Here is a 72,089-nt window from a genome sequence, read left to right on the forward strand (position 1 = left end):
GAACCAGAAATGTCCTTTGGAGCAGTCCAAACTTAAAGATCGTTCGAGCGGACCAAAGTTGTTCGTTCGAGCGGACCAAAGTTGTTCGTTTGAGAGGACCAAAGTTGTTCGAATAAGCGATCCAGAGAAATAAATGTCTTAAGAGCGGTCCAAGATGATCCAAATGAGCGGTCCAAGATGTCTTTGGAGCGGTCCAGAAATGTACACTCTAGCGGTCCAGAAACTGTCTTACGAGCGGTCCAACTGCAAATTTGGAGCGAACCAGAACAAAAATTGTACGAATAAGCGGTCCAAAACGTGATCTAAGAGCGGTTTACGATGACGTCACTTCGAGCGATCCACATATTGAACATGTTTTGATCTGTTTTTAAGCTGTATTTCGGCCTGAATTTTTCAAGAGTTTGTCTAAGTATGATTATACATAGTCTGTGAGTTTTTGAACGAAATTCAACCGTGAAATCTCCCGGAAATGAGAAAATAAGGTGTAGAAGTGAGAAGAAACGATGAAAAACAGCTACAATCTGCAGAAAACCTCCTCCCAAGCTCTGATACCACTTGTAGGATCGTATGCTGACCCGAACGAGTTGTTCAGAGGTTATCTCTTGTGTTTCAGATGCGGAATAATAAGAAATACACGTAGAAGTAGCTTGTTCTTCTTTCTAACTGCTTGTTTTATTGATTTGCAACGTTTTACAGCTCGATCTTCACACCGGCAGAGCTTTGGTGTGGAATTCGGATTCAACGTTCTGTGAATCGCCCTAATGACACCTATATATAGTGGTTTGGGTCCGCTCATACGTCACATGTTCATATGAGCGGTCCAGACACGTCCACATAAGCGGTCCACAATTGACAAATAAGCGACCCAACATCCCTATGCCCCTATAAGCGTTCCTAGCATATAACACCTATACAGACTCCTATTTTCTCGTATTTCGTGCCCTATGCTATACAATACAATGTAAGACCTGATCCTAGACACCTAGACGGAATCAACAGATGTAGTGCACCAACACCTGGGTTAGTAACTAATACAGTAGTTACGACAATTCACGAGATTAAACCCTCACAACGATTAACAAAGTGCAATACTTAAATATTCAGCGGATTCACAACAAATGACAGAGTATAGCCCGAGTTCGGGCAGCACTCAAACATCCTGTCGAAATCACGATGAATAACAAAGTATAAACTCAATTTGAGCGGCACTCAAATAATCGTTGGATAGTTTCAATCGATCGGACGTTGTATCGTAATAGCGATCGAGTTATTACCCTGTTTGTTGCAGCAGAGTTCCGTGCAGTGTGTGTTTTATAATAAACAGTGTATAACTCAACGTATACTTTGAAGTTTTACGTCGAACAAGTGTCAGATTTCAAGTCCTAAGGCCCCCTATTTATACCCGAAATTTGTCCCCCTCGCGTGTCGCGACAGGGAGACTCGTCTCCTTCGCGTGGCGCGACGGGTAACAATTTAGGGTAGGGTAGGTTCGTGTCCAACATAGCCTTAGTGAGTCATAGTTCAACGAAATGTACATTCTACAGCAAATTATGAAGATAATCGTCAGCTAGGGTTTATCCCCCCCTGAGTTTTAGGGGCCCTGATCCTAATTCTGATTGTTTTGAAAATTTTAGGATTTATGTAGAATTACTTGGGTTTCTCAATTAGGGTTTCCTTAATAGATAATTAACATACTAAGTATTAATTTTAGTGAGAGTTGTTACATCCTCCCCACCTTAAGAAAAATCTCGTCCTCGAGATTTACTGGAATAGATGAGGGTATTTCCGCTTCATTTCCGATTCCAGCTCCCAAGTGTATTCTGGTCCTCTCTTTGAATCCCATTTGACTTTGACTAGCACTAGTCGTTTGTGCTTGAGAAATTTAACTTTCCTGTCTTCTATCTGTAGTGGTTTCTCTACGAATTTCAGCTTTTCATTTACCTCTACATCTTGAAGAGGTACTACTAGGGATTCGTCTGATAAACATTTCTTGAGATTGGATACATGAAACACATCATGTACTCCAGCTAATTCTTCTGGTAGTTGTAATCGATAAGCAACTGGTCCTATTCGTTGCATTACTAGAAATGGTCCTACATACCGTGGACTCAGTTTTCCTTTCTTACCGAATCGTACTACTCCTTTCCAAGGAGAGACTTTCAAAAGTACTTTGTCTCCGACTTGAAATTCTAGTGGCTTGCGGCGATTGTCTGCATAGCTTTTCTGGCGATCTCTAGCAGTCTTCAGTCTTTCTTTGATTTGAGTTATCTTGTCTGTGGTTTCTTGTACAATTTCTGGTCCTGATAATTGACTTTCTCCTATTTCTACCCAAGAAACAGGAGTTCTGCACTTGCGTCCATACAGTGCTTCGAATGGGGCAGCTTCGATGCTTGAATGATAACTATTGTTATAGGAGAATTCAATTAAGGGTAAGTGGTTATCCCAATTGTTGGTGCACTACGTCTGTCGACTACGTCTTATATCGAGTCTAGAGTTGTATAGGTTAGATATGGCACGAAATCCTAGAAACATGTGTTAGAGAAGGTTTCGCTTATGTGTCATAGTATTAGTTTCGCTTTTGTGTCAAGGTCATAGGTCCGCTTATTAGTCAATACTGTCGGTTCGCTTATACGTACATGTCCATATAAGCGAAACCTGTTGGACTATATAAAGGGTCATTCAAGCGAAACTAGTGTATGTGTTGAAGGTGTTTTCTTCCGGTTAGCCACGAAGTGCTGCCGAAGTGCTGTCAGAGTCTGTAAACGCATCTGTGATCAATACAACAGCAATTATAAGTGAATCCGGCTGAAATTGCACCAAATCATTAGTTTCCGCCTCTTGATTTGGATAGGAATTCTTCTGGTCGACTCAAACAGGGCCGAACACGATCCTACAAGTGGTATCAGAGCTCAGGAGGAGGAGTTCTTGCCATTTCAGCTGCATTTCATCTGTTTTTCTACACTTTCTTCAAATTTTTAAAATTTTTCACGGTAAAACCAGCTCAATTTCACACACTGCACTCGGAATCATGTATTAGTAAACCCTTGAAAGTTTCAGATTTAAAATCGACCTAGAAAGTAGGATTTTTGGGGTTTCGCTTATTCGTGCACGTTCAAAAGTGACATCAGCAGTTAGGTTCGTTTGAAGGAACAGGGTAGTTTCGCTTTTGTGGACGAAAATGTCAGTAGTTTCGCTTCAGTGACAGTATAGTTTCGCTCCAAGGGACAGTTAGTTTCGCTTCAGCGTCACCTAAGTTTGTAGTTCCGCTCAAGAGATCCACTTGAACAGACAACAGGTAGATCCGCTTGAACAGACATCAAGAGATCCGCTTGAACAGACATTAGGTAGATCCGCTTGAACAGACAACTTGTAGTTCCGTTTGTGTGACAACTTTGTGGTTCGCTCATTTGAACAATTTGAAGGTTTCGCTTTTCTGAACAAGTTGAGGATTCGCTTTTCTGTCACATCTTCAGAGATCCGCTTATTTAAACAATTTGCCTAAATTTGGAAATTTTGTGAACTTTGGACAATTGAACAATGGACACTGAATTCTATAATGCCTTTGCTAGCCCGATCTCTATTACTCAAAATGCTTTGATTGATAATGAAACCGGAACGTCTCAGAAACCGCCTAAACTCATGGATAGTGATGATTATAACGTGTGGTCTGAACGATTTCGAAATTGGGTCAAGGCTTATCACCTAGATGCGTGGGAACACACTAAAGAGCCATATGTTAGACCCGTTACAAATGGTGTGCAGCAAACAATTCGAGAAATGAGTACTGAAGATAAAAAGAAATATCGAGATGAGAAATTGATGGTGAGTCTGCTTCAGCAAGCGATAAAAGAAGATATCTTGATATTGCTTCAACATGATGGAACTGCTTATTCAATTTGGACAGAATTGGAAGCAAAATTCGTTGGGAGTGATGACATGCTCAAAAACAAAATGTCTCTCGTGAAGAAAGAGTTTGATTTGTTTCGTGGTTTAAAGTCTGAAAACACCAAGCAAATTATCGATAGATATTGTAACTTGGTGAGAAACATGTCAAAACTTGGAATTAAGAAAGATACTGATGAATTGATTGAAAAACTTGCAGATGCGCTACCACATGAAACATGGGGAACTTTTCTAATGATGCTGAGATCCAACAGAAAAGATTACAAGAATATGACATTGGGAGATTTTATCAAACACCTGGAAGCTCAAGAGATGGAGCAGAGGAAGATCGCCAGGATGAAGAATTACGATGGAGAACAAGATATCAGCTTATACTACAAGAATGGTGTTCCTGGAATGACAAATCTTTCTCCAAAGATTGAAACTGCTTACAGTGTGAAAGATTCTTCTGAAAAGAAATCATCCCAAGGATCAAGCAGCACAAGATTTTCATCATTCGATCCAAACATTTCTGTAACAAAGAATGGAAGAAAACTTCAGTGCAATATTGTTCTAAGTCTTGAAAATGATCAAGATTACACTAAAGAAATTGCTAAAAATCAAATGTCTTTGTTGGGAATGGTTCTTGAGTCTTATAGTAGTTTTGTGGCCGGAAAGATCGGTAATCCAATGCTCACGAAAGAGGATTACGATCAAATTGATGCTGAGGAAATGGAATTGATGGACATTAAATAGTGCATGGCTAGCGTGATGAGACGAGCTGAGAAGTTTAAACAAATTACGGGAAGAGATGATTTTCGTGATGCAAATGTTTCAACTTTAGGATTTGATAAATCTAAAGTTACATGTTTTCGTTGCAGGGAAAAGGGGCATTTCAAGAGGGAGTGCAAAAATGGTGAAGCTACTGGTGCCCAGAATCCTTTTGGAAACAACGATTATCACAAAAAGGCGATTTATCATCAAGTCACACCACTAGCACAGCATCAGGCACAAACTGCTCACGGGAGAGATGTGATTGATAGTTTAAAAAGAGCATGTCTAAGAAAATATGAAAATTTTTCATGGGATAAATATATTCCAACAAACAGCAAAGTGTGTTTGGCAGAGCAAGATGATGAAAAGTTGGCTGAAGGATTCAATTGGGACAATTTTTGCCCGGATCAAGAATTTATGGCCAAAGAGATGTCCAACAACCTTTTCAATGCTCATGCTTTCATTGCTAATGCTTATGATTTGAAATGTGCAGAAAGAAGCAAAAAAGTCATAGAAGCTGCTGAAGCAAGAAGGAGAAAGCTTGAAGAAGAGGAAGAAGAGGAAGAGAGATTAAAAGCTGAAGCTAAAGCTGAGAAAAAGAGAAGAGCTGAATTTTTACAATCAAACAGAACAGTCAAAGAAGTTCCTGAATTTGAAGTTAAAGTTGATGTTAAACCTGTTAAAATTCCTGAAAAGTGCATGAATTGTGATTCTTTGATCAAGCAGAACAATGAGTTGCTGCATAATATTAACAGATTGAAAGAATCCTATGATACAATGAACAGAGAAATCAACAAGTATACTGATTCAAGTGGTGAACAAGCTGTGGCAATGAATACATTGAAGATAGCGTACCTGAGACAGCTTGATGATGCAAATTTTCATATAAAGAAATGTGCTGATCTAGAGTTGGAGTTAGCAACACAAAAGATAGAAACTGATAAAGTTAAAAAGTTATTAGAAAGTTACTCATGTTCTACTTTTGTTGTTGACAGAATTTATCCAGTAGTGGAGGAATTGAAGACGTTTGGAGAAGTGAAAACGTCTGAAGAAAAGAAATCAGTGACAAAAGACGAAGATAACTTGAAAAGTTCTGGTAAGAAATCAAGTGTTGTCTACAATAGATGTCCGCCCCCGGTTGAAAATGGATATTCACCTCGAAATCCAAATTCTGAAAGAGTCGAAAAGGTAATAAACTTACAATGGGAGTCTGGGCCATCGGATAACTTGCCAGAAAATATTGATGTCACGTACACGTCATCCGACACTGATCATGAGTCAAAGTTGATAAAAAGTGTGGTCGATCAGGTGTTAGATAAAGATGACAGTGAGGAGTCAAACATGGAGTCCAAGCCCGAGTCAAAGTCTGAGTCCGAAGCGTCAAAGCCTACAATCAAAAAGGACAAACGGGTTTATGACAAACAATTTTTGCTATCAAAATCTAATTTGAATGATGAATCATTCAAAATGGCATATACTTTGAAAGATTCTGACAAATTATATTCTGATGATACTTTTCCAATAAGAAGTGTCAGATTTGAAATGATTCAAAAGGTTTTCAAAATAACAGAAATTAATATTTCTGAAATAAAAGATTTAAATTTTATCGGAAAACCTAAACAATACACTTCAAGAGATCAACAAAGAATTAACAAGAAAATGGGTTACAATTGTGGTTATAGTTTCCAAAAGAAACCAAACCATAATCGTAATTTCAAAAAGAAAGGATTAGGTTTTGTACCACCGAAAAACTATAAAAATGAAAAAAATGTATAAACCAAAAACTGTGTTTGTTTCAGGGAAAACAACTGAAGCTGAGAAAGAACAATCATTCAAAAAGCAGACAAATCAAGAATTCCTTGCAAAGAAACAAGAAGAGTTGAAGAAGAATGTTGTTCAAGAGAAGATTGAAAAGAGAACCTGTTTTCAGTGCAAGATTGCTGGTCATGTTGCTAGAAATTGTCCGAAAACATTCAAGCCAAAATAGGAAGTATCTGGTAAAATGAAAGAAAAAGTTGTTGAGAAGACTGAACTGTCAACCCGGAAGTTTACTGGCTTTGAAAATTCAATTTTTGAAAAAGGAGAATGTTCAAAGAGTGCTTCAAAAAAAAAAAAAAGAAAATGTAAAAAATAAAAAATGGGTTGTGAAAGGTTCAGGTAACAAGTCTGGTGATGAATCTGATTCCACAAAATCAAAGGAGGCATGTGTTGAGAAAAAGGTTGAAAGAAAAGTTCCAACTATGAATGATGAAAATTTTCCTCCGTTGTGTGCTAAAAATTTTATGAAGAAAGTTGGAAAAGTTGAAATTTCAAATCAATTTTATTCTGACAAGAAGAAATTTGATGTTGAAAAGACTTTCAACGGAAATGTGAAACGCATTTTTGGACAAATGGTCAATGGTAAGGCTAAAAGTGTCAAAGACTTTTATGCTTCTAAAACACGTGTTCACAAGTCTGTTGAAAGAAAAGATGATGAGATTGTTACACCCAAGGAAGGTCAGGCTTGGGTGGATATATTTTTCAAAGAATAAAAACCTGACTTGCCGGAGATCCTAAATTGGTAATCGTGGATCATGAATCGTCATCCTTCTGAATTTGTGTTTGAGAAGTTTTGCAGGACTTGCCGGAACTCCTAGGTTTGTAAGCGAGGAGTAGGAATCGGCACTTTGAGAATTCAACCAACAGATGGTAATTGGTTGAAAAACAGGTTTGAAATGCTAAATTATTAATCTTACAAGTGGTATGTATGTTTGTGATTGTTGCAAGTGGTTCAGAATGTGAATTAGATTGATTTTACAAGTGGTTAATCAAGGTCATTAGATTGAACTTGAATTAACTATCATTCATAAGATTGGTAAAACAATGTGATGATCGTATCCCAATTTTACAAGTGGTAAAATCAACAAAATTTATTTTCTTGAAAAACCATTCTGATTAAAACAAACTTGAGTGTTTTGAAATCATTATGGGAAAATAGTTTGTTGTGAGGGGGAGTTCTGATTGTTTAAGTCAAACGGATGGAGAAGTGAAGCGATTCGATATCAGTTGTCATGTTCTGTACAGTTTGTTTTCAATTTTCATCAGATGTATTTGAATTTTAGGGGGAGTAAGAAATTTTAGAAAATCCAAAAACATCAGAAAATTTGAAAAAGAAAAAATTGAGTTTTGATTGCATATAAGAGGAAATGATAGTACATCAGTGGTCTATCACGACATGCTAAAGAAATGTGAAGTCAAAATGTGATAAACAATCTTACTGTGGATGTGTCAGTAGGTTTTCACACATTTAGTAGACTGTAACGAGATATAAACCTAAAATCAAACTTGCTTATTCTGTGGGTTAACAAAACTGCTTGGATATATAGGTAACCCCTGAAATCTTGTTTGAAAGGTCTCGTATTCTGAGATACTAGGTCTTTATGCTCAGTGATATCTGGGGTATTATCCCGGGACTTCTGCCGTATAGAAATACTGACCTAGTCCCCGGATAATGCTTTCTGCAAAAAGCTTTGAAATATAAGCTCGCCCTCAGCATGCTGATGAAACAATAAAATTGCTAGTCGCTGCTGTTGTAATTAAAAGATCCTCTAAAGGGGACACATCGAAAGTCGAAGCCGTCATCTCTCTGCGTATACGGAAGTATCGACCTGAGCTCTCACGGCTCTCGCACATAACCCCTTTACAGATATCAGTTGTGGTATACTCACCTGTAAGACTGCATATTGGGATCTGGATACGGGAGTATATTCAAGTAGTGGGACACACGGATAAGTTTAAGTATCTAAGACACTAATTGCGTATCTCGAAACAGTTGAAATCTGTGTGAAAATTTAAGTGGACAAATATACTGACAATCTAGGTAAATTGTTTAGAGCTTAAAATGTAATCTAGCTTAACGGTGTTGGTGATATATCTCAGACTGATATGATCCTCTTGCATGAACTCACAAAAAAATATTGTTTGTAAATATTTCATTTCTGCACTTTCTTTCAGAAAATTCAAAAAGATTTTCGACAACTGGTGTTGAGAAGCTGATTTTCGAAATTCTGAGTGCTAAATTTGAAGAACAGGTTTGGGTGAGTGCATGTGAAAATGATAAGAGCTAGGAAAAGATCCTGAATGCAAAATCATTACTGTAGTTTATTAACCTAGTTTCTAAATTGTTGAAAAGAGTTAATCTTTGAAGAAATTTATGTGTGGGTAGAGATTGTGCAGGTAAATGTGTGCCAGGTGATTATTTTGTGATGGAATAGAGCCAGGTATCGATCTTAAAGATAAATTGTGAAGCTGTGAATTCCAGACTACGATCCCAGTAGATTGAGAGGGGGAGTCTGAAGACACCGTGTCAACATCCGTGAGAGAAAGGAATTTGTTGATGATGAAGATAGAGATTGAGGATTCTTGCAATGAAAAATACTTCAGAGGAAGATTGAAGACTGATAAAGACTGTAGGTTGACAATCGAAGACTCGAAGACTCCGTCAACATCCGAGGGGGAGTCTGTTGGTGCACTACGTCTGTCGACTACGTCTTATATCGAGTCTAGAGTTGTATAGGTTAGATATGGCACGAAATCCTAGAAACATGTGTTAGAGAAGGTTTCGCTTATGTGTCATAGTATTAGTTTCGTTTTTTGTCAAGGTCATAGGTCCGCTTATTAGTCAATACTGTAGGTTCGCTTATATGTACATGTCCGTATAAGCGAAACCTGTTGGACTACATAAAGGGTCATTCAAGAGAAACTAGTGTATGTGTTGAAGGTGTTTTCTTCCGGTTAGCCACGAAGTGCTGCCGAAGTGCTGTCAGAGTCTGTAAACGCATTTGTGATCAATACAACAGCAATTATAAGTGAATCCGGCTGAAATTGCACCAAATAATTAGTTTCCGCCTCTTGATTTGGATAGGAATTCTTCTGATCGACTCAAACAGGGCCGAACACGATCCTACAATAATTACCACCAAAATCAATTACACATGCTCGGAGCATGTCTTCCAAGGTTTGTATCGTCCTTTCACTTTGTCCATCAGTTTGAGGAAGATATGCAGTACTTAAATTTAGTCGGGTTCCCACTGCTTTCTGGAAACTAGTCCAAAAATGGGAAGTGAAACGACTATCCCTATCTGATACAATGGAGAGTGGAACTCCATGTAAAGATACTACTTCGTCTACGTACAATTTGGCTAATCTTTCCATGCTAAAGGTTTCCTTCATTGGTAGAAAATGAGCTGATTTGGTTAATCGATCCACAATTACCCAAATCGCATCATTACCTTTTCTGGTTTTGGGTAACTTAGTAACAAAATCCATTGTTATGAGTTCCCATTTCCATACAGGCATTTCTAACTGCTGTAGTAGTCCTGAAGGTTTCTAGTGTTCTGCCTTAACTTGTGAACAAGTAAGACACTTAGATACATAACTAGCTATATCCTTTTTCATTCCTATCCACCAGAAATTATTCCTTAAATCTTGGTACATCTTATTGTTACCTGGGTGCATGGTATACCTAGATTTATGAGCTTCTTCTAAAATCTTATTTCTTAATTCTCCCTGCTTAGGTACCCAAATTTGTTTCTTGTGAAATCTCCAAATTCCATAATTTCCTTGCTCTAGTTCTTTTATATAACCTTTCATTCCTTCAGCATCGTCCTTGATTACTGTTTCCTGAACTTTCTTTAATTGTTCCATTAAATCTACTTGTAGATTTAATCTAAGCATACGAACTCGTCGTTGTTTCTCATGATACTTATGACTTGAGGCGTCTGCAACTACGTTTGCCTTTCCCTCGTGATATTGAATATCGCAGTCGTAATCGTTTAGGATTTCCATCCATCTTCTTTGCCTCATATTTAACTCTTTTTGCCCAAATATGTACTTTAGACTTTTATGATCTGTATAAACAGTAAATTTACTTCCATATAGATAATGTCTCTAAATTTTAAGGGCAAAAATTATGGCTCCTAACTCCAAGTCATGAGTCGTATAATTTTCCTCGTGCTTCTTCAATTGCCTGGAGGCATACACAATTACCCTTTTGCGTTGCATCAACACACGTCCGAATCCTAATTTTGAAGCATCACAATATACTTCAAAATCTTCTGTTCCTTCTGGCAAGGCTAAAATTGGAGCATTTGTCAATCTTTGCTTTAAAATCTTAAAAGCTTCTTCTTATTTGGGTCCCCATTCAAACTTAACTGCTTTACAGGTCAGCTTAGTCAAGGGTACAACTATCTTAGAAAAATCCTTAATAAATCGTCTATAGTATCCAGCTAAGCCTAGAAAACTTCTAATTTCCATAGCCGTTTGCGGGACCTTCCATTTGGTGATTGCTTCTATTTTAGCAGGATCTACGTGAATTCCTTCGTGATTCACCATGTGACCTAAAAATTGTACTTCTTGCAGCCAGAATTCACACTTCGAGAATTTGGCGTAAAGCTTTTCCTTTCTTAACAAAGCTAAGAGTGCATGTAGGTGCTCACAATGTTCTTCCTGACTTTTGGAATAAATAAGTATATCGTCGATGAAAACGATTACAAATTTATCCAAGTATGGTTTACAGATCCGATTCATCATGTCCATAATTGCTGCTGCTGGAGCATTTGTTAGTCCAAAGGGCATGACTGTAAACTCATAATGACCATACCTAGTTCTGAAAGCAGTTTTAGGTATATCTTCTTCTTGTACTTTCAGCTGGTGATATCCGGATCTTAAGTCTATCTTAGAAAAATACCTAGCGCCTTGGAGTTGATCAAAAAGATCGTCAATCCTAGGTAATGGGTATCGACTCTTAATTGTAACCTTATTCAGTTCCCTATAATCAATACACATTCTCATCGATCCGTCTTTCTTTTTTACAAACAACACTAGTGCTCCCCACGGGGATGAACTTGGTTGTATGAATCCTTTATCAAGCAATTCATCTAATTGTTTCTTAAGTTCTAGCATTTCAGTGGGTGCTAATCGATAAGGCGCCTTGGCTATTGGTGTAGTTCCAGGAATTAGATGAATTCTAAAATCTACTTCTCTATCGGGTGGTAACCCGGGTAATTCTTCTGGAAAGACGTCTGGGTATTCTGAGACTACAGGGATGTCTTGAAGTTCCTTACTTTTAGTGTTAATGATTACGGAAATCATATACACTACTTCTTGTTTTCTTGAATAACTAGCCAACTTCATTACTGAAATGAATTTTAGTGGCTTTCGAGGTATATCTCCTATAATTAAAATTACCTCTCTTGTGGGGGTACGAATTTCTACGGAATTCTTATCACACAGGATTCGAGCATGGTTGGCTACGAACCAATCCATTCCTAACACCACATCGAATCCGGCTATTTTCATAGGTAACAGGTTGGCAGAAAACTTATGGCCAAATAGTTCTATCTTTCCTTCTTGCAAAACCTTATTTACGTTAACAGAATTCCCATCTGCCGTTTCGACTGTAAAAATCTGCTTAAGGGTGATTAATGGTAAATTAAGAGCTTGGTAGAATGAAGTATCTATAAAACTTTGGTTTGCACCAGAGTCAAATAATACTTTCGCGTAAACGTCGTGAACTAAGAACGTACCGGCTATGACGTCAGGAATTAGTTCAGCTTCCTGAGTAGTCAACTGGAATGCTCTGGCATTCTTTTTAGTAGCTCCTTCAGCCGTCTTGGCTTTGTTGTCTGCTGGTTTGGTTAGCTTAGGACATTTTGTTTGAAAATGTCCAGGTTCTCCACAGTTGTAACAGATTATTGCTTTCCTTCTACATTCTTCTTCCCGATGTCCTATAGTTTTGCAAAAGTTGCAGGTTACATTACACCTTCCGAAGTGTTTCTTCCTACAATTTCTGCAAAAAGGAGGATTTGAGGATTGCCCTGTTCCTCTTTTCTTAGTATTACCCATACGAAATCCTTGGGTAATCTTTTGAGCCAAATCCTTCCTTCGATCTTCTTCTCGTGTGCGCACCAGTTCATCAGTTAGGGTATTAGCTAATTCCACAGCATCGTCTATAGTGCGAGGTCTCGCAGCCTTAACGATATTACGGATTTCGCCAATTAATCCCCAAATATAGCGAGAAATGAGTACCGGTTCTGGCGAAGCCAGTGTTGGTACCACTCTAGCGTATTCAAAGAATGTCGAAGTATAACTGCGACAATCTACACCCGTCATACGATGATTTAGGAACTTATTTGCCATTTGTTCTTTTTCATACTCAGGACAATATTTTCTTTCTACAAGATTCTTAAACTCTTCCCAGTTCATAGCATAGGCCATCCTTCTTCCTTTTGCTTGTAATACTGTGTTCCACCATTCTAGCGCCCCTTACTTGAACAAATTTGACGCATACATGACCTGATCTTCTTCGGCACATTTACTTATTGCAATTACTGCTTCGGTTTTCTCTAACCAACGCAGTGTTGCAGTTGCCCCTTCATTACCTGCAAATTCTGCTGGTTTACAGGCAAGGAATTCTTTGTAAGTGCAACTAGGCGTTGCAGCTTTCATTTTCTTAGGAAGTGGGGCCTGCCGTGGATTATTATCGTCATGATTTCCGCCTCCATTTATGTTGTTACTGTCGTTATCTTCCGGAGTACGTTTACTAGGAATGATTTGTTGTGATTCAGTAGGTTTCTGAGCAGCAGCCAGGATGGCTGGAATAGCATTAGCTATCCCTTGGGCAACAATATTTTCGATATCTTGTCTAGTCATATATTGGTTTTCCTGATTTTGCTCAGATTGGTTTACTTCATTTACTGGTTCATTAGCGTTTTCCATCTGTTTATTATTGTAAGTGTAGCTTATTAGTGTCAAATAATTGATAATCAAATACATAGATTAAACGCACATCTTTACAACACGCATATATAGCCAAAATTGTCGATTTCTCGACTTCTATTTTTATATAGATTATATAGGCATCCATACACACTGTTTATCTTACAATGTTTTATTTCCTATTTTACAGAGTTATATTTTACTACTACTGTTATTATATAGACATACTTCCCAACCCCACTATTCTTTGGTCAATTGGCAGTTTAGTAGTGACGCTCCCTCTCGTCGTATTTCCAGGAGATTTGTTCCCCAATTTCCTGGATCCTATTCCCTGTACCTATCAGTTCTTCACCAAACTGACGAAGTTCGGCTAAGTTTTCGTTGCTCATTGGAGGGTTGGGGATAGGTTCTGGATCAAACTGTGGGAGAAAGGTATAAGAACTATTGATTATGTTTTGAAATTGCCAGTCGTTCGTCCACCACTCTTCCATTTCACCTAAAGGTCGAGTGTGGATTAGAGGGTCCGGAATAGTTGGCTCCAGATTTACTGGAAGTTGGAGTTTGGCCGGATAAGGGAAAAGATTGTTGTTAATAGGGCTAATGACATCACAGTTTGCCAGTAGACGGTCTATTTCTTCCTGAAATGTGATTTCTTCAGTTTGTTTAGAACTCTCTCCTATTTCTATTCCCTTTTGCCTAAAATTTTCCCTGATTTCTATTTCTGCTGGCTTAGAACTCTCTCCAGTCTCGATTCCTTTTCCTTTGTCCATAGGGTTTTCTACTTTGGGGAGTTTCCTAGTGGCTGGCTTCCTCCTGCGCACTTTCTTCCATCCTACATATCTTCTTCTTTTCTTAAGCTTTGCTTTTTCCGGAGGTGGAGCTTGAAATTCCAGGGGTTCCTCCACATCAGCAAAATAACCAGTAAAGTCGTGAGAGACTTCGATTGGTACTGGGTATAGATTGAGATTCTGAAATGCTTCAGATAGCTCACTCATGCTGTTTAGCATATATGCAAAATGCACAAAATGCTAAGTTAAAATCTTATAAGGAAATTTAAATAAACATTCCGTTTATTGCATATCGAAAGACTAATTTTACAAAGGATAACGGAAAATTTTAAAACACCCTAAGATTTATTTATTTACGAAGTAGCTAATACTGGATCAGGCTTATTGGTAGGTTAGAGATTTGCATTCTCTGCTACAGTAGCTAGCATATAGAGGTTAGCCCATTTTTCATCTAATTTATCTTCCCAAGGTGGATTATTGCCTATTTCCTGGATTTTTGGATTAAACCTCACTTTCTTGAATTGGGTTTTCTGACTTTTCCTAATAATCGAATTTCTTTTCTATGGGGTAAGAGGATTCTCATATTGTGCTTTACGGACAAAAATCCCTTCTTCTAGATCTGCTGGTTGTTTTGAGGAAGAGGTTCCTTTTTCTTTGGGTGTAGTATCTAATTTGTGGTAGATGGCAGAAAGTCTTTGTTTACCCATATTGTAACTAACAGTTAATCAGTTAATAAAACACATATTCACAGAATGGCAATTAGAAATTCTTAGGTATTCCTTAATTACTGTAATAGGCTTAAATCAGTGATAAGCTTAAAACAGTGGCTCTGATACCACCTTTTCCTGTCACGGCCCTCGGCCCCGGTTTGACCCGGTCCAGGGCCGCGAGGCAGGAAATCCCGTGGTATTTAATTTAGGCGACAACGGAAGTCTTTTAATACAGGATCTTTTAATATTAAAACTTCCCGTTTACAATATTTAGGATAAAACCTTGTAATTTACAATAAGGTGACTTCACGAGGAAATCTTTATTTTACAAAACATGTTTCTTTTTATTGATTTATACTGAGCCACTTCTCTAAGCTTGTAGTGCTTCACGGCACTTTCCTTGGATCACAACAGATCACCTGAAACATGTTTGAAAAAAGATTTTGTCAGCGGGGAAATACTGAGTGAATCATTCAGTTTACTGAAAATGACACATTTGTTATAATTCACAGTATTAAGAGAGATTACAATGTTTCTATGTCAACCAATTACCCACAGTATTTGTCACTCGACCGGATCTGTGACTGTGGTCATATCACTGTTGGGTCCGTTCACCCACAAGTGACGTAAATCACTATTTAGGTCCGACTACCTAATAGCGTATATCATGATTTAGGTTCGCTCACCTAAAATGATAAAAACAGTAGTAATGTGCACAATACCCCACATACCGGCTGTAATTGAAGACTACATAAACTTAATCACTGTAATTATAACTTTGGAAAATAATTTGGAGTGTTGTAAAACAGTTGATAAAAAGAGAATGACTCACATTGCAGATTTAACGAGCAGTGTATAAGCCTACTGATTAGCCTTGTTTAACCTAATTTAAATAACAATGCACACAAACTGGGTTAGTAACTAATACAGCAGTTACGACAATTCACGAGATTAAACCCTCACAACGATTGACAAAGTGAAATACTTAAATATCCAGCGGATTCACAACGAATGACAGAGTATAGCCCGAGTTCGGGCAGCACTCAAACATCCTGTCGAAATCACGATGAATAACAAAGTATAAACTCAATTTGAGCGGCACTCAAATAATCGTTGGATAGTTTCAATCGATCGGACGTTGTATCGTAATAGCGATCGAGTTATTACCCTGTTTGTTGCAGCAGCGTTCCGTGCAGTGTGTGTTTTATAATAAACAGTGTATAACTCAACGTATACTTTGAAGTTTTACGTCGAACAAGTGTCAGATTTCAAGTCCCAAGGCCCCCTATTTATACCCGAAATTTGTCCCCCTCGCGTGTCGCGACAGGGAGACTCGTCTCCTTCGCGTGGCGCGACGGGTAACAATTTAGGGTAGGGTAGGTTCGTGTCCAACATAGCCTTAGTGAGTCATAGTTCAATGAAATTTACATTCTACAGCAAATTATGAAGATAATCGTCAGCTAGGGTTTATCCCCCCCTGAGTTTTAGGGGCCCTGATCCTAATTCTGATTGTTTTGAAAATTTTAGGGTTTATGTAGAATTACTTGGGTTTCTCAATTAGGTTTCCTTAATAGATAATTAACATACTAAGTATTAATTTTAGTGATTGTTACACTTGGGAAAATACATATGTGAGAAATACATGATAAACAAGTTAAAAATATATTATTTTTAACAATATTCCAAATAATAGGATAAAAATAGTTTAAGTTAAAATATTATTATTTTAACTAATAATTATATAATTTGGAATGACATAATATACATCCAACGTATAACTCAAAGTATACCAATTCCAAAAGTAAGTCTTAATAAACAACTAAGACTAGGAGTCGTTACACGACCTAAACGTCTAATAAAACATGGCACGTGTGCAGGTAGTTGTACGACTCGTAAGAAGGACCTTTGAGTATATGAGATAGCAGGACACAAACTTGTGAGTTCATGTCTCCCTTTTCTTTTAACTGTTTTCAGTTTTATAATTTGCGGGGATGAAGTACATGTGTCAAACGTTTACAAATGGTATGGTTAGCTAAGGAATGAACTGTTAGATCATGTGAATGGGTAGGCGTTAACTTAAGACCATTAATCTTCGTATGAAGACCGTGGGGCATGGGTGATAGATCTATTTGGGTGTTGCAAGCCCCACCCATGGGTCCGCGAGTTGGCCCATGTGGTGACTATGTCATTCCAGCCGAGTGGCCCGGTACGAAATCATCCAGGTTTGAGCCTTCCTACACCATTGCACACATATTAATGTCCTTGCAAAACATTAATTGATCTTTTCATAGACGCTTTTATACCAGATTACAAAGGAATACTTTCAAATGATTACAAGTTTATATGAGCGCGCATACAAAAACACATGAATTGTTGTGTGAAGCCAACCACTTGACAACTTGATCAATTATTGAGTGTGAATCCACTAGAGCAAGTGGACATCAGGTAATCATTCTTATCAAAACAGCAAAAGAAGATAAGGGGCTGAGATTATCCAATCTTCTCAGCAACCCATTATTCACGGATCATGTTTTGTGACAATCTTCTCTTTCATCCAATCTTATATAAGAGATTGTTTGTATCTGTAAATTCTTGTACCAAGCTTAATAACAAATACTCCTAGTTACCATAGTGGATGTAGGTCAGAACCGACCAAACCACTATAAATCTTTGTGTTCTTCAACAGAAAAGTGTGTGTGTGTGTGAGTTCTGTGTTCGTGTGTACTCTGAACCTAACAACTTGTATCAGAGCCGTTGGCTCTCGATCGACACACAAACAGAAAGGGTGAAGGAAGAAGATACCTGACAGTGTGAAATCGGGATCAGAATCCAATCAGAATCTGATTAGAAACCGATCAGAATCCGATCAGAAACCGATCAGAAACGATCAGCCGCCGCCGCTGCCCCTCTTCGCCATCGCAAGCAGCCGCCGCCGCTGCCCCTCTTCGCCGTCGTAAGCACCACCTGTGCTGTCATCTGCCCGTTCTCTTGGGAGATCGTAGGGGAAGAAAGCGAAGAACCCTAATTTTTTTTTGTTCTGTGAAATTGGGGAAGAAGAAACACTGAACATGTTTTATTTTGTGTTAGAAATTCAGTTTCTCAATTTAAACAGAAAGGCCCCTCAACTTTTATTTCTAGTGGAGAAATTAAAGTTTCAATTTGATCAGAAAGGCCCCTCAACTTTGAACAAGATCTCATTATCCATCAATACTTGTCCTTGCCATTAAAGCTTGAAACAGATAAGTTATTTGTTTCTGATTATTGCTTTCGCTCGTATAAATTATCACTTAGCAGTACAAACCCGTTTGGTTAGTAGTAATTTGGTATTTTTTTTAATGGCAGAAGATAGTAAAATCAAGATTGATAAGTTCGATGGTAGTGATTATGGATTTTGGAAAATGCAAATTGAAGATTTATTGTATCAGAAAAGTTTGCATTTGCCTATGTTAGGTGAACAACCAGATGACATGTATGATGAAGAATGGAAGTTGTTGGATAGACAAGCTTTGGGTGTGGTTAGGCTTTCTTTGGCAAAGAGTGTTGCTTACAACATTGTCAATGAAACAACCACATATGGTGTATTGAAAGCTTTGTCCAACATGTATGAAAAGCCATCCGCTTCAAACAAAGTATTCCTCATCCGACAATTGGTTAACACCAAGATGAAGGAAGGCATGTCGGTTACCGCTCACATAAATGAGTTTAACTCGATTATCTCTCGTTTAGCCTCAGTTGAAATAAAGTTTGAAGATGAAGTACAAGCACTACTCCTTTTATCATCGTTGCCCGACAGTTGGTCAGGCACAGTCACAACTGTTAGTAGTGCATCCGGCACTACCAAACTCACTTTCGATAGTATTCGTGACTTGATAGTAAACGAATATATCAGACAGAGAAGCAGTGGTGAGACTTCTAATTCTAGTTCTTTATTGCATACAAAAAGTAGAGGAAGAAGAAACGAAAGAGGACATAATCGAGGCAGGTCCAAGTCCAGAAGAAGGGGACAGTCAAAGAACAGAAAAGACCTTGAATGTTGGAATTGCAAAGAAAAAAGTCACTATAGAAGCCAATGTACAAAACCCGCTTCAAAGAAAGAAGTAAATAGTGTATCCTCGGAAGTAAAAGGTGATGTTCTCATCTGTTCTGTTGAAGATTCAGTTGAATCTTGGATTATGGATTCAGGTGCTTCTTTCCATGCTATCTCATGCCCAGATATGGTCAAGAATCTACGAACAGGTAACTTTGGTAAAGTTCATTTAGCAGATGATCAAATGCTTGATATCACAGGTATTGGAGATGTAGACTTGAAGACCTCATTAGGAACTATATGGACATTGAAAAATGTCAGGGTTATTCCTAATTTGAGGAGAACGTTGATTTCAGTTGGTAAACTGGATGATGAAGGGTTTAATGTTCACTTTGGGGGTGGACAATGGAAAGTGATCAAAGGCAATTTAGTGATTGCCAAAGGAAAGAAGCAAGGTACTCTATACATGGCAGAAGTTTCTGCTGAAGGTGTTCATGCAATGACCACCGGTCCAAGTCCATCAAATTTATGGCACAACCGACTCGGACACATGAGCGAGAAGGGATTAAAGATGTTGGCTCAGAAAGGTAAGTTTCCAGACTTGAAGAAAGTGGAAACTGAATTCTGTGAACCTTGTGTTCTTGGAAAACAAAAGAGGGTTACTTTTGTGAAGACAGGGAAGACACCGAAAGCTCAGAAGTTAGAGCTTGTTCACTCGGATGTATATGGACCAACCTCAGTTTTATCTCTAGGAGGCTCAAGTTATTATGTTACTTTCATTGATGATTCAACACGAAAGGTATGGGTATATTTTCTTAAGCATAAATCTGCTGTATTTGATGCTTTTAAGATATGGAAATCTGCTGTTGAAAATGAAACTAACTTGAAGGTAAAGTGCTTAAAGTCTGATAATGGTGGTGAATACATAAGCAATCAGTTCACTGACTATTGCGCCAAGGAAGGGATAAAGATGATCAAGACAGTTCCCGGAACTCCTCAGCAAAATGGTGTAGCTGAGAGAATGAATAGAACTCTAAATGAGAGGGCTAGAAGCATGAGGCTAAATGCCGGGTTGCCCAAGACATTCTGGGCCGATGCAGTTAGCACTGCAGCCTACTTGATCAACTGTTCACCAACCGGTCCCTTAGATTTCAAGTTGCCTGAAGAAATGTGGCAAGGAAAGGAGGTACGTCTCGAACACTTACGAGTCTTTGGTTGTAGTGCTTACGGTTTGTTAGAAGCTGGTGACAGGGATAAGTTAGACTCAAAATCCAAGAAGTGCACATTCATTGGTTATGGGTCAGAACAAATGGGTTACAGGCTTTGGGATAATGAAGGCAGAAAAGTAATCAGAAGCAAGAATGCCGTCTTCAATGAAAACGAATTGTACAAAACAGAAACACCAAAAGACCAGAAGTTCAGAAAGACTATGTTGAATTTGAAAGTGGTGAAACAAGAAAAGAAGCTTCAGTCGACATTCCAGAAAATGGGAATGAGTCAATCGACAGTGGGAGCTCAGGGGATGATTCTAGTAATGATTCCGCAGAAGAAGAAGAAGAGGCCGCTCCTCAAATTCCAGAATCCCCAGAAACTCCTCAGTTTCTACCAAGAAGATCCTCCAGAGTCGTTAGACCACCAAACAAATATTCACCATCCGTCAATTACATACTTTTGACAGAAAATGGTGAACCCCAGTGTTACTCAGAAGCCATGGGGTTGAAAGATTCATTGCAGTGGGAGTTAGCAATGAAAGAAGAAATGAAGTCGCTTGAGAAGAAAAAGACCTGGCTCTTAACAAAGCTTCCAGCTGGGAAGAAGGCTCTTCATAACAAGTGGGTTTTCAGGGTCAAAGATGAACATGATGGTACCAAACGGTACAAAGCAAGATTAGTGGTCAAGGGATTTCAGCAGAAAGAGGGGATTGATTTCAATGAAATATTTTCTCCAGTGGTGAAAATGACTACCATCAGACTTGTTCTCAGTATTGTAGCAGCAGAAGGTTTGCATCTAGAGTAGCTAGATGTCAAGACAACTTTTCTACATGGTGACCTAGAAGAAGATATCTACATGACACAACCAGAAGGTTTTCAGGTTAAAGGCAAAGAAAACTTGGTGTGTAAGTTGAAGAAGAGTTTGTATGGTCTGAAACAAGCGCCCCGACAATGGTATTTGAAGTTTGATAACTTCATGGGAAGAGTCGGATACAAGAGATGTAACAATGACCATTATTGTTACATCAAGAGGTTTAAGGGTTCTTATATCATTCTATTACTATATGTGGATGATATGTTGATTGCAGGTTCAAACATGACAGAGATCAAGAAGCTGAAGAAGCAAATGTCTGAAGAGTTTGAGATGAAAAACTTGGGAGCTGCAAACCAAATACTCGGGATGAGTATTTTTAGAAACAAAGAAGATGGTTCTTTGACACTCTCTCAAGAAAAGTACATTGAGAAGGTGTTAGAAAGATTCAGCCTTAAAGATGCCAAGATTCGAAGCACACCTTTGGGAAGTCACTTTAAGCTTTCTAAAGTTCAGTTACCCAGATCAGATGAAGACAAAGCAGATATGGCTAAAGTTCCGTATGCATCGGTAGTTGGTAGCCTCATGTATGCAATGGTATGCACGAGACCAGATATAGCTCGTGCAGTGGGAGTTGTTAGTCGGTTTATGTCCAATCCAGGGAGAGAACATTGGGAGGCAGTTAAATGGCTGCTAAGATATTTGAAGGGGACTTCAAAAGTGGCATTACAGTTTAAGGGGAAAGAGGTTATTCTGAAGGTTTTTGCTGATGCTGACCTTGGTGGTTGTAAAGAATCTTACAAAAGCACCACCGGATATGTCTTTACAGTGGGAGGCACTGTTGTAAGCTGGATGTCCAGTCTGCAGAAAAGTGTTGCCCTTTCAACCATAGAAGCTGAGTATATGGAAGTTGCTGAAGCAAGCAAAGAGCTTATATGGTTGAAGAATTTTCTCAAAGAGCTCGGTAAGGAACAAGTTGATTGTGCACTATTCTGTGACAATCAAAGTGCAATTCATCTTGCAAAGAATCATGTCTTCCATTCGAAGACAAAGCACATACAGCTGAGATATCACTTCATCAGAGAGCAAGTTAGTAAAGGCACTCTGAAGTTGAAGAAGATCAAAGGAAGTGAAAATCCATCTGATATGTTGACTAAGGTTGTCACCTTAGAGAAGTTGAAGCTTTGCATAGCTTCAACTGGCCTTCAGGTTAATTGAAGAGAAGGCCGGGTAACTAGGAATGATGAAGATCAAAGTTTTTTACAGAGATACTGCTGCACAGTTGAAGCACAAGTGAAGATTATTCCGTGGCTTCAAGTGGGAGATTGTTGTGTGAAGCCAACCACTTGACAACTTGATCAATTGTTGAGTGTGAATCCACTAGAGCAAGTGGACATCAGGTAATCATTCTTATCAAAACAGCAAAAGAAGATAAGGGGCTGAGATTATCCAATCTTCTCAGCAACCCATTATTCACGGATCATGTTTTGTGACAATCTTCTCTTTCATCCAATCTTATATAAGAGATTGTTTGTATCTGTAAATTCTTGTACCAAGCTTAATAACAAATACTCCTAGTTACCACAGTGGATGTAGGTCAGAACCGACCGAACCACTATAAATCTTTGTGTTCTTCAACAGAAAAGTGTGTATGTGTGTGAGTTCTGTGTTCGTGTGTACTCTGAACCTAATAATGAACTCGCTCAACATTTGCTGATGTTTTCAAATTACATGTATTTTAGGAAACTAATTGATCTGGCGGCGTTAGAAAGGTTTCAAGAAGTGTTTTCAAGAAGTGATGTCATCCTGTTTTGGAAGGGTTTGATTGGGATATCTTATCTTAGATAAGATATATGAATCAAAGTCTTGGTTTAAAAAGTCTTTTGTTTAAAAGTCCTTTATGGAACTTATTTCTATTTGAATGGTTTGTAAACTAAACTTGAAGTTTGTTGGTTGGTACTAAACAACTTGGGTTTGTAATATTTTGAAACTTATGAATGGTTGAACATCATGTGTTAATCATTTAGTTGTTTGTTATAATCGAATGCAATGATATTGACCAAGTCACACATCACACGCTTCCACAAAAGTCATGGTGTGACAATAGATACAGGTTTAAAAAGGATATTGTAGGATGGGATAAATGGTGTAATTTCGAGTTGATGTAAGTTGTTTTTGGGTCGCTATCTCTGCCTAGGAGGTAGTCGTCCTTGGTGTTTAATGAAAGTTTAACCTTAAAAAAAAGTAAAACATTAACCGGATAACAAACATGTTTACATAAAAATTTAGGTCACGACGTTCCATAACCATAGGGTTACAATTTCCAAGCTACCTGTTGGACCAAGAATGCCAGACGATACATGGGGATTCACAATCGAACATGGACGGCTCACTGTTGACGCTTAGAACCCTACCTGCCTTTATGCAGGCTTTTTATGCATCAAGTATGCTATCAAACTCTGGATTATGGTCTTAAAATGTGTAATTTATCTGCAAAATTTTTAATAGCGAATCGTGTGTATAGCTAGGTTTTTGTTTACAATATATCTTTAACGGAAAGATATAATAAGTTTTGACTGTTTTATTTAATTTGTAGGCATACAACAGTTATTTTATATGGTAAATGTACATGTCTCCAACAGAAAAAAAAATTGGCACTATAAAAATAGGATTATCTTTGTTTGCTATGCTGTTAGCGAAACCCGTCCACCAGACGGGTATTAGACTAGTTATTTAATGTTTCTCATTTGAAAACCACCTATCTAATGAAAAAGTTAGAGTTAAATGTCATTTTAGTCCCTGTGGTTTGGGCCATTTTGCTAGTTTAGTCTAAAGGTTTCATTTTTAACTTGTGGGTCCAAAAAGGTTTCACAGTTGCCGTTTTAGTCCACTAGGTTAACTTCATAAATTTTTTCTGTTAACGAGAAGGCCAATTTGGTCATTTTGTATGTAATTCTATTAAATAAAAGGGCAATTCAGCCATAAAAATGACCGAAATTGGCCTTCTTGTTAACAGAAAAAATGGATGAAGTTAACCCAGTGGACTAAAATGGCAACTGTGAAACCTTTTTGGACCCACAGGTTAAAAATGAAACCTTTGGACTAAACTGGAAAATGACCCAAACCACAGGGACTAAAATGACATTTAACTCAAAAAGTTATAAAGAACAAACCCTACCGAGAAAAAGGTCCATACGGGTTTGTGCGTCTGTCATCCCCCATGAAAATAAGAAATCCATATTTTGTATATCTGACAAGTTTAAACCCGAGATCCTGCAATAATCGGATGATTAGAAAAATTCCTAAAGCAAGATAAACTTTGAGCTCAAAGCCCGTTAATACAACACTAATAAGTAGAGGTAGTGATTTCAATCTATTTACTTAAACGGGTCGATTTGAGTTCTGTTTTATCTTAAATGGGTAGAAATCACCCAAAGTCTATTTTCTATTACTACAACAAAGATTTATAAAAAAAAAAAATGGTCAAACAGGTCAACCAGGGCGAGTCTGTCTTGACCACAACCTAAAAATGACCCGTTTTAGTGCAAACCCATTTCACGTTACCCAACCAGCACGACCCAATAATGTTTCCAACCAACCTAATAGTAACACAAGTACAAAAGTGAACTTACAGTAAAGGGCTCGAGCAAGACTTCTAGTAGGAATGTTAGCTTTAAACCAATTCTTAATGATGGGGAAACATATACTTCATATATAAAAGTACAAAAATATAAAATAAAGTAAATAAAATATAGAGAAATCAGAAATGCAGGATTTTGAAATAGATTAACAATGTGACAAAAATGAGGAGTTGTACAAAGCATCAACACAGTTCTTCAGATCGCGCAAGCGAATCGATTTTTCAGAACGGGTTGACTTTAACATGTATTATGTACATCCCCAACAATATAAATAAAGTTACAAGCTTTTTTTGTTTTTGTTTTTTGTTTTTTTTTTTTTTCTGAATTTTTCCAAAAAGGTTGTAGGAAATATAAGTCACTTGGGAGATCTTCATCCCTCTGTGTCAATATTGTCATCACTTGTGGACATTTGTCTTCTTTCTGGAGTCATATTTAACGCGCCACTTGTGGAAGATGAGCCTAAAAAGCGGCGGACAGCTGGACCGTCTGCTGATGTGGATGCTGCGATATTGTAAGCAAAGACTCCCATCGGGTGGTCAAACTTGCAACTTGGACCAAATTTGCATATACCATAACGCGAATAGAATATGCACAAAGGCTCTCCCTGCAAAAGAATTAAAAACAAAAATATGTCAGTTATTCTTAGGGATGGCACTTTCCACACGACACGAAAAGTAATCAGATTTTGGGTTCTCATACCTAACCCGTTTAATAAATGAGTCATATTCAAGTTGACTTGTTTAGTCCATTTAATCAAACAAGTTGACCCGCTAACCCATCTTAAGTTTAACCCATAGGTAGTGTTTGGTATGCAGGAATGAGAGGTGGAATGGAATGGATAATTACGAGGGAGTGATGAAAATGGTGTTTGGTTGGTCAATGGAATGGAATCACCCATTCCAAAATGCATTCCATTCCCTCAAAATCATTCCTTTCACCCCCCATGTTTTTTTTTCCATTCCATCCCCCCTTGCACCATTCATCAACAACATCACAAACCACCACCTTCGCCACAACCCACCACAACCACTACCACCACCCACCATCGACGCCATCGCCGCCACCCGCCACCACCTCACCCCGACAGCCGCCACCGCCGCCGCCACCCACTCACCACCGTTATCACCCACAGCTGCGACCAACCGCCAACGACACTCGCCGCCGCCGCCCACCACCATCGTCGACGCTAGCACCACCACCACCACCAACCGCCGCCGCCGCCACCAACCGCCACCTCTGCTGCCACCCTCCACCAACGACCACCTTACCACCACCACCACTCGTCGTCGCCGCCGCACCGCCACTCGCCGGCCACCACCACCACCCATCGCCGCCGCAGACACCCACCACCGCCACCTATAACCACCCACAATCACTATCACCGACCACCACCACCACCACCACTCACCGTTGATTTTATTACTCCGTTTTTCTTGCCTTTCGAACAATACACAATAATAACTCATTCCATTCACACATGGTAACCAAACAAGACATGGAATGGTAATGATCCATTGCGTTCCCTCGTCCATTCCATTACCTCGTCCATTCCATTCCTTTGTCCATTCCATTACCCCATACCAAACAAACCCATATTTTTAAAACCAACCAACCTGACATGTTAAGGCTGACCTGTCTAACCCTTCTTTTTAGAACCCACCAACCCACATGTTAAGGCTGACCCGTTAACCCGTCTAACCCATCTTTTTAAAACCCACCAACTCGATTAACATGTTTACAACCTGATTACTACAGTACTATCGCTAGTCTGTCAACTTGTTTGACACGTTTAGATAAATGGGTTTAATGGGTCGTGTTCAGGTTACACGATTCATGACTGACGTAAAGGAAGACCCATTGGGCTAAGAATGAAGTTTATAAATTATGGAAGTAAATCAGTAGAACTAACCGGACGTAAAGGGAGGCCCATTGGGCTAAGAGCACAGTCAGGCACAGGAATAATTCTTTCTCTGGGATGATGAAATCTACAAACTGCACCAAATTTACAGTCACCGGTTTTCATGTAAAATTGACATTCGGGTTGACCGGGTCTTTCAGGGAACACATTTTCACTTGGTAACGCGTAATATCCAGTACGATATGAAGGATAAGTTCCTTGTAGTGCTTCTCCTTCATTTTGGCTTGAACTGCCATATATTTGACTGTTTGCAGCAGTTTGTTGTTGATTTTCTGAAGATGAAACTGAACCGAGTTGACCCTGAAGAAAAGCTAGTGTTTTAGTAGTTGTCTTTGTAGATTATTTAGAGTAAAATGTCATTTTCGTCCCTGAGGTTTGGCCAATTTTGTGATTTCGTCCAAACGTTTGTTTTTCCGTATTTGGATCCAAAAAGTTCGAAATTTTGCCATTTGTCATCCGACTCGTTAACTCCATCCGTTTTTCTCCGTTAAGTCGCGGGGGGGGGGGGGGGGGTTACTACTGTCTCTTTGGATATTTTCTTTTACCCAAAAAAACACCGTTCTGTTGACTTTATTTCTTATAATGTTTTAAGTTTAATAAAAACTGTCTAAAAAGACGGTAATACCCTTAACTTAACATAGAAAAATGGATGGAGTTAACGAGTCGGATGAAAATGGCAAGATTTCAAACCTTTTGGATCTAGATGAGAAAAACAAACCTTTGAACAAAAGTCGCAAAACTGGACGAAAATGGCATTTTACTCAATTCTTTATCTTTTTCATCCTATTAAATAGTAATTTAGTGAATTCATCTCTTCAATCTTAGAAGCTATTAGAATGGGATATTCAGGCCCAATAGACAAAAACTGAGGTCAATTGGGTCAAAGGCAGCTTACACTGTATGCACTCCATCCCGGAACTGATACGACACCTTGTGGTAGAATCATTGGTACATAACTTGAAGGGGCTTGCCAGCGTGGACTAACGAATGGAGCTCTAGACAAAGACCAATTTGTTAATCCTCCAGGGTATGACTGCTGACCTGGACTAGTTGGTGACTGGACTGTAGGATAAGCAGGGGAACCGCGATATGAAACCATCATATTAGACGGTTGCGGGTGGTGGAATTTACATGTGCTTCCAAATTTGCATTGTCCTGTTCTCAGATAATAAGCACATTCAGCCTCATTCTGCATCACAAAATAAAGAGATTACATATCAATACTAATCATTTCAATATTCTTATTGAAAAAAAAAAATGATAAAGTAAATATAACTATAGAAGTTTAGTGCCATAAAAATCCAACATACTTAACAAGTTTAACAGGTTTCTGACGACGCGCCCAACATAAGTTTCAAACATGATTACGACTCGTTTAACTACTTTCTACCTCATGTTTATAAAACAGTTTTATGTTTTATGTGAATAAATGATAGATCCTAACATTGTAATTTTAATTATTTTAAAAATTAAAAAAGTCAAAGGGTGTATTTTTCAGTCAAACGGGTCTAATCGTGTCTTAACAGGTACCCAATTGCCAGCTAAAAAACGTATGTTGGTTTTTTTGGTAATAACCGAGCAACAAAAGATGCGAATGCGAACCGTTCGAAGCGGATAACCTAAGACGTTTAGTGAAACTCTTCCTGCAATCCCAGCCTTGTCCCGGGGATGATGAAACTTGCATGTTGCTCCAAATTTGCAGGTACCCGTTTTCAAATAGTACTGTCATAAATTTTGGAAAAGAAAAAGAAATACAACACCAATAGCTAGTCATTACATATTTTAAATAAAAGGATATTTTCACAGTTGGAAAATTGATACTTGCCTGGCATTCAGGTTGTCCTGCTCTTTCTGGATATTCTCCTCTCATTTTCGCAGTTGCAATGGCCTAGACACAAAAACAGAAAACGATTACAACAGTTTTTTGGATACTAACAAACCATTATAAAAACACAAAAACAAATGTTCATTGTTCAATACAATTAATAACTATTATTGAACACGGATTACCAGTTTCCTGTTAGGAGGATGATTGAAACGACATGTTGCCCCAAACCTGCAAAGGCCAGTTCTGATATAATAAGAACAATCGGGCTCTCCTTCACGCACAGGATAAGGTCCCGGTTCCATCGCTTCCATTGATCACTAGTTCAATTTTCAAAGTACATCTGGAAATATCATGACTTGTGTTAATCAATCCAGATTATTTAAAAAGATATTTAAGTATTAATTATTCCTTTGTCTTCTTGTAATACTTCACTCATGTAACAACATATTCTCTTCCTTAACTTTTTCCTCTTCCTTTGCTAATACTTCATGTCAATTGCATGCACGTATTCTTATTATGGACTTAAATTAACTCTTTTTGGTTTCTTTATTTGAAGAAAACAAGTTACATAAATATAACTATACACACACATGACACACACACAAACATATATCCATGGTGGCTTCAAATGAGAACCACTAAATATTCAAGAATCATTTTATTCACCTGGGATTAATTATTTGTTGAATCATTAAAACCGATTATAATGTATTCACGAGTGAATACATATATTCATCCCTGAATAAAATGGTTCCTATATATTTAACGATTCTCATTGAACCCAACGCTGTATCTATACACAGACACACATGCATGATTGAGTTCAAATTATAGCCACTATCATTTTAGAAATATTCGATACACGGTTCACTGTGTGCATACATTATTATTTGTTAACTCACTATGAATAGTAATGTATCCATGGGTAAATATTAAGTGTATAACCACTAGTATACATACATTGAACACTATAAGATGTCATAAATTGAAGTACAAGTGTAACTAGTAGCATGTTTAAAAATCAATAGTTTCCTTTATAACAACAAAAAGAGAGAGCTGCCAACTCTAGTTACTCTAAAGTCCAAACCAGTGCTAAATGATTAAAAAGTCATGTCATATCACATAATATACTCTTCCTTCCTTTACATCAAAACAATAAAATAATATTATTCAAAAAACACTTTCAGAGAATCGCATTAACAATATCAACAATCATCTTTATTCTGAACCGATAATCATAAAGCACGAAATCAAAGATGACACTCGCATTCGATCATCACAATTCAAATCAAAACCAGCTCAAAACAACAATTTCATTACATATTCATAATTACGTTATTATATATATATATATACACGAACAAATAAACGGATCTAGAAACAGAGAAGAAGAAGAAGAAACACCTCGACGGTGAGAGTGGATCGCGAGAGTAGGTGTGATAATTCAGCATACGACGACAGTAGAAACGACGTCGTTTGATTAACCGGCGGCGAAAGAACGTCTCCGGCAATCAGTAAGAGAAGCGATGGAATGTGAGTTTTAGAGAGAGAGAGAGAGAAATGAAGAGAGAGAAAGAGAGATTTGGGTTCGTTCTCTGCTCTCCACAAAACCAACAGTAGAAGAGAGAGAGAATGAAAACCAACCAACCATTTTTCCCCAACGAAACCCCCCCAAAACCAAACACTCACACCAGTCATCTCTTTTTTATTTTTAACTCACACGCGCCCACACTCATTTTCTAAGCTGCCTTCACGCGCCTGCCTGCCTCCCTGCCTTTCTTTCTGCTGCTTTACTTAACACGTGCAACGCGTTTTTATTTTAATTAAATAAATATTTTGTTTTCTTTACACTCTGCAATGCAACTGGGTAAAATATTTACATCCACTTTTCAATGAGTGGGTAAAGCTATTTTAGATTTACTAGTTAAAAGTTTTAGATTTACTCTAAAACTAAACTTTCTATCTTGGCGGGTCGTTTTAAACAGGTTAAGAAAACGAAATTTGCACATTCCTTCAGTGGTGTGTAATTTCTTAGGGATCAAGATGAAGACGACGGTCACTTATTTATCGCATGTGGGCTGACCCAACAGCTTTGGGACTTCGTTGTCACATGGTGCAGACTTGGAAGTGTGTTTTTTCTGTATCTAAAGGATGTCGTGAAGGTGCAAGACAGGAACCGCGGTTTCGGAGTATGGCACAAGGTTATTCTTTCCATTCTTCATATTACTCTATGGATAATTTGGAAGAATCGCAGTGACATCATTTTTAACGACAAGCAAATTGGTGAGCATGAAGGAGGAGATCAAAACGTATAGCTTTCTTTGGGTAAAAAATAGAGCAAATTGTCATGGCTTGACGTAATTTACATTGTATGGGAGCTTAATGATCTGTTTTTTGGTGGACCTTGTATTAATGCCGGTTAATCGGTGAGATTAACTGGTTGATTTTTAATAAATGTTCAAAAAAAAAATCTAATGTTGTACAGCATTAGTACCTAATATTAAATAAAAAAATGATTCAATGAAATTGAAATGGTTTGAGTGGTGTAAATTTCAAATCCAAAATGTATCTAAATAAGTGTACGTGGTATTGCTTTTGTTAGTTGCATGTTCTTTTTTTGATATATAATATTTGCTTAGTTCAAAGAAAAGATCTGTGTATACAAACTAAACTGATGACCGCCATGTACACCGATATATATCGCCGTCGTAGTACCACTCATGACCAATGCCAACGTCTCATGTCGCCATAGCACACTCTTTATCTCGGATCACTTTTGTGTGTGATCTTTGGTGTATGTGTATCATGTATGATAGTTTCTCAATTCACAAAATATTGTTGTTTATGTTTATGGCAAAGAAATGATGAGTAGGTTGATGTTGTAGCAAAATCTCATGAAAATATCTTCATGGAGATATGATCAGTGATAAAGTGATAAAATCTTGAGATTTCCGACCGAGGGATCGAAGTATATATCTAAAAAAAATTTATAAAATCAGGGGTTCGAAAATGTATATACCTAAAAAATTCTATACGAAAACTATATATCAGGCACTACTGTACTGAGCGAAAAGTTCGGGGGGGGGGGGGGCGCCCCCTCCCACCCCCACTATGTTGCACCCCTGGATATGATGGTTATGTGGCATGATTTAACAGGAAAGAAATCATTGAAGTTGTGTGTTGTTTCACCCAAAACTTTGATGGACCTTACTTAGAGTTAAATGCTTGGTTGGTCTCTATGGTTTGTGAAAATTGCAGATTTGGTTCCAAGGGTTCACTAATTACACACTAGGTCTTAATGGTTGCAATTTTTAAACTAGGGTGGTCCTAACACTAACACTTGTTAAATTTTCTAATGAAGTCAATGTCAAATGACTAAATTGTCCCTGAACAATTAAAAAATAAAAAATAAAACCAAAAAAATATGGGCCCAACCCTCATCTTCTTCCACATCTCTCTCTAACCCACCACCACCATCACCTCCACCTTCAACCCACCATCACCACCATCTCCTCCACCTCCACCTTCAACCCACCACCACCTCCACCTTTAATCCATGATCTATGCTCTTTAACCCAACTCCTTCAATTTATTGACTTAACTTTCTATGTTAATCGTGGGTTCAACTAAGTCCTTCCTCTTCACCAACATCATCATTGAAATTCTTCTCTCCACAGTTGCTGAAATCCGCCACACCCGTTGGTTTCGGAGATGCATCTGTAACAACCCGACTTTCCGGGTAAAGTCAAAGTCAAAGTCAAGGTCAAGTCATGTTGTTACTCAGATCTGACATTTCGTGCTTAATTGACTTGTACTCTCGAGATTCGATAATCGATATATTGGTTAGTGATATTTTAAACTATGTTTTACAACGCATTCACAACGCTTATTCAAAACGCAATTATCGCATTTAATACTATTACAACGTATACTATCTAAACGCATTTTATCGCATAATATATCGCATGTTTGTACTAAACGCTATCGCATCGCAATCTCATCGTAACTCGAAACACATATTTACTTTTATGCAATTATGTGTTATGTGTGTTATTTGTGTGTTTACTGTTTAATGATATGTGGTTATCTCATCGCATCGCTTACTCGCAACTCGCTTAACACAACGCAACGCTCAACGCACGAAACGAAATTAGGAAACCAACTCGCACAAGCCATCGGATCGAATGACCACTCGATCGAATGATCATCCGACCGGATGACCATCTGATCGGATGGCCATCTGATCGGATGGCCATCCGATCGGCTGGCCATCCGACCCGCTACTCCACCGCCTTAACTCCTCTCACCCTATAAATACTCACCTGTCACATCAACTGTTCACTGATGTGACAGCTCTATCCGACCAACTCACTCTCAAGCTCTTTTCTCTCGATTCAAGGCTATTTCCGTAAGTTGTCTTCCTAAATCTTGTACTTCCATCATCATTACACACATTTTCATCATCTTCTCCACTGAAATCACTGATTTCCACCATGAAATCGCCTGATTTGGACTGCTTTAAGGTGATGCCATCTCGGTTTCTTATGAACACTGTAATGTGACATCATCTCATCAAAGTTTATTCAGATCTAAAGGATTTCTACATTATTTTACATAAATCTCACCAAGATTTCAACACTTTTCAACCGATTCAAACTTATCTTCAACTTTTCTTCATTTTCTACTAAGAACCGATGGAATCTAGACTCGTTCAGGCTCTCTACTCATACTCTAGTTGAGAACCGGTCTGAGAACGGATTTCCACCAAAGAGACGACCGATTCACGGGTTGAACATGAAACTCCATCACGAACAGTTGACTCTGATCGAATGGGGTGATTCCCATCCGATCCACTGGGCTGGACTTAGTGTGGTTTCCGTTGTTTGACACGACGTCACGCCGTCTCCATTAAACTTCAAAACTTTTAACTTGGAAAACTTGTGGAATTTTCAAAACATCAGATCGCCGATCGAATAGCCATCCGATCGGATGACATCCGATCGGATGACCATCCGATCGAATGACTATTCGACCAGGTGACTGTCCTTTGTAAGTTCAACACTTAAACAATTTGACAAAACTTCAAAGAATATCACACTATCAATCGAATAGCCATCCGATCGAATGGCCATCCGTCCGGATGACCATCCGATCGAATGACTTGAATTATACTATAACGAAAACTTCAAAAGTTTTACAAACACTCACAACTCATTCGAATGGCCATCCGATCGACTCACCATTCGACACTTACCTCCTCGACACACTGTTTACAAGCTGTTCAACGCGTACGCCATCGTTCTATGATCAGGCTAATCTCCCACGCGCTCCCTTCAATCCAAGTACTGTGTTTACTAGCTAAACACGCACTATGAGTATACTCGAACCCTTTTTCGCTTAACGCGCGTTTGGGTGTTACATACGTTACCTATATTAAATCACATCAACACACAACGCAAACACTTTTAAACGCTAACCGCTCTCGCATGTTATACGTGTCTTGATGAATGCTTGTATGTTATGTTTACACAATGATTGTTACCTGACTCCTTAGCAACGATAGTACTATAGTTTTGACTTAGCACCAGTCGTGGACAGGGGTTGTTAAGGGTTTTACTTCACATGGTCACTGTGGTGATAATGTGTTGCGCATTCTACACTCACAGTCATGTCGGTTGCATATGTCATTGTCGATAGCTTACTTGCTTCACATTTCTACGTGTTACATGCTGGTTATGCGTAAACGCTTTCGCTAAACTATATGCTATTAAACTTGTGTACTCACCTTTACACTCTGTGTATTGACTTTATTTTAACGTATGTGACAGGTTGATAGGATGCTTTGCTTGATGAAACGAAGTAGGTGGTCTAGAAACCCACGAATAAAATCTGAGTTGTCGGAACAGTCTATTTGTCTTTGAGAGAAATATCTGTAATAACTGTTTTTACTTTATATGTTGATGGTATGGGACGTTAACGATTAATATATCGTCATTAATAGTTGTTATGGATTCTCTTGGACAATCTGTTTCGCTTAGTGCCATGCCCCGATGTTTCCGCCATCGGTTGGGGTGTGACAGATTGGTATCAGAGCCATAACTATAGGGAATTAGGAAAGACTCGACCGAGTCCGGGTTTGATGTCTTAGAATTGACCTAGTCTATAGTCTAAGCACCAACAGACCGCCTTGTGCGAGCCAGGTAGGGGTTCTGCACGAGCTTATTCTCGAACTCGCTAAAACTACATCATTGCGCGAATAGCGCATACTACAGCTTCGCGCAAGAACGACCTTTCCTAAGGTCGAACACTACATGCTTTTCCTATAGCTAATGCAACACACACGTTTTCGAAAATACTCGTATACCACAACCGAGTGATTTGGTGAAATTAGGTGTGAAAACCAAGAACTCTCGATAAATTCACTCACTCTACGCGAATTTTTACTCTCAGCACGAGAATCTTTCGTTGAGTTAGGAGTGAAATCCACATCTCGATGAAATTCTCCCTCTCTATCTCGTGGCGTTGCCACCATATTAGGAACAAAGTTGTTGGGTTAGGGGTGAAACCCGCATCTTAACGACGCGTTCCACTCCTTACTTTGGTTTTACAAAACTCTCACCAAAGTCTCGATGGATTCCAAGAACTTGAGTCATGTAGTAGCCGAAAGGATGCGTGTCGTTCGCCATATTTTGGCGAGAGCGTAGTCTCTTAGGCCAAAACGTGCACTCGAGATCATTGAGAATAGTTGAATCACTTTGGGTAGTTGATGTCTAAACACCCGAGACAATCTATTTCGATTCTAAGCCTGCAATTGTTGATTTTACGCTTTATTCGGTTTTATGTGTTTTTATGTGTTTATATATTTATATGTTTCGATTTTGGAGATTTATTCGCTTTACCGCTCAAAATGCGCACAACTCGCACAACACTCTCAGCTCAAAATGCTAACAAATCGCAGACAACTATAAACTCTCGCACGCTATACTACTCGCTTACGCTACTCGCTATCGCTACTCGCACTCGCAACTCTCGAACGCGCTCGTGAAACTTGAAAGATAGGTGAATACGTGCAAAATATGTAGGTGAATACGTGCAAAATATAGGTGAATTCGTGCAAAATATGTGCTTATGTGCTCTACGTGCTTATGTGCCTATGTAGATTATGTGCCTACGTCAGTCACACCCTGACTTTTGTGGAAGCGTGGTTATTTGGTGTGACTTCTTAATACCATAGCAACAATCATAACAATGCTATATGATAAAAACACGAGATGTTTATCCATTAAAAGAGTTGAGAAAATACCACAACAACATTGTCTGAAAACATCAACACGAAATTAAGTTACAACCCATGACGCGTTTAAACGAGTTCACAAAGACTCAACAAAAGTACTTAAATAAAACCTGAGTTTAGAATTATGTATCCCGTCTAGGAAAGGAATACACCCTCTAAACTCAGCAACCCTGGATAACATCTTTTATTCAAACGCAGCTTGACACATGCATACCCCGCCAGATCCACTAGTTCCCTGAAATACATGTAGTTTGAAAAATCAACAAAAAGTTGAGCGAGTTCATGTGTATGTCTGTGTGTATACACCTTTAAAGTATGTCTGTATGTATGAAAGTCCCTGGTATGTAGCAATTAAGGAAAAAGAGATCACCAATGGGTTGCAAAGCCAATGGTATGTGTGAAATGGTGCAGGAAGACTCAAACCTAGCAAATTTGTTACCGGGCCTCCGGCTGGAAGACATAGTCACCACTATGGGCCACCCTGGTCCCCATGGGTGTGGGCTCGCTACACCCAAATAGATTTATCACTCATGTCCCCCGGTCCTATTGTCACAGCCCCCGATCCCTAGTTCCCGGGAACGGGCGGCCGGTGTCACACCCCCAAAATCCACCCGCGGAATACCACCGCTCGGGAGCGTGACTGACCAGGATCAAGCCATCAATCATATCAAACCATAGCAATTAATAATAGAAGTAGTTAATATAAGTCACCATGACATGATTGATGTTTCAAAAACCAAACACTGTTTTAAGTAGCGGAAGCATAGTAAAGTAAATCCAAATAGTTTTACGAGTTATGAGTTCAACATCATCACGATCCATCTGCCCACAACGACCTGCTCTTCCCTGTGCAAGCTCCAAGTATACCTAAGGTCCTGCAAGGCATGCAGCAAATAATCAACAAACTAGTTGAGCGAGTTCACAGAAAGTAAGTTCATTGTGTAATGCATAAGTATAGCTAGTGGGGGCTTCCCATACTAGTGTGTAATAAAGGTGGGGGCTTCCCATGTTTATCTTGGCTAATGAGGGCGTCTCATTAACGGTACTTACTAGACTAACTTCCGACCATGTGTTCTTCTTTACCGAGAACAGGAAAACGTACAGGGTCACGTAGGCTTTACGTGACGTGCCCTTCCCCGAGGACAGTGGTACGCGTGGGGGCTACGTAGGCTTTACGCAGCGTGGCCTTCCGACCTGGAAGCCAGTAGATGGTATTGGGTTACGTAGGCTTTACGTAACGTGTCCTCCCGACCCGGGAGACATATGGCAAATATACTGGGTTACGTAGGCTTTACGTAACGTGTCCTGACTAACCTGAGGACGATGGTCTATAGTCTGGTATATGCGTAAGTACGAGTAATCATTCCATATCCAACACATCCAACCCAATTCCCAACCCGGGAATCCCATGCCTTGGCTGTGTGAACTCACCTTGGTTTGCTCGGCAGATACACAAGGAATATAAGTAGCAAGTAAATGGTCACTCACGTCCTATCATGGTTATTATACGAGTCAGGTTCGTATATAGTACGTATATAGCAATCACGTATAGTCATGGCAAACATGTACGCACGTAAGCAGATAAGACATAGCATGTGAGGATCCAATTGTCTAAGTCCAACAATACCCGGCCCAATAGCATAAGCAGCCCAATAACAAAACAGTCCAGATTCTCAATCGGCCCAAATAGTAAACGTATATCGGTCCAATAGCAAACAGTCCACAATTCAAATCGTTGGGCTCAATAGATTGGGCCCATGACAGTGAAGGCCCAACAGTGTGCGTGCAACGGTGGTCTCGAGTCGCAACGGAGATCTCGAGTCGTAACCAGAGATTACGAGTCGCAACAGCTGGTTGCGAGTCGCAATGATGGTCTCGGTTCATCATGGTCTGGTTACGAGTGGTCATGTGCTGGTTGCGAGTCGCAACGGGACTCGCAATCGTGGTCTCGGCTGGTGCTGTTGTGGTTTCGAGTCGTGACCACGAGGTTTCGACTCGCAATCTGAGTCGCAACCGTGTGACGTGTGTGTGTAACCGGTTTCCATAAATCCTGCATTGACTTATCCGTGATTTCAGCTAACAGTTTGGTCAGTTTGGTAACCAGATCAATTAACAAAATTCTCAACAAATCAATAGCATGATATCGATCAAACAGAACAATTGCAACACAAATTCATAAGAACCCTAATTATAACATGCATGAACAACCAACAATTCATCGACAAACCAACATTCAAGTTAACCCGATGCATACTATAGCCGATTACTTGTTCATTCGGTAATACTACCAGATCATCGATCCTTATGCAATTCATACATTCGCACATATATCCGGTTCATATCTAAGCCAATTACATGATCATCAAAACAGCCGATTTCTATATATCAATACATTCGGTTCTAAACTAATCACAACTACAAACTGATTATATAACAATACATTCAAGGACCAACATAACCACATAATCTAACCGGCCCTAGATCATCATCATGCAAATTCTAATCGGTTCGATTTAAGCATGTAATCAAAGCATCACTTAACACACAAGCATAAAACATCATACTAACCGATTACAAGAAGGAGAGTGTGATCCGAGCAAGGGTGTTCCTTGGTGCCGTCGGGTTCCAAACGAACGAGAGAGAGAGAGCAAAGCTTCTAGGGTTTGTGTGTGTGTGTTTGTGATTTGCAAAAGTGGTGAAACAAGCCCCTTGTTCCGGTTTTGTGTTGCGAATGGGGAGTGGGCCGAGCCCACTCGGTTGTCTAATGGACCCGAGAACAAGGAGTGGCCCCAAGGGCTTTGTGTGGCCGGTTCACATACATACGACATACATACACACATAATGCATATAACATAACATATATCATGAAATCAATTAATCATTCAGGTTTATAAAATCACATATCGTGCACAAACGTTACATCAAGCAAGCCTAAAGTTCGAGTTGTCACATTATCCCCAACTAATTGGAAATTTCGTCCCGAAATTTGGTATGCACTCACTGAGGAAGCTAGGTAAACTGTACTGTTCACTGGTTTTCCTGGGGTGTCACATCCTCCCCCCGTTGATCTGGAATTTCGTCCCGAAATTCCGAAGTAGTAGCTTCAGCCTCAGTAGTGGTTGCCTTGTTCCCGAATAACTGGGGGTACTTTTCTGTCATCCTGTCTTCGCGTTCCCAGGTGTACTCTGGGCCACGTGTGGAGTTCCAACGAACTCGGACAAGAGGGATTCTCTTGTGTTTGAGGACCTTCACATCCCGGTCCGTGATTTCAACTGGTTCCTCGACGAACTGTAACCGCTCGTCGATAGTGAGTTCTTTAAAAGGAATGATAAGATTTTCATCTGATAGGCACTTCTTTAAGTTCGATACATGAAAGACATTGTGAACTGCCCCGAGTTCAGCTGGTAGGTTCAACTTGTAGGCTACCTTGCCAATCTTTTCTATAATTTCGAATGGTCCGACGTACCGCGGATTCAGTTTACCCCGTTTGCCAAAACGAACCACACCCTTCCAGGGTGAGACTTTCAATAAAACCCGGTCCCCGACCTCAAATTCCAATGGCTTTCTACGCTTATCCGCGTAGGCTTTCTGACGGTCGCGTGCTGCCGCCATGCGTTGTCGTATTTGTGCAATCTTTTCTGTGGCGTCCACAACAATCTCTGGACCCGTGATCTGACTATCTCCCACCTCTGCCCAACAGAGAGGTGACCGGCATTTACGCCCGTACAATGCCTCGAATGGAGCGGCTTGAATGCTGGTATGGTAACTGTTATTGTAAGAAAACTCCACCAAAGGGAGGTGCTTTTCCCAGCCGTTGCCGAAGTCGATAACGCATGCCCGAAGCATGTCTTCAAGTGTTTGAATCGTACGCTCAGACTGTCCATCCGTCTGAGGGTGGTATGCTGTGCTCATGTCTAATCGTGAGCCGAAAGATTTATGCATTGCTTGCCAAAGTTCTGACGTGAATCGTGCATCGCGATCCGAAATGATAGATGTGGGCACCCCGTGCCTCGAGACAACTTCTTTAAGATATACGTCTGCGAGAGTGGAGAACTTATCCGTTTCCTTAATCGGCAGGAAGTGTGCAGACTTGGTGAGTCGATCAACTATGACCCATATCGTATCGTTCCCACGCTGGGATCTAGGTAAACCCGTAACAAAATCCATGGAAATTTCTTCCCATTTCCACTGAGGTATCTTAGGCTGCTGAAGTAGGCCAGCTGGTTTCTGATATTCGACCTTGACTCTCGCACAGGTCAAGCACTTTCCAACGTACGTAGCAATGTGGGCCTTCATACTAGGCCACCAATAAGTAGTGCTGATGTCGTGGTACATTTTATCCGACCCTGGATGTACCGAGTAGCGAGACTTGTGAGCTTCATCCATAACAAGTTCGCGTAAACCGCCATAAAGTGGGACCCAAATCCGGCCCGTTACGTAATAGGCGCCGTCTTCCTTCTGTTCCATTTGTTGTCGTGAGCCGCGTAAGGCTTCAGCCTTGACGTTTTCGGGCTTCAGTGCTTCTGTCTGAACAGCTCGTATCTGAGCAGGAAGGCTAGACTGAATCGTAAGCTGTAGCGCTCGCACGCGCCGTGGCAAAGTGTCTTTTCGACTAAGGGCATCAGCCACAACATTGGCTTTGCCTGGATGGTACTTGATGGCGCATTCGTAGTCATTAAGTAACTCGACCCATCGTCGTTGACGCATGTTCAAATCCTTCTGCTTAAGAATATGCTCGAGACTCCTGTGATCGGTGTAAATCGTGCACCTGGTACCGTACAGGTAGTGTCGCCATATCTTAAGCGCAAAAACAACAGCTCCCAGCTCTAAATCGTGCGTCGTGTAGTTCCGTTCGTGAACCTTGAGTTGACGAGAGGCGTAAGCGATAACCTTGTCGCGCTGCATTAACACACATCCCAATCCCCGAATGGATGCATCACAATAAACCACAAAGTCATCCGTGCCCTCTGGCAATGAGAGGATAGGTGCACTGCAAAGTCTATCCTTTAGGTGCTGAAAAGCAGTCTCCTGGGGCTCTCCCCAGCGATAGGTAACACCCTTCTGTGTCAGTAACGTAAGCGGCTGAGCAATCTTCGAGAAATCCCTGATAAACCGTCTGTAGTAACCTGCCAGACCCAAGAATTGGCGTATTTCTGTCGGTGTACGCGGTGCAGGCCAGTTCCTGATCGAATCTACCTTGGATGGATCGACATGGATCCCATCCTTGTTCACCACGTGGCCTAGAAAGTGGACTTCACGAAGCCAGAAGTCGCATTTAGAAAACTTAGCGTACAGCTGTTCCTTCCGAAGGAGTTCCAAAATCAGGCGAAGATGCTGCTCGTGCTCCTCCTGACTCTTGGAGTAAATCAGGATGTCGTCGATGAACACAATGACGAACTTGTCGAGATAGGGTTTGCACACCCTGTTCATAAGATCCATAAATACCGCAGGCGCGTTCGTTAACCCGAATGGCATGACGAGAAACTCGTAGTGACCGTAACGAGTTCTGAAGGCTGTCTTGGAGACGTCCTCATCCCGGACTCTCAACTGATGGTACCCAGACCTCAAGTCTATCTTCGAGTAGTAACACGACCCTTGCAATTGGTCGAATAAGTCGTCTATGCGTGGAAGAGGATAACGGTTCTTCACCGTCACCTTGTTGAGTTCACGGTAGTCGATGCACATCCTGAACGTACCGTCTTTCTTCTTCACGAAAAGCACTGGAGCTCCCCAAGGCGAAGAGCTTGGTCGTATGAAACCCTTTTCCAAGAGTTCCTGCAGTTGCTTTGACAATTCCTCCAATTCTGATGGAGCCAGACGATATGGTGCGCGAGCTATGGGTGCTGCTCCTGGAGCGAGCTCAATCTGAAATTCGACCTGACGATGAGGCGGTAAGCCAGGTAAGTCTTCAGGAAACACCTGAGGGTAATCGCGTACAATTGGAATATCCTCCAATTTCTTTTCCTTTGCTGATGCGTCTGTAACGAGAGCCAGAATGGCTGCGTGACCTTTTCGTAAGCACTTCTGAGCCTTCAAGAAAGAGATGACGCCAACCACAGCACCACTCTTGTCGCCTTGAACTTCTAGAGGTTCCTGACCCGAACGAGGAATGCGAATAACCTTTTCGCTGCATAAGATTTCTGCCTGGTGTTGGGACAACCAATCCATCCCAATCACGACGTCGAAGCTACCCAAAACTATGGGAATGAGATCAATAGAGAAGGCTTGACCAGCTAAGATAAGATTACAACCTTGAACTACGTGCGTGGCTTCTAGACTTTTACCGTTAGCTAACTCGACTACATGTTTGGTGGGTAAAAGTGTTGGTGCACGTTTTAGCAGTTGACACATTTTCACAGACATATAGCTTGTATCCGCACCCGAATCAAATAAAACAGTAACGTAAATATTGTCAAGGAGAAACTTACCCATGACAACGTTGGGATCGTTCACTGCGTCGCCTCGACCTAGCACAAAAGCACGACCACGAGCTTCATTGCCGTTGTTGTTGTTGTTTCCACCATTGTTGTTCCCGTTGCCCTGGTTGTTATTGTTGTTGCGGTTCTGGTTCAACTGAGGGCAATCGCGTTTGAAGTGACCTTCAGCCCCACACTGGAAACATCCCCGGTTTCCACGCTGTGGCTGCTGCTGCTGCTGCTGGTTCTGTGGAGCTGGTTGCTGAGGCTGCTGTTTCTGATTCGCAGGACGTGGGCTCCTACAATCTTTGGCCTCGTGACCCATCTTGAGACACCTTTGACAGCGACCCTTGTTACATGGGCCGTGGTGATGCCTGTTGCAGTTGTGGCACCTGGGTTGACTACCCTGATATCTCCTCTGTCTGTGACCACTAGAGGATTGCTGACTGGGACTCTGATAGTGATCGATCTTCTGCTGCTGAGCTTGTGGCTGAACAGATGCTGAACCTTTGCTGGAATCCCCATCCCATTTTCTTTTACTGTCACCAGATGTAGCAGGAGTAACTGAGGTAGTGACATTAGCAGTAGCATTAACACGCTTGGGCAATCTATTCTGTTCCACTGCCTGATCGGTGATACGGTGAGCGAGACGCTGTATTTCCTGAATGTTTTCGAGATTAGCCGACGTCACGTGGCTCTGAATTTCTGGCGCCAATCCCTTGAGATACAACTCAATGCGCTTGTATGGAGGGTCCACCATAGTTGGACACAGAACGGCCAGCTCATTAGACCGTTTAGTATACGCCTCGATTTCCGATCCAACCATTTTCAAGTTATACAGCTCGTCTTCTAGCTTGTGAATATCTTCCCGCGTGCAATACTCACGCTTGATGAGTTCCTTAAAGTCGTTCCATGGGGTGGCGTTAGCAGCTGCCAACCCTAAAATCTGCACTTGTGCGTTCCACCAAGTGAGCGCAATCCCTTCAAGTGTGCCAGTGGCGAACTTCACCCTGCGAGCCTCAGGGCATTCGCACATTTCGAAAACCGACTCGAGCTTTTCAAACCAGTGGAGGAGTCCAACTGCTCCCTCTGTGCCACTAAACGAGCTAGGACGACATTCCATGAAGTTCTTGAAGGTGCACCCAGGCTGCTGCTGAGCGGGTTGACCTGCTTGGGCGGCTGCAACCGCCGCAGCAATGAGAGCCTCTAGCTGGGCTTGAGTCATGTTAATTCGTGCGGCCATTGATCTTCATAGTAACAAGTAGCATACTTAAGAATGGTTCGCGAGTAGGGCGATGACAGAAAAGCGTAGGCATATAGGTGTTCTCATGAAATCAAAGCATGTGTATCTAAGCGTAATGCGAGCAAAGTTCTAAGCAATTCTAGCATACAGGCAATAAACATAAACCTTATTACCTAAGATGTCGAGTCTTGCACGTGGAGCGAAGCGTCGTTGTGGATCATTGAGAGCACTGTTCTGGTTATAGTCCGGTTTTAATAAAAACGTTTTCCCCATATTAAAACCAAGTTCTCTATAACCAATGGCTCTGATACCAATCTGTCACACCCCCAAAATCCACCCGCGGAATACCACCGCTCGGGAGCGTGACTGACCAGGATCAAGCCATCAATCATATCAAACCATAGCAATTAATAATAGAAGTAGTTAATATAAGTCACCATGACATGATTGATGTTTCAAAAACCAAACACTGTTTTAAGTAGCGGAAGCATAGTAAAGTAAATCCAAATAGTTTTACGAGTTATGAGTTCAACATCATCACGATCCATCTGCCCACAACGACCTGCTCTTCCCTGTGCAAGCTCCAAGTATACCTAAGGTCCTGCAAGGCATGCAGCAAATAATCAACAAACTAGTTGAGCGAGTTCACAGAAAGTAAGTTCATTGTGTAATGCATAAGTATAGCTAGTGGGGGCTTCCCATACTAGTGTGTAATAAAGGTGGGGGCTTCCCATGTTTATCTTGGCTAATGAGGGCGTCTCATTAACGGTACTTACTAGACTAACTTCCGACCATGTGTTCTTCTTTACCGAGAACAGGAAAACGTACAGGGTCACGTAGGCTTTACGTGACGTGCCCTTCCCCGAGGACAGTGGTACGCGTGGGGGCTACGTAGGCTTTACGCAGCGTGGCCTTCCGACCTGGAAGCCAGTAGATGGTATTGGGTTACGTAGGCTTTACGTAACGTGTCCTCCCGACCCGGGAGACATATGGCAAATATACTGGGTTACGTAGGCTTTACGTAACGTGTCCTGACTAACCTGAGGACGATGGTCTATAGTCTGGTATATGCGTAAGTACGAGTAATCATTCCATATCCAACACATCCAACCCAATTCCCAACCCGGGAATCCCATGCCTTGGCTGTGTGAACTCACCTTGGTTTGCTCGGCAGATACACAAGGAATATAAGTAGCAAGTAAATGGTCACTCACGTCCTATCATGGTTATTATACGAGTCAGGTTCGTATATAGTACGTATATAGCAATCACGTATAGTCATGGCAAACATGTACGCACGTAAGCAGATAAGACATAGCATGTGAGGATCCAATTGTCTAAGTCCAACAATACCCGGCCCAATAGCATAAGCAGCCCAATAACAAAACAGTCCAGATTCTCAATCGGCCCAAATAGTAAACGTATATCGGTCCAATAGCAAACAGTCCACAATTCAAATCGTTGGGCTCAATAGATTGGGCCCATGACAGTGAAGGCCCAACAGTGTGCGTGCAACGGTGGTCTCGAGTCGCAACGGAGATCTCGAGTCGTAACCAGAGATTACGAGTCGCAACAGCTGGTTGCGAGTCGCAATGATGGTCTCGGTTCATCATGGTCTGGTTACGAGTGGTCATGTGCTGGTTGCGAGTCGCAACGGGACTCGCAATCGTGGTCTCGGCTGGTGCTGTTGTGGTTTCGAGTCGTGACCACGAGGTTTCGACTCGCAATCTGAGTCGCAACCGTGTGACGTGTGTGTGTAACCGGTTTCCATAAATCCTGCATTGACTTATCCGTGATTTCAGCTAACAGTTTGGTCAGTTTGGTAACCAGATCAATTAACAAAATTCTCAACAAATCAATAGCATGATATCGATCAAACAGAACAATTGCAACACAAATTCATAAGAACCCTAATTATAACATGCATGAACAACCAACAATTCATCGACAAACCAACATTCAAGTTAACCCGATGCATACTATAGCCGATTACTTGTTCATTCGGTAATACTACCAGATCATCGATCCTTATGCAATTCATACATTCGCACATATATCCGGTTCATATCTAAGCCAATTACATGATCATCAAAACAGCCGATTTCTATATATCAATACATTCGGTTCTAAACTAATCACAACTACAAACTGATTATATAACAATACATTCAAGGACCAACATAACCACATAATCTAACCGGCCCTAGATCATCATCATGCAAATTCTAATCGGTTCGATTTAAGCATGTAATCAAAGCATCACTTAACACACAAGCATAAAACATCATACTAACCGATTACAAGAAGGAGAGTGTGATCCGAGCAAGGGTGTTCCTTGGTGCCGTCGGGTTCCAAACGAACGAGAGAGAGAGAGCAAAGCTTCTAGGGTTTGTGTGTGTGTGTTTGTGATTTGCAAAAGTGGTGAAACAAGCCCCTTGTTCCGGTTTTGTGTTGCGAATGGGGAGTGGGCCGAGCCCACTCGGTTGTCTAATGGACCCGAGAACAAGGAGTGGCCCCAAGGGCTTTGTGTGGCCGGTTCACATACATACGACATACATACACACATAATGCATATAACATAACATATATCATGAAATCAATTAATCATTCAGGTTTATAAAATCACATATCGTGCACAAACGTTACATCAAGCAAGCCTAAAGTTCGAGTTGTCACAGCCGGGAGCCAGTTTCGGTGGTATCACGTTTATTTATCCAATTTGGCAGCGGAAATTTTCATCAGGACCGTAGTTAGGAAATATTTAATCTGAGTAAACCACCATGTTTTATAACATTAAACATATGGGTAAAACCCAAGTTTTCAATACACACATTTCATAGGAATAAATCCTATTTATTTAATAAAAACATCCATTTTATTCTTAGGTAACTTTATTGCCACTTTTCCAAGCCTCCAGTGCTGTCCAGCTGCCTTCTATTTGGCTTTCACATTTTGTTACCTAAAACGCATTTTAAAAACATTTTGTCAAGGGGAAATACTGGTGAGTGAATCCCAGTTTAATCAGGTTTAAATAAAATTCACAGTGAACAGTATTGAGGGCGATCCCGCAATTACATTTGTTTCCAAGTTATATCAATTATCACCCGTTGGTACTGTCAGTCCTGACTTGTGGAAATGTTATTTCTTAACCAGGAGATAACAAATTTTGTATACAAAACCCCAACATACCCACGATAATTGTATTCTTACAAATACACAATAACTGTTATTCGCATGGAAAAGTATGTAAGGTTTTGTAAAAACAATTAACAAAAGATTTACAAAAAGTGGATCGACTCACATTGCTGTTTTAGGTTTTTCGTAAGGATTTCCTGGGAATAATCTATAAATTACACAAATGCACGTGTGTTAGTATAATAACCCATTTTAACATTAGTAATACCCTCCCCGAGACGGCATTCCAACGACTACGTCGGGCAGAACCACGACAGCCGTTACGAAACCCTAGATCAATCGGGCAGAGTATCTAATACGTCTCCAGGGGTTATAATACTTACATCGTAGCAGAACCTCGCTATTTAGGGGGGTATAACACCCGGGTATAATAACACTACTACAGAAATTGAGATTGAAAGAAAGGAAATGAACGAACAGACTGAAGGCCCGTTGCCCTCTTTATATAGGGCTGTAATCGCGTCTCCACGCGGCCCGCGTGAAGAACAGGCCAAGCTTACGCGGCCCGCGTCAACGTTGGGTCAACGCGTAGCTTGGCTGGGTCAGCGTATAGGCCTGCCGTGTGTTGGGCCACGTGGCCGCACCGGGCTTTGCCAGATTTTAGGACGCTCGCGGCCCGCATGAACTTAAACGGAACCATACGCGGCCCGCATGAACTTAAGAATTCAGCGGAGTCCGGTTACACCCTCACACGGCCCGCGTAAGTAATTGGGGTGGGTCTATGCGGCCCGCCTCAACTTAATATTTATGGTTTTTAATTTATTTTATATATTATAATCTATTTTGGCTCGGTTTTCACATACGGGGTGCATATAAAAACATATTGAGACATTTTAAGATATATTAGGGTGTCAAAATTATTATGAGGGTGTCGGTTTTACCGAGGGTTGTTATATCCTCCCCACCTTGTTTTAGAGCTCGTCCTCGAGATCGAGATCTACTGGAACAAGTGTGGATATTTCCTTTGCATTTCTGATTCAAGCTCCCATGTGTATTCAGGTCCTCTTTTGGAGTCCCACTTTACTTTGACCAGAACTAATCTCTTATGCTTGAGATTCTTAATTTTCCTATCTTCAATCTGTAGAGGCCTCTCTACAAATTTGAGTTGTTCATTTACTTCTATATCCTTGAGAGGTATTGCGAGTGATTCGTCAGCTAGACACTTTTTGAGATTAGATACATGAAATACGTCATGTATTCCTGCCATTTCCTCTGGCAGTTGTAGCTAATAGGCTACAGGTCCTATTCTTTTAAGAACCTTGAAAGGTCCAATATACCTGGGACTTAACTTTCCTCTTTTGATAAATCTTACCACTTCTTTCCAGGGAGAGACTTTTAACAATACTTTATCTCCTACTTGAAATTCTAGTGGTTTGCGTCTATTATCAGCGTAGCTCTTTTGTCGATCACGCGCTGCTTTCAGTCGTTCCTTGACTTGAATGATTTTGTCAGTTGTTTCTTGTACTATCTCGGGTCCAGATAGTTGTTTTTCCCCAATTTCTGCCCAACAGACTGGGGTTCTGCACTTTCGTCCATAAAGTGCTTCGAATGGTGCAGGGTTGATACTTGTGTGATAACTGTTATTATAGGAAAATTCTATTAAAGGTAAGTGTTCGTCCCAATTACCTCCGAAATCAATTACACAAGCTCTAAGCATGTCTTCCATTGTCCGGATTGTCCTTTCGCTTTGCCCGTCTGTTTGAGGATGATAAGCTGTGCTTAAGTTCAACTTGGTTCCCATTGCTTTTTGGAAACTTGACCAAAAATGAGAGGTAAAATGGCTATCCCTATCAGAAACAATTGATAAAGGAATTCCATGTAATGAAACAATTTCATTTACATATAATTTGGCTAATTGTTCCATACTAAAGGTTTCCTTCATTGGTAGGAAGTGAGCTGACTTGGTTAGCCGATCTACAATCACCCAGATTGTATCATTACCTTTTCTTGTTTTGGGTAATTTGGTAATAAAATCCATTGTTATCAATTCCCATTTCCAAACTGGCATTTCTAATTGTTGTAGCAAACCTGAGGGTTTCTGATGTTCAGCTTTAACTTGTGAGCAAGTTAGACATTTAGAAACATAGGCTGCTACATCTTTTTTCATTCCTATCCACCAGAAATTTTTCCTTAAATCCTGGTACATTTTATCACTTCCTGGATGCATCGTATATTTAGATTTATGAGCTTCTTCTAATATACGGTGACGTAAATTTCCTAATTTAGGTATCCACATTCTCTTTTTATGGAATTTCCAAATTCCATCTGTTCCTTGTTCTAATTCCTTAATCATTCCTTTTAATTTTTCAGTATCCTCCTTGATTACTGATTCTTGTGCTTTTCTAATCTGATCATTTAAATCTACTTGTAGATTTAATTTAAGAGAACGTACCCTTTTTGGTTTTTCGTGATACTTTCTACTTAAAGCATCAGCCACCACATTGGCTTTTCCTGCATGATACTGGATATCACAATCATAATCACTAAGTAACTCCATCCAGCGTCTTTGTCTCATATTCAGTTCTTTTTGCCCAAAAACATACCTTAAGCTCTTATGATCTGTGAATATGGTAAACTTACTACCATAAAGATAATGTCTCCAAATCTTAAGGGCAAAAATTATAGCTCCTAATTCCAAATCATGAGTTGAATAATTTTCTTCATGACTCTTAAGTTGTCTAGAGGCATAAGCTATAACCTTTTGACGTTGCATTAATACACAACCATAACCTAACTTTGAAGCGTCACAAAAGACTACAAAGTCTTTAGTTCCTTCCGGTAACGCTAGTATGGGTGTATGGGTTAATCTTTGCTTAAGAATTCTAAAGGCTTCTTCTTGTTTTGGTCCCCATTCAAACTTAACAGATTTACAGGTTAACTTAGTTAAAGGAATGGCTATTCTAGAAAAATCTCGGATAAATCTTCTATAATAACCGGCCAATCCTAAGAAACTTCTAATCTCGGTTGGAGACTCAGGGGTTTTCCATTTGGTAATTGCCTCGATCTTTGTTGGATCTACATGAATTCCTTCATGATTAACTAAATGTCCGAGAAATTGTACTTGTTCTAACCAAAACTCGCACTTTGAAAATTTAGCATAAAGCTTTTCCTTTCTCAATAAACTTAAAAGTAAGTGCAAGTGCTTTGCATGCTCCTCTTTACTTTTAGAGTAAATTAGAATATCATCCATGAAGACAATTATGAATTTATCCAAATATGGTTTACATATTCGGTTCATCATGTCCATGAATGCGGCTGGGGCATTGGTTAAACCAAATGGCATCACAGTAAATTCATAATGACCATACCTTGTTCGGAATGCGGTTTTAGGAATATCCTCTTCCTGTACCTTTAATTGATGATATCCTGATCTTAAATCAATTTTAGAGAAATATCAAGCTCCTTGAAGTTGATCAAACAAATCATCGATCCTCGGTAATGGATACCGATTCTTAATCGTGACTTTGTTCAATTCACGGTAGTCAATGCACATACGCATTGATCCGTCCTTCTTTTTGACGAACAATATCGGTGCTCCCCATGGCGATGAGCTTGACTGTATGAATCTCTTCTTCAACAATTTGTCTAGTTGTTTCTTCAGTTCTTGCATTTCCGCGGGTGCCAAACGGTAAGGTGCTTTGGCAATTGGTGCTGTTCCTGGTAGCAGGTGAATTCTGAATTCAACTTCTCTGTCTGGCGGTAGTCCTGGCAATTCTTCTGGAAAGACATCTAAAAACTAGGACACTACTGGAATATCTTTTAATTCTTTTCCTTTAGTGTTAGTGATTATAGAAATCAAATACACTATAGATCCTTTCCTTATATAACTCGCAGTTTTCATCACAGAGATGAATTTAGTGGATCTAGATGGCTTATCTCCTTTAATTGTGATCTTTTCACCTCTTAGTGATTTTACCTGAATTGAATTTTGATCACATAAAATATTGGCTTTATTGGCTATTAACCAATCCATTCCTAACACGACATCAAATCCTACCAGATTCATTGGGTAAAGGTTTGCAATAAATTTTTGATCAAAAATTTCTATTCTTGCTCTTTGCAAGATTTCAGAAATCTTAACAGTTTCTCCATTTGCTGTCTCTACTAGACATTCTTGTGGTAGTTTAGTTAATGATTGATTTAGGAGTTTGCAAAATGAAGTATTAATAAAACTTTGGTTTGCACCAGAGTCAAATAATACTTTAGCAAAAATATCATTAACTGAAAACGTACCAGCAATAACGTCCGGAATCATCCTAGCTTCGTCTGCAGTTAGAACGAATGCTCTAGCGTTTTTAGGATTCTTGTCGTTTGCAGCTGGAGCCAATTTTGGACAGTTTGTCTTAATATGACCTTTTTCTCCACAGTTGTAGCACCTTCCATTACTGGTTTTTCTCCTGCAATTTTCTTCCTTGTGTCTTGGCGCCTTACAGTAATTGCAGTAAGTAGAGCATCTTCCAGAATGCTTCTTTTTGCAGGCTTTGCAGTATGGTGCAGAGGTAGAACCTATATTTCTACGGTTGGAATTCCCAGAACGGAATTCTTAAGTAAGCCTTTGGGTTAGGTTTCTTCTCTGGTCTTCTTCTCTAGTTCGCACTAGTTCATCAGTCAAGGTATTGGCTAGTTCTACAGCTTCTTCTATGGTTTGGGGTCTAGCTGCCTTGACTACATGTCTAATCTCTCCAATTAATCCCCAGATGTAACGGGAGATTAATACCGGTTCAGGGGATGCAAGGGTTGGTACTATCCTAGCATATTCAAAGAATGTGGTAGTGTACCCCTTACTGTCTACCCCGGTCATTCTAAGATTCAGGAACTTATTGGCTATCTGTTCCTTTTCATTGGGAGGGCAGAATTTCCTTTCTACCATATTTTTGAACTCCTCCCATTCCATGCTATAAATTCTATCACTTCCTCTTGACTGGAGGATAGTGTTCCACCATTCTAAGGCTGCATTTTTACACAGATTTGAAGCAAACATTATCCTATCTTCTTCAGCACATTTGTTTATTTTCAGAACAACATCAGTTTTCTCTATCCAGCGTAGGGCTGCAATGGGTCCTTCATTGCCCGAGAATTCTGTTGGTTTACAAGACCAGAATTCTTTGTAAGAACAACCATATGGTATGGTTCTTCTCCTTTTGGGAATGGGCGCTTGAAGTACGAGTCCATTGTTCACGCTGTGTTCCGGTTCACTTGGTCGTTTACTGCTATGCTTACTTTTATTATTCGCTTCTTGAACCGTTTGAATAATAAATGGCATTGCATCTATAATTCCTTGTGCCCATATGTGTTGAACGGCACTATTATCCATTTGGTTTCCATTGTTATTGTTGTCCAGATTCTCATTAACCACGTTAATGTTACTCTGGTTATCGTTATTCAGATTATCCTGATTTTCCTCGTCGGCCATCTGAATTTTAAACATTTACCAAATATTAATATCACAACTAATATTTGAATATAGCCAATCACATGACACGCACTTTTAGCCAAAAGCGTCGAGCATTGCGACTTTTACTCTATTTATATAGTATGCATCATTACACACCAGTACTGAAATTTAAATTACAATACCGACTGAAATGTAAAGCTACAATACTAATAGTAGGCACCCATAGTGTTTTTTTTTCTAACACATACACACATATATTATTATTATATTATTATTACTACTACCGTTCCTGTCATCACATTTACTGATATGGATTCATCCAAAAATCCATATTACGCTCATCGTATTTCCAGACGAGGCATTCTCCCACCTGTCGCATTCTCTCACTGCTTTCTAAAATTTCCTCACCGAAAGTCCTAAGTTCTTGGACATTTTCTGCACTCATTGGGGGTGCAAGTTCTAGGACTGGGTTTGGAATATAGGGTGCGGGTTCCTGATATGGAGGCATAGGGGCCTGGTACGGGTATGGATTCTCTAAGCTTTCCCTAACATATGCATCACTAATGTTGTAGGGATCTTGAGGATCTAACCCTGGGTAGGCTCCTAAGTTGGGTATTGGCACATTTTCCTGTATTGGGTTTTGTTGCACGTATTCCCTAACGTCGTCCCACCAGGGGTCGTAGTTGTTTGGGTCTAGGGGATTTGGTGCAGGTACCCTAGGTATCTCCTCCGGGTTGTAATCAGGCATTTCTATTTGATTTTCTACTTCCATGGGTTGGTCAGGATTTGGTGGTTGGGGTGCTAGCATTTGTTCCAGGTTTGGGTCAGCAGCAGTGGTTGCTAAAATATGGATATTAGCGATACCCCTATTGAGCATATCCTGATTATAAGCATCAGTCTCTCTTTTTGCTGCGGCTAACACTCGCTGTTCCTGCAACTTTTTCATTCGTTTCCTACGCTCGTGCGCTCCCCTACTGAACCATCCCTCCTTTTTCTGAGGAAATGGCTCTTCAGATTGAGCCTTAAACACAAAGATTCCTTCTTCTGTGTCAGCAGAATACCCCGAGAGGGCAGGCTGAGAAGAGGAGGTGCCTTCGCTCCTAGGCGAACCAGACAATTGATGATAGGCGTCGGAGGGTCCTTGGTCGCTCATACTGTAAACTAACAAATAGTCAGATAACACATAGCAAGAAAAATACAATTATGCACGTATTTCCGTAATTTATTTCCTAACACTTTGAAATTTTGATGTCAGCAGAACACTTCTGTGGCTGAATCAGTGGCATAGCTCTGATACCACCTTCTGTCACAGCCCCCGATCCCTAGTTCCTGGGAACGGGCGGCCGCGAGCCAGTTTCGGTGGTATCACGTTTATTTATCCAATTTGGCAGCGGAAATTTTCATCAGGACCGTAGTTAGGAAATATTTAATCAGAGTAAACCACCATGTTTTATAACATTAAACATATGGGTAAAACCCAAGTTTTCAATACACACATTTCATAGGAATAAATCCTATTTATTTAATAAAAACATCCATTTTATTCTTAGGTAACTTTATTGCCACTTTTCCAAGCCTCCAGTGCTGTCCAGCTGGCTTCTATTTGGCTTTCACATTTTGTTACCTGAAACGCGTTTTAAAAACATTTTGTCAGTGGGAAATACTGGTGAGTGAATCCCAGTTTAATCAGGTTTAAATAAAATTCACAGTGAACAGTATTGAGGGCGATCCCGCAATTACATTTGTTTCCAAGTTATATCAATTATCACCCGTTGGTACTGTCAGTCCTGACTTGTGGAAATGTTATTCCTTAACCAGGAGATAACAAATTTTGTATACAAAACCCCAGCATACCCACGATAATTGTATTCTTACAAATACTCAATAACTGTTATTCGCATGGAAAAGTATGTAAGGTTTTGTAAAAACAATTAACAAAAGATTTACAAAAAGTGGATCGACTCACACTGCTGTTTTAGGTTTTTCATAAGGATTTCCTGGGAATAATCTATAAATTACACAAATGCACGTGTGTTAGTATAATAACCCATTTTAACATTAGTAATACCCTCCCCGAGACGACATTCCAACGACTACGTCGGGCAGAACCATGACAGCCGTTACGGAACCCTAGATCTATCGGGCAGAGTATCTAATACGTCTCCAGGGGTTATAATACTTACATCGTAGCAGAACCTCGCTATTTAGGGGGGTATAACACCCGGGTATAATAACACTACTACAGAAATTGAGATTGAAAGAAAGGAAATGAACGAACAGACAGAAGGCCCGTTGCCCTCTTTATATAGGGCTGTAATCGCGTCTCCACGCGGCCCGCGTGAAGAACAGGCCAAGCTTACGCGGCCCGCGTCAACGCTGGGTCAACGCGTAGCTTCGCTGGGTCAGCGTATAGACCTGCCGTGTGTTGGGCCACGTGGCCGCACCGGGCTTTACCAGATTTTAGGACGCTCGCGGCCCGCATGAACTTAAACGGAACCATACGCGGCCCGCATGAACTTAAGAATTCAGCGGAGTCCGGTTATGTGACAACCCTCACCAAACCAGGTATCCGTACAAATTAATTAATATTTAATTACCGCTTAATTGCTGTGCTTGCTTACAACTGTGATTAAACTGCTTACTGATTTCTGATACATACATGCTCATGCATCACATTTTATACTGTCACTCTATTATTTATACACAAACATCAGTGACAACTTCGATGCACAACAAGCACAGTGAGCACACTACGGGATACCCATTAAACATGCTGACATAACCAGCATCAGGCAGACACTGCCTCTAAGGCCAGTACGAGCCGGGAATAGATTACTACACTAGTAGTGAGTGTAGGGAGGTGAGGATTGTAGAACTGCGTCACTAGGTGAAGTTTATAGTGACCGGATGTGCCTGAAACGTACTTTAAGTACAAAATTCTGCGCTTTAATATAAAACTCAGCATTTTAAATTACTAATAAAGTGCAAAAACATTGCAGAACGGTCCCGTGTATTTTCCTAAGTGCCGGGAATAATTTGTGTTGCAAGAATTTATATAAAAGATCCTTGTTGGACTAATTACACACTTTAACGGGACGTTACCTAACCGGATAACCGGACATTACCCGAGACACTAATTTTTGTCAAACACTTTGCTTTATTATTTTTAGCTAGTCATGATCCCCGTTTGCCATAATACCCGTTTTAAATCATCAAAGTATCTTACATGAATATTTTACTAGAAATATAACTCATGTTACATTTTAGTTACAATCTTACACTAAATTCCCCCCATATAGCCGATTTCATGGACCCACACAAACACCACTTCCATACCTCATATCTTCTACTTGATTTGTTTTCTTATTTGATTAGATTATGCTTGTGTAAGTAAACAAAATATAAGCAATGATCACTACAAGTAAGACAAGATCACAATCACCATTCTCTATCTTTCACCCCTCATTTCACTTACCTCTCTCTCTCTTCTCACGGTTACACATAACCAAAACCAACCACCTTCCAACATTCTCATCTTCTTTATTATCTAGTCTCATTCAAAGCTTGAAGTCCATCAATGGAGGTTGCAACTTGAGGGGATTTCAAAGGAACTTGTTTCTAGCTTTCACCATCTTTTTCGCCACATTTCTTCACTAGATTCGTCCCTAGCTAGAGGCTAGTAGTAAGTCTCATTTTACCTTGGTTCATCTTGTTCAAAGTTATGATTTGTAGTATGATGTTTTGTTGTTTAAATCACTAAAGATCAAAAAGACTAGAAGATATTAAACAATGTAAAGAATATAAAAGTTACATAAAAGTTTACTTATGTCTGAACCTTAAAGCGGAATCTTGTTGGTTTGAGGGTTGGTTAAATCATACTTGATGTTTAAAAGTTGTTTTCTCGTTAAATCCATTGTTCGGACACTCGTTGATGCGATTTAATAACATTTAAACTTTAAAATAGCATGCTGATGTACTTTTCCAGCCGCCTTAAACAGGCTGTAAACGGACTTTAATAAATCAAAAAACGGAATTTCTAGAGCCTAAATCGTGTCTTTTCGAAAAACGAAGAAAATGGCGCTGGAATTGTATTTTTCTGAGGTCGGTTACTATTTTAAAAGTCTGTTTTCGTGACAGCAGCTAAGGCTGATTTTTACTGCAGTAAATTGGGCAGTGCATTTTCGATCACAACTTAAAACCTGAATTGAACCAGCCCCTACAACTCATACCATAGATGGTCACTGATGTACTTGTGACCCTCGAACTGGAATTTTGTCTAACGGACTTACGAGGAATTTTTGGCGAATTTTTCGGTAAACTGTGATCAGAATGTAACAAATCTGATCACAGTTCGGTAAACGATTTTCTTTAAATTATTGATAATGAACTAGACCCCGATATTTTTACACAATAATTTGTGGGTCGATTAGGACGTTCCGCAAAAATTTGGGAATTTTTGGAATAAGTTAAGTATTTTATTTACTCGTCCGAAAACAGTCCAGTTTTTCACATATTGAAACTGAAACGACAAGGGTAGCATTTTGCGCGTTAAAACGTAAGGGTTGATTGTTGATGATCATGGGTTGATTTCAAAAAGAAAAAGATGTGCGTATTAGCACGGACACTCCCGTTTCTAGGGGAATTTCTGGCGAATTTTTTTCTAAAAATGCCAAGACTTAGAAATATCATTTTTTTTTTCTAACAAGTATGTTTAACTTTATTTCTCGGAATTAAACCTCGCCATGAGTTTTGGCATAAAACTTTAAAGTGTTGGATATGAGACTTGTAAATATATTTGTCAATACTTTAAGTCACCAAATACATGACACATGTACGAATACCCCATCCTTCAGAAGGAATCTATTTATACGATTACCAAGAAATATAAACACGAAATAGTTGTCTAACTATTTCCCCAAGAACGTTAAAACTCTAAGCTAAGGCACGACCGTTCGTCTAATAGATATTAGCACGTTGTAGGTTGTCGTGCTGCAAACCGAGTTTGAGTTGCTGTTATCGAGGACGCATTACTGTGAGTTCATGTCCCCCTTTTCTCTTAACTGTTTTCAGTTTTCTAAACTGCGGGGGTGAAATACATGTTACTATGATTATGAGTACTTTTTTTACATGGTATGGTTAGCGTAAGGAGGGTTACTACTAAGATCATGTGAGTGGGTAGGCGGGAACTGGAGGCCACTAATCCTCATTGTAGGACCGAGGGACGTAAGCGGTAGATCTATCTGGGTGTAGCGAGCCCAACCCCAGGCCCAGCAGAACGGACCTTGGGGTGACTTTGTGCCCAACGCAAAATCCGCTAGGTTTGAGTCTTCCTACTTGCACTTCACACATATCAATGGCCTTGCAAACCATTGGTGATCTCTTTTTTTTCCCCTTATTTGCTACATACCAGGATTTTATACATACAAAGGTTTTATTACTCACTACGCATGAACTCGCTCAACTTTATTGTTGATTTTTCCAACTTACATGTATTTCAGGGAACTAAAGGATCTGGCACGGTATGCTCCGTTTTCACGCTGCGTTAAAGTTAGGAGGTCATCCAAGTTTAAGGGATGTGACTTTTTCCTGGACGAGTCACAGTTCTTAAACTGCGTTTATTTCATGTTGGTGTTAGTGTCTTTTGAACAATATATTTTTTTTATTTTGTAGTACTGTAATTTCCGTTGCATGTGTCAACGCATTAAGACAATGTTGTGGTGGTTTTACTTTTCAACTTAAATCAATGGATGATCTTGCATGGTTTTATTTTCATATAGCTTTGTTATGATTAAGCTATGGTATTAAGAAGTCACACCAAACTAACCACGCTTCCGCAAAGCCAGGGTGTGACAGCTTGGTATCAGAGCTCTGATTATAGCAAACTAGGATTCCTTCTCGAGTCTAGACTATGGTCACTAGGGCTCTCACGAAAACATTTTACACTGCATACCACTTAAGTCCAGATCCAAAATGTTTTTACCTACAAATGTTGAGCACATTTTAATTGCTAGTTATAGGCTTAGTCTGGGAGGCTGAGGCTCGGTCTGGGAGGCCGAGGTAGTTATCTAGTGGGACTAGGAGGAGCAGTCTGGGAGGCTGGGAAAATTGTCTAGTGGGACTAGGGAGTCAGTCTGGGAGGCTGGGAAAATTGGCTAGTGGGACTAGGGAGAGCAGTTTGGGAGGCTGGGAGGCTAGTGGGACTAGGAGAACTATTTGATTGCTTATTGGTGACTAATGTGTTTACTTGGTTATATGATTGATATATGTGCATATCTGTGGTTGTATTATAGGCACTATGTCTTCATCGAGCAGGGTTTCAGACCCAGTGGCAGTAGACTCTGACGACCCGATGTACACTGATTCAGAGGTTCATACATCAGATACAGACAGCACTGACGAGGATGCATTCCAGCCTTTTGCTATACCCGATTTGGGGGATGACATACCTCATGCTGATGGTGTTCCTGCCGGGGATCTACCTCTTGTGGAGATCCCTGCTCCTGTTCCACACGCTACATTTCCTGCAGAGGATTTGCCACACGATGTTGAGTCCGATGACGACCTCGTACTATTCGAGGGTCCCCCTGAGGACCACCATGAGGGCGGGGCCCAGATTGATGAGGAGGCCCATTCTGATTCGTCGATTCCTGATTCTCCTGAGTCGGTAGCTTCCTCTGTTCCACCACCTATTCATGCTGATATACCCGCTGAGCCTGATGTTGTTGCTCCTTTTCCTGACCCGGTGCCTCTAGAGCCCGACCATGCACTCTTTGCGGCTCATGTCGACCCTCAGTATGCTGACACCCGGAATGGGTGGATTGATGATGACGATGAGCTCCCGCCGTTCGTGGCACCTGTAGCCCCCGTCTTGGCACCCATTTTTGCCCCTACTGATATCCCACCTTTTCCCCCACATACCACCGATGCACCCTTGTTCCCCACACACACTACTGAGGCGCATCGCACGGATCTGCCCATCACGTTTCTCCAGGAGATCCCTCCGCCGCGTCCTGGAGAGGGCCCCTCTCATCAGCCTTTTGGCCATGCACCTTTTCTGACCGGAGGGGATCAGTTTGCACCGCAGATCCCTCACCATACTGCTGTTCCCCCTGTTCCACCGTTCCCTGTACCACCTTTTACTCCATCCAGCGAGCCTTTTCTCTGGACCACATCATCCATCATGCCGCCGACAGATCCATATCATCCCTATTATGTCGGGCCTTCTACGGAGGATGTCCTCGTTTCATTCATGCTACAGCATGACGCGCTGACGCGTCGTGTCCAGGTCTTGGAGCAGCAGATAGAGTGTCTGTCGCGTTCTCACCACGCCATGGAGGAGGATTGGCTCCTCATGCGCAGTTTGTTCTATTTTCATTTTCCTCCTCCACCACCAGCAGCATGAGGGCTCTTTTGGTTTGATGCAGGTACCACCACTTTTGATGAGAAGACGGCGATTAAGTCGGCTACGTAGCTTTTTGAAGACCACCTGACGATTATGACTTTTGATGTTTGGTATTTGTATATGTTTAGACGTTTCGGGCAAGGGCGTTGTGACCCTTGGCCCCTTTTGGATGTATGATTAGATTTGTGGAACTTGTAAACATTGTAATCATGGTCTTGGTTATATGAAGCTTAATCGCAGTATTCTCATTACATGCATGGCTGATTTATTGATTATTTATATTTATAGCATGGGATGTTATGTGATTGATTGTTTATAACATGAGATGTTATGTGTTTGGTTTATTTTAACATGAGATGTTATGTATTATTACTATCGTTTTATACGCACACTTTACCTACCATGACCTGACTCGCGTAAACCATCTTTTAGAAGATGCCACCGAAACGTGATCCACGCATGCCTGCCAACGAGGCAGAACTTCAACAAATCATTGCTGCCGCCATTGCGCAATACGCCGCCTCTCAAGGAGGAGCTAGCGGAAGTAATTCTGGCAATACCGGCAACAACAACCCGCCTCATGGTAATACTAAGTCATTAAGACATACCATGATATAATTGGAAATCTCTAGCAAGTTGCTAACACCATTTGAATATTGTAACGTATGTGCAGGGTGCACCTACAAGCAGTTCTTAGACTGCAAACTTGTAAACTTTGATGGCACCGGAGGTGCTGTTGCTTTTGTTCGTTGGGCAGAAAAGACAAAATCAGTTCTCCGCATGAGCAAATGCGCTCCAGATCAGCAGGTTACCTACATCTCTGGGCTATTCTTGGACGGAGCCCTGTCATGGTGGAATTTACAAGTCCAAACACTTGGTGAAGCCGCAGCCTACGCATTGACGTGGAACGAGCTGAAAGAGCTCATGCGCAAAAAGTATTGCTCTCGCGCTGAGATCCAGAGGTTGGAAACTGAGTTTTGGCATTTGAAAATGGAAGGTCCGAAAATTGCGGAATATGTTCAGAGGTTTCACGACCTATCACAGGTGGTACCTTATATGGTCACGCCAGAATTCAAGAGGATTGAGCGCTTCATTTGGGGTTTAGCTCCTCAAATCATTAGTATGGTGACCACCTCAAAACCGGCAACAATCACCAAGGCGATCGATCTAAGCGTAGCTCTCACTGAGGAGGCCATCCGCCTAAACAAGTTTTCTGATGTTGAGCAAAAGAAGAAGGAGACTCATGTAGAGTCGTCCGGGAATAACAAAAGAAAATTCTCGAATTTCAAACAAGGCACAAGCAGTGATGGCAGGAAAGGAGAACCAAGCGCACCGGTTCAAGCTATGACTAGTACTGGAAGAAGAGGAAAGGGATATATGGGTACTCATCCCAAGTGTGACTCCTGCCAGCGTCATCATTCTGGCCGATGCGGGCCAAAAGTATGTGAAGCTTGTGGAAGACTAGGCCACTTGAAGGATTCTTGCTGGGCTAGTACTGGCCGAGGAGGCCAAGGAGGATTTGGAAATAGAAACAATAATCGTGGTGGTATTGGGAATCGGACATAGGGGAACAATGGAGGAAACGGGAATCGAGGCAATAATGCGAATCAAGCTAGTAATGTGAATCGTAACCAAAACAACAATCAAGCTGGGAATGGAGCAGGAAATGGTCAAAGAATGGGTTGTTTTAACTGTGGTGACATTGGGCATTTTAAGAGGAACTGCCCAGAATTGAACCAAGCACGGGGAAGGGTTTTCAATATCGAAGCGAGGGAAGCGCGCCAGGATCCCAATGTTGTTACTGGTACGTTCCCTATAAACCAACGCTTTGCATCCGTTTTATTTGATACTGGTGCCGATTATAGCTTCGTATCGTTAGAGTTTAAGAATATGCTTGGTTTAGCCGCTAGTAAACTAGATATCCCATACTCAATTGAATTGGCAAATGGAAAGTTAGTGGAAGCAAATGAAGCTGTCAGAGGTTGTGTAATCGAGTTAGGAGAGCGTGAGTTTGCTTTGGATCTACTACCAGTCCAGCTGGGAAGCTTCGACGTAGTAGTAGGAATGGATTGGTTATCAAGTAACAAGGCAGAAATTGTTTGTCACGATAAGGTCATTCGTATCCCAACCGAAGATGGAGAAACAATTGTGGTTCATGGGGAAAAGCGGGATACGCCTTTGAGAATCATCAGCTGCCTGAAAGCCCGTAAGTGTTTACAGAAGGGATGTGCTGCCTTCCTGGCACACATTGTAGATAAGAAAGCTGCTGAGCCGAAAATAGAAGACATCCCCGTCGTGAAGGAATATCCTGAAGTCTTTCCAGAAGACTTGCCAGGATTGCCGCCCCAGAGGCAAGTGGAGTTCCGTATTGACTTAGTTCCAGGCGCTGCGCCTGTGGCTAAGGCACCTTATAGACTTGCACCGTCAGAGATGCAGGAGTTGTCGACACAACTTCAAGAGTTGTTAGACAAAGGATTTATCAGGCCAAGCTTCTCACCTTGGGGAGCTCCAGTCCTGTTTGTCAAGAAGAAGGACGGTAGTTTTCGTATGTGTATCGACTACCGGGAGTTGAATAAGCTAACGATCAAGAATAGATACCCTCTGCCAAGGATCGATGATCTATTTGACCAACTGCAAGGTTCAAGCTTTTACTCAAAGATCGATCTTTGATCTGGATATCATCAGTTAAGGATACAAGAGGAGAGTATCCCGAAAACAGCCTTCAGAACTCGTTATGGACATTACGAGTTCCTAGTTATGCCGTTTGGGCTAACCAACGCGCCTGCTGTTTTTATGGACCTAATGAACCGAGTCTGCAAGCCGTATCTAGATAAGTTCGTGATTGTGTTCATCGACGATATTTTGATTTATTCAAAGACAAAGGCTGAACACGAACATCACTTAAGAGCTATTTTGGAGTTGCTGAAAAAGGAACAGTTGTATGCCAAATTCTCGAAGTGTGAGTTTTGGCTACGTGAAGTCCAATTCCTTGGACATGTGGTGAATGGGGATGGGATTCATGTGGACCCCACCAAGATTGAAGCGATCAAAAATTGGGAAACTCCAAAGACACCAACCGAGATTCGACAATTCTTAGGCTTGGCCGGTTATTATCGAAGATTCATTGAGGATTTTTCAAAAATCGCTCAACCACTTACCGCGCTCACACAGAAGGATAAGAAGTTTGATTGGGGAATCAAACAAGAGGAAGCATTCCAGTTACTGAAAGACAAGCTCTGCAATGCGCCAATCTTAGCACTACCAGAGGGTACTGATGATTTCGTGGTATACTGTGACGCCTCACGTCAAGGATTGGGTTGCGTGTTGATGCAACGCCAGAAAGTTATAGCTTACGCTTCACGCCAATTGAAGGTACATGAAAAGAACTATACCACGCATGATTTGGAGCTAGGTGCAGTAATATTTGCATTAAAGATCTGGAGACACTACCTATATGGTACGAAGTGTACAATTTTCACAGACCACAAGAGTTTACAACACATATTCAACCAGAAAGAGCTGAACATGAGACAAAGACGTTGGGTCGAATTATTGAATGATTACGACTGCGAGATAAAGTACCATCCAGGGAAGGCAAACGTGGTCGCCGATGCCCTAAGTCGTAAAGAAAGGATCAAACCCATAAGGGTTAGGGCTTTGGAGATGATCATCCAGACAGATCTTTCCCTGCGCATTCGTGCCGCGCAGAAGGAAGCTCTTAAGGAAAGAAACTTTCAAGAAGAATATCTCCGTGGGATGGAGAAGCAATTAGTACCAAACAAGGAAGGAACGTTATGTTTTATGAAGAGGATTTGGGTTCCTCTGTTTGGTGGGTTGAGAAAAGCTATTTTTGATGAGGCACACAAATCACGGTACTCTATTCATCCCGGTGCGGATAAGATGTACCAGGATCTTAAGGATTATTATTGGTGGCCCAGGATGAAGGGCGACGTTGCTGTTTATGTTAGCAAGTGCTTGATGTGTGCCAAGGTAAAAGCTGAATACCAGAAACCTTCGGGACTTCTACAACAACCTAAAATTCCCAAGTGGAAATGGGAACAGATTTCAATGGATTTTATAACGAAGTTGCCAAAGACGCCCAGGGGTAATGATACTATTTGGGTGATAGTTGACCGCCTAACAAAGTCCGCGCACTTCTTGCCAATCAAAGAGAAGGACAATACTAGTAAACTTGCGGAAATATACATGAGAGAAATCGTTGCACGTCATGGAGTGCCTCTCTCGATCATCTCTGATAGAGATGGACGTTTCGTATCAAGGATTTGGTAATCCTTCCAAGAAGCTTTTGGCTCACAATTGAATTTGAGCACTGCATTCCATCCGCAAACTGATGGCCAAAGTGAAAGAACTATTCAGACATTGGAGGATATGCTGAGAGCATGTGTAATGGATCTTGGTGGTAGCTGGGATAAGCATTTACCACTGGCCGAATTCTCATACAACAACAGCTACCACACTAGTATTGGAGCCGCGCCATTTGAAGCTCTTTACGGACGCAAGTGTCGATCACCACTATGCTGGGCTGACGCAGGTGATAGACAGCTTGTTGGTCCCGAAATCGTCCAAGAGAAGACAGACAAGATTGCGCAGATTCGAAAACGTATCGAAGCGGCTCGCGAAAGACAGAAAGCGTATGCAGATCCAAACCGGAAACACTTGGAATTCCAAGTTGGAGATATGGTTTTATTGAAAGTTTCACCCTGGAAGGGTGTGGCACGCTTCGGAAAGCGTGGGAAGTTGAATCCGCGTTACATTGGCCCTTTCAGAATTCTGCAAAGGATTGGGCTTGTAGCCTACAAGTTGGACTTACCTGCTGAACTCCATGGTGTTCACGATACATTCCATGTATCCAATTTGAGAAAAAGTCCAACACAAGATACAGTGATCATTCCTGCTGACGAAGTTCATATCGACAGCACGCTCCACTTTACTGAAGAACCTGTTGAGGTTACGGATTGGAAAGTTAATAAAACTCACAGGAGCAGTGTCAAACTCGTCAAAGTTCGTTGGAATGCTAGGCATGGACCTGAATTCATGTGGGAACGTGAGGATCGAATGAAAGAGAAATACCCCCATTTGTTTCCTAAGAACCCTGCATCTTATAGCAGAACTTAAATTTCGGGACGAAATTTATTTAACGGGGGGAGAATGTGACAACCCTCACCAAACCAGGTATCCGTACAAATTAATTAATATTTAGTTACCGCTTAATTACTGTGCTTGCTTACAACTGTGATTAAACTGCTTACTGATTTCTGATACATACATGCTCATGCATCACATTTTATACTGTCACTCTATTATTTATACACAAACATCAGTGACAACTTCGATGCACAACAAGCACAGTGAGCACACTACGGGATACCCATTAAACATGCTGACATAACAAGCATCAGGCAGACACTGCCTCTAAGGCCAGTACGAGCCGGGAATAGATTACTACACTAGTAGTGAGTGTAGGGAGGTGAGGATTGTAGAACTGCGTCACTAGGTGAAGTTTATAGTGACCGGATGTGCCTGAAACGTACTTTAAGTACAAAATTCTGCGCTTTAATATAAAACTCAGCATTTTAAATTACTAATAAAGTGCAAAAACATTGCAGAACGGTCCCGTGTATTTTCCTAAGTGCCGGGAATAATTTGTGTGGCAAGAATTTATATAAAAGATCCTTGTTGGACTAATTACACACTTTAACGGGACGTTACCTAACCGGATAACCGGACATTACCCGAGACACTAAATTTTTGTCAAACACTTTGCTTTATTATTTTTAGCTAGTCATGATCCCCGTTTGCCATAATACCCGTTTTAAATCATCAAAGTATCTTACATGAATATTTTACTAGAAATATAACTCATGTTACATTTTAGTTACAATCTTACACAAAATTCCCCCCATATAGCCGATTTCATGGACCCACACAAACACCACTTCCATACCTCATATCTTCTACTTGATTTGTTTTCTTATTTGATTAGATTATGCTTGTGTAAGTAAACAAAATATAAGCAATGATCACTATAAGTAAGCCAAGATCACAATCACCATTCTCTATCTTTCACCCCTCATTTCACTTACCTCTCTCTCTCTTCTCACGGTTACACATAACCAAAACCAACCACCTTCCAACATTCTCATCTTCTTTATTATCTAGTCTCATTCAAAGCTTGAAGTCCATCAATGGAGGTTGCAACTTGAGGGGATTTCAAAGGAACTTGTTTCTAGCTTTCACCATCTTTTTTGCCACATTTCTTCACTAGATTCGTCCCTAGCTAGAGGCTAGTAGTAAGTCTCATTTTACCTTGGTTCATCTTGTTCAAAGTTATGATTTGTAGTATGATGTTTTGTTGTTTAAATCACTAAAGATCAAAAAGACTAGAAGATATTAAACAATGTAAAGAATATAAAAGTTACATAAAAGTTTACTTATGTCTGAACCTTAAAGGGGAATCTTGTTGGTTTGAGGGTTGGTTAAATCATACTTGATGTTTAAAAGTTGTTTTCTCGTTAAATCCATTGTTCGGACACTCGTTGATGCGATTTAATAACATTTAAACTTTAAAATAGCATGCTGATGTACTTTTCCAGCCGCATTAAACAGGCTGTAAACGGACTTTAATAAATCGAAAAACAGAATTTCTGGAGCCTAAATCGTGTCTTTTCGAAAAACGAAGAAAATGGCGCTGGAATTGTATTTTTCTGAGGTCGGTTACTATTTTAAAAGTCTGTTTTCGTGACAGCAGCTAAGGCTGATTTTTACTGCAGTAAATTGGGCAGTGCGTTTTCGATCACAACTTAAAACCTGAATTGAACCAGCCCCTACAACTCATACCATAGATGGTCACTGATGTACTTGTGACCCTCGAACTGGAATTTTGTCTAATGGACTTACGAGGAATTTTTGGCGAATTTTTCGGTAAACTGTGATCAGAATGTAACAAATCTGATCACAGTTCGGTAAACGATTTTCTATAAATTATTGATAATGAACTAGACCCCGATATTTTTACACAATAATTTGTGGGTCGATTAGGACGTTCCGCAAAAATTTGGGAATTTTTGGAATAAGTTAAGTATTTTATTTACTCGTCCGAAAACAGTCCAGTTTTTCACATATTGAAACTGAAACGACAAGGGTAGCATTTTGCGCGTTAAAACGTAAGGGTTGATTGTTGATGATCATGGGTTGATTTCAAAAAGAAAAAGATGTGCGTATTAGCACGGACACTCCCGTTTCTAGGGGAATTTCTGGCGAATTTTTTTCTAAAAATGCCAAGACTTAGAAATATCATTTTTTTTTTCTAACAAGTATGTTTAACTTTATTTCTCGGAATTAAACCTCGCCATGAGTTTTGGCATAAAACTTTAAAGTGTTGGATATGAGACTTGTAAATATATTTGTCAATACTTTAAGTCACCAAATACATGATACATGTACGAATACCCCATCCTTGGGAAGGAATCTATTTATACGATTACCAAGAAATATAAACACGAAATAGTTGTCTAACTATTTCCCCAAGAACGTTAAAACTCTAAGCTAAGGCACGGCCGTTTGTCTAATAGATATTAGCACGTTGTAGGTTGTCGTGCTGCAAACGAGTTTGAGTTGCTGTTATCGAGGACGCATTACTGTGAGTTCATGTCCCCCTTTTCTCTTAACTGTTTTCAGTTTTCTAAACTGCGGCGGTGAAATACATGTTACTATGATTATGAGTACTTTTTTACATGGTATGGTTAGCGTAAGGAGGGTTACTACTAAGATCATGTGAGTGGGTAGGCGGGAACTGGAGGCCATTAATCCTCATTGTTGGACCGAGGGACGTAAGCGGTAGATCTATCTGGGTGTAGCGAGCCCAACCCCAGGCCCAGCAGAACGGACCTTGGGGTGACTTTGTGCCCAAGGCAAAATCTGCTAGGTTTGAGTCTTCCTACTTGCACTTCACACATATCAATGGCCTTGCAAACCATTGGTGATCTCTTTTTTTTTTCCTTATTTGCTACATACCAGGATTTTATACATACAAAGGTTTTATTACTCACTACGCATGAACTCGCTCAACTTTATTGTTGATTTTTCCAACTTACATGTATTTCAGGGAACTAAAGGATCTGGCACGGTATGCTCTGTTTTCACGCTGCGTTAAAGTTAGGAGGTCATCCAAGTTTAAGGGATGTGACTTTTTCTTGGACGAGTCACAGTTCTTAAACTGCGTTTGTTTCATGTTGGTGTTAGTGTCTTTTGAACAATATATATTTTTTTTTATTTTGTAGTACTGTAATTTCCGTTGCATGTGTCAACGCATTAAGACAATGTTGTGGTGGTTTTACTTTTCAACTTAAATCAATGGATGATCTTGCATGGTTTTATTTTCATATAGCTTTGTTATGATTAAGCTATGGTATTAAGAAGTCACACCAATTTAACCACGCTTCCGCAAAGCCAGGGTGTGACAGGTTACACCCTCACACGGCCCGCGTAAGTAATTTGGGTGGGTCTATGCGGCCCGCCTCAACTTAATATTTATGGTTTTTAATTTATTTTATATATTATAATCTATTTTGGCATGGTTTTCACATACGGGGTGCATATAAAAACATATTGAGACATTTTAAGATATATTAGGGTGTCAAAATTATTATGAGGGTGTCGGTTTTACCGAGGGTTGTTATATCCTCCCCACCTTGTTTTAGAGCTCGTCCTCGAGATCGAGATCTACTGGAACAAGTGTGGATATTTCCTTTGCATTTCTGATTCAAGCTCCCATGTGTATTCAGGTCCTCTTTTGGAGTCCCACTTTACTTTGACCAGAACTAATCTCTTATGCTTGAGATTCTTAATTTTCCTATCTTCAATCTGTAGAGGCCTCTCTACAAATTTGAGTTGTTCATTTACTTCTATATCCTTGAGAGGTATTGCGAGTGATTCGTCAGCTAGACACTTTTTGAGATTAGATACATGAAATACGTCATGTATTCCTGCCATTTCCTCTGGCAGTTGTAGCTAATAGGCTACAGGTCCTATTCTTTTAAGAACCTTGAAAGGTCCAATATACCTGGGACTTAACTTTCCTCTTTTGATAAATCTTACCACTTCTTTCCAGGGAGAGACTTTTAACAATACTTTATCTCCTACTTGAAATTCTAGTGGTTTGCGTCTATTATCAGCGTAGCTCTTTTGTCGATCACGCGCTGCTTTCAGTCGTTCCTTGACTTGAATGATTTTGTCAGTTGTTTCTTGTACTATCTCGGGTCCAGATAGTTGTTTTTCCCCAATTTCTGCCCAACAGACTGGGGTTCTGCACTTTCGTCCATAAAGTGCTTCGAATGGTGCAGCATTGATACTTGTGTGATAACTGTTATTATAGGAAAATTCTATTAAAGGTAAGTGTTCGTCCCAATTACCTCCAAAATCAATTACACAAGCTTTAAGCATGTCTTCCATTGTCCGGATTGTCCTTTCGCTTTGCCCGTCTGTTTGAGGATGATAAGCTGTGCTTAAGTTCAACTTGGTTCCCATTGCTTTTTGGAAACTTGACCAAAAATGAGAGGTAAAACGGCTATCCCTATCAGAAACAATTGATAAAGGAATTCCATGTAATGAAACAATTTCATTTACATATAATTTGGCTAATTGTTCCATACTAAAGGTTTCCTTCATTAGTAGGAAGTGAGCTAACATGGTTAGCCGATCTACAATCACCCAGATTGTATCATTACCTTTTCTTGTTTTGGGTAATTTGGTAACAAAATCCATTGTTATCAATTCCCATTTCCAAACTGGCATTTCTAATTGTTGTAGCAAACCTGAGGGTTTCTGATGTTCAGCTTTAACTTGTGAGCAAGTTAGACATTTAGAAACATAGACTGCTACATCTTTTTTCATTCCTATCTGTAGGATCGTGTCTCGACCTAATTGAGTCGTTCAGAGAAGTTTTCGCCAATTACAGGTGCGGAAAACAAGTAATCAACGTAGGAATAGCATGCAAATCACTTTAAACACTTCTTGTATTGATATATATAACAGTTTACAAGTAGTTTTCGATCCGGCAGCACTTCGGTACGAGTTTCAGTCAACCGTTACAATGAATCGCTCATAGGACTATTTATAGTGTTGTAGGTCCGCTCCAATGGACGTGTCCGTAAAAGCGGACCTCCATTGTGACATAAAAGCGGACCACACTTTTGACATAAAAGCGGACCTCCCAAGTCCCTATAAGCGCACCTGAAATAAAACACCTATACAATTTCCTATTTTCTCGTAAATCGTGCCCTGATCTAACACTCTAAGACAATGACTCGATCCAAGACGAAGTGAACAGATGAAATGCACCAACAGACTCCCCCTCAGATGTTGACGGAGTGCCATCGAGTCTTCACACTGTTGTGTCTTCACATCTTCAGTCTTGATCAGTCACTGGGCTTCTCTCTCTCTATCTTCATCTCTTTCTCTTTTATCATCAACAGACTCCCTCACTTTGAATTTTACAATAGCAATGACTATCAATTTTATTGTTTCATCGATTTGCTGAGGGCGGCGCTTTTTCAAGCATTTGCAGAAAGTATTATCCGGGGACTAGGTCAGTATTTTCATACAGCAGAAGTCCCGGGATAATACCCCAGATATCACTGAGTATAAAGACCTAGTATCTCAGAATACGGGACCTTTCAAACAAGATTTCGGGGGTTACCCATATATTCAAGAATAGTTACCCACGAATCAAGCAAGTTTGATTTAGGTTTATATCTCATTTCAATTTACTAAATGTGTGAAAATCTACTGACACATCCGCAGTAAGATCGTTTATCACATTTTGACTTTCCAATTCTTTAGCATGTTGTGATAGTCCACTGATGTACTATCATTTCCTCTTTTTCACAACAAAACTCATTTTTGATTTTATCATGTTTTTTACTTTTTCAAATTTTCTAATGTTTTTGGATTTTCTGAAATTTTCTTACTCCCCCTAAAATGCAAACACATTAACGAAAATATGAAAACAAACTGTACAGAAACATGACAACCGATATCAAATCACCTCAAATCGCCATTCACTAGGCATAAACAATCAGAACTCCCCCTATTAACAAACTATTTTCCCATTTAGATTTCAAAACACTTAAGTTTGTTTTAATCAAAATGGTTTTTTCCGGAAAATAAGTTTGATTGATTTTACCACTTGTAGATTTATCAAACAAATGTTCGGGGATGTGGTTCATCATCTTGTCTTCCAACCAAAAGTAGGAAAATACAAGTACAACTTAATGTCCTTGATTTACCATATGCAATCAAAACATCTAACCACTTGTAATTATAACCAACAAACATAACCAAACCTCTTTACCGATTGTATGATTGACGTTACCGAATAAAATTCAAGAAAGATGCCGATTCATGCTCCACGCTTACCAACCTGGGAGCTCCGACAAGTCCTGAGACTTACTGTTCATAATATGTACCATCCCAGTCACAAACCAGGGATGGTTCAACCTTTTCTTTCGTTGTTTTCTTCTCATAAAATTCCTTAACCCCTTTGACTTTTTGGTCAATCATCTTGCCAAAGATGTGTTTTACCTTGGGGTTAAAGACCTTCTCAGCATCAAATTCCTGTTTATCATTATAAAATTGATTAGAAATTTCAATTTTACCAATTTTCTTTTTATAATTCTCAGCCCGAAGTAATGGAAACTCCTCATCATTAACAATCGGAACTGATTTTTCATCTTTTACATCAGCTTCACATTTTGAAACAACTTGTGGCTCAACTGACTTTGTGGAATCAGTTTCATCGCCCGAAGATAGCTCCTCTGATTTTGATCCATCAGAATCATCGCTAGAGCTTTCACCAACCTTCTTAACAACCCATTTCTGGTTGTCAGATTTGGCTCTCTTCTTGTAAAACTTGTTTGAACTCTCACCAATTTCAAAAATAGAATTTTTAAACAGTTTGGTTCGATCAATTGGTGGTTCAAACTCAACCACTTGCTCTTTAAGTTTACGAGATACTCCCTGTTTTGATTGTATCGCCTTAAAACAATCTTTGGCAATATGTCCAACATTGTTGCACTTGAAACAGGTTCTCGAGTCTATTTTCTGCTCAGCTATCTTCTTCAACTCAACTTGCTTCTTCGTCAAAAACTCACTGTTTGATTCTCTCCAGAAGTTTGTCTTTTCTTCTTCATCAGTTGATGTACCTGAAACAAATGACATTTTGGATTTAAAATCACGAACATATTTTTCATTTTTCTGTTTTTCTGTAGGAGTAAAACCTAAACCTTTCTTTTTGAAATTACCGTTATGGTTTGATTTCTTTTGGAAACCTGAACCAGAACTGTAATTCTTTTTCTTGTTTAATCTTTGTTGTACTCTTGAGGTGTATTTTTTAGGTTTTTCATTAAGACATAAGTCTTTTATTTCAGAAATATTGATTTCTGTGAGTTTGAAAACCTTGTTTATCAATTCAGTTTTGACACCTCTTATTGGAAATTCCTCATCAGAATATAATTTGTCAGAATCATTCAAAGTGTAGGCAACTTTAAACAACCCATCATCCAAATTAGATTTTGATAATAGGAATTCTTTGTCATAGACTATTTTTCCCTGTTTTTCTGTTTGACCCGGAGTGCTTGACTCAGACTTTGACTCTGACGCGGACTCCGACTTTGACTCCTCTATCTCATCGTTTTCTAACACATGATCCACGACTTTCTTCATTAATTGAGACTGTTGATTAGTGTCAGACGATGTAAACACAACATCAATACTTTCTG

General features: G+C 40.2%; 2 protein-coding genes across 2 annotated transcripts; one reads left to right on the top strand and one right to left on the bottom strand.

Annotated features, from left to right (window-relative positions):
* Positions 1–24,716: 24,716 nt before the first annotated feature.
* Positions 24,717–30,029, bottom strand: LOC110926503 (zinc finger CCCH domain-containing protein ZFN-like). Its single transcript, XM_022170273.2, has 7 exons — positions 29,752–30,029; positions 28,530–28,687; positions 28,345–28,407; positions 28,122–28,241; positions 27,415–27,708; positions 26,511–26,819; positions 24,717–25,205 (listed from the first exon to the last, which is right to left on the bottom strand). The coding sequence occupies exons 2-7, from the start codon at positions 28,656–28,658 to the stop codon at positions 24,972–24,974; spliced, it is 1,149 nt and encodes a 382-aa protein (XP_022025965.1). The 5' UTR covers positions 28,659–28,687; positions 29,752–30,029; the 3' UTR covers positions 24,717–24,971.
* A 28,156-nt stretch (positions 30,030–58,185) lies between these two features.
* On the top strand, positions 58,186–59,292 carry LOC110924803 (cell surface glycoprotein 1-like). Its single transcript, XM_022168796.1, has one exon. It carries the CDS (start codon positions 58,186–58,188, stop codon positions 59,290–59,292), a length of 1,107 nt encoding a protein of 368 aa, XP_022024488.1.
* The last annotated feature ends 12,797 nt before the right edge of the window (positions 59,293–72,089 follow it).

This window comes from Helianthus annuus, chromosome 14 (assembly GCF_002127325.2).
Source record: "Helianthus annuus cultivar XRQ/B chromosome 14, HanXRQr2.0-SUNRISE, whole genome shotgun sequence".
Taxonomy (NCBI): domain Eukaryota; kingdom Viridiplantae; phylum Streptophyta; class Magnoliopsida; order Asterales; family Asteraceae; genus Helianthus; species Helianthus annuus.

Excerpts from the sequence above, each read along its gene's own strand:
- LOC110926503 (XM_022170273.2), bottom strand. The coding sequence starts at position 28,658 with ATGGAAGCGATGGAACCGGGACCTTATCCTGTGCGTGAAGGAGAGCCC. Across the intron at positions 26,820-27,414 it reads CGGGATGGAGTGCATACAGT|GGTCAACTCGGTTCAGTTTC; the intron begins GTAAGCTGCCTT and ends GCTTTTCTTCAG. Across the intron at positions 25,206-26,510 it reads TGGGCCTCCCTTTACGTCCG|GGAGAGCCTTTGTGCATATT; the intron begins GTTAGTTCTACT and ends ATTCTTTTGCAG.
- LOC110924803 (XM_022168796.1), top strand. The coding sequence starts at position 58,186 with ATGTCTTCATCGAGCAGGGTTTCAGACCCAGTGGCAGTAGACTCTGAC.